The sequence below is a fragment of the Nicotiana tomentosiformis genome, chromosome 12 (genome assembly GCF_000390325.3).
Source record: "Nicotiana tomentosiformis chromosome 12, ASM39032v3, whole genome shotgun sequence".
NCBI lineage: Eukaryota > Viridiplantae > Streptophyta > Magnoliopsida > Solanales > Solanaceae > Nicotiana > Nicotiana tomentosiformis.
In genome coordinates this window covers 107,928,366-108,000,454 of record NC_090823.1, presented here as the reverse complement: position 1 = coordinate 108,000,454, position 72,089 = coordinate 107,928,366, and the positions used below count along the sequence as shown (strand labels likewise).

General features: G+C 38.5%; 4 protein-coding genes across 5 annotated transcripts; 1 reads left to right on the top strand and 3 right to left on the bottom strand.

Moving 5' to 3' along the window:
* Window positions 1-20,447: 20,447 nt before the first annotated feature.
* LOC138903195 (uncharacterized) lies at window positions 20,448-24,684 on the bottom strand. The gene is made up of 3 exons (XM_070191125.1): window positions 24,082-24,684; window positions 22,300-22,740; window positions 20,448-20,942 (listed from the first exon to the last, which is right to left on the bottom strand). Exons 1-3 carry the CDS (start codon window positions 24,682-24,684, stop codon window positions 20,448-20,450), a joined length of 1,539 nt encoding a protein of 512 aa, XP_070047226.1.
* Window positions 24,685-44,292: 19,608 nt separating this feature from the next.
* LOC104113602 (protein IQ-DOMAIN 12-like) lies at window positions 44,293-47,389 on the top strand. 2 transcript variants are annotated; one of them, XM_009623816.4, is made up of 6 exons: window positions 44,293-44,420; window positions 44,785-44,920; window positions 45,004-45,276; window positions 46,074-46,304; window positions 46,499-46,630; window positions 46,832-47,389. In XM_009623816.4, exons 2-6 carry the CDS (start codon window positions 44,843-44,845, stop codon window positions 47,330-47,332), a joined length of 1,215 nt encoding a protein of 404 aa, XP_009622111.1. In that variant the 5' UTR covers window positions 44,293-44,420; window positions 44,785-44,842; the 3' UTR covers window positions 47,333-47,389. The 2 variants fall into 2 exon arrangements, with proteins under 2 accessions (XP_009622111.1, XP_009622109.1); XM_009623814.4 differs by lacking the exon at window positions 44,293-44,420 and adding an exon at window positions 44,432-44,568.
* Window positions 47,390-54,335: 6,946 nt separating this feature from the next.
* On the bottom strand, window positions 54,336-55,016 carry LOC138903194 (uncharacterized). Its single transcript, XM_070191124.1, has one exon. The coding sequence runs from the start codon at window positions 55,014-55,016 to the stop codon at window positions 54,336-54,338; it is 681 nt and encodes a 226-aa protein (XP_070047225.1).
* A 2,242-nt stretch (window positions 55,017-57,258) lies between these two features.
* On the bottom strand, window positions 57,259-63,061 carry LOC104113603 (DNA repair protein recA homolog 2, mitochondrial). Its single transcript, XM_009623817.4, has 8 exons — window positions 62,847-63,061; window positions 62,628-62,676; window positions 60,961-61,169; window positions 60,102-60,189; window positions 59,233-59,405; window positions 58,893-59,039; window positions 58,676-58,810; window positions 57,259-57,937 (listed from the first exon to the last, which is right to left on the bottom strand). Exons 1-8 carry the CDS (start codon window positions 62,925-62,927, stop codon window positions 57,635-57,637), a joined length of 1,185 nt encoding a protein of 394 aa, XP_009622112.1. The 5' UTR covers window positions 62,928-63,061; the 3' UTR covers window positions 57,259-57,634.
* Between the last annotated feature and the right edge of the window lie 9,028 nt (window positions 63,062-72,089).

The following is a 72,089-nucleotide window of genomic DNA, read 5'->3' as shown; positions in this document are numbered from 1 at the left end:
AGCTAAAATCTGTAGGCCCAATGATAATAGAAAGTAAGATGAACATTTTCTTTAAAATCAATAAATTATCTTTTGTTAAATAAAATAAGTGGCCCAATACCATAAAAATTTAACATAAGCTTACCCGGATTTAAAGTCTTGCATTAGTTAGAAATTATTTTTAATAATAATATCATTTTTTCGGTCGAACAAGTAATAAATAAAAAGGAAGCGCTTTTTAATTAATTTAGACGCTAGGCAATTAGTAGGCGTGCTTTAACTTCATGGAATCGCTTGCGTAACGTGATGTTTAACATTCAATAATTTAATTCAATAATGTCATACCATACTCATTAGTTTTAGTTAATTTTTAATTTAATAAATGCATTGCTAAACTCGCGGATTCGTTTGCGTAGCGCAATAGTTAACTTTTAATAAATTTCAAAATTATTTTCTTCGAATGTAGTAATTTTCTCCAAAAGTAATAACGTACTAATAATCTTCGTCATGACTGCGGACTCACTTGCGTAGCGCGGTTATGTGAAAAATCAATAAAATTTATCTCGGTCACACATTCGTTTGCGTGGTGCGGTTAGGACAATTTTATTCAAATCTTTTCTTTAATAATTTTAATAATTAAAAGTGGATAGGTAAAACATGAAAATTCAATAAAATACAGTTTATCCAAAATCAATTTAAGCCAAGTTTAAGTCAATAAAGCGACCGTGCTAGAACCACAGGACTTTGGGAATGCCTTACACATTCTCCCCGGTCAACAGAATTCCTTACTCGGACTTTGTTTTCGCAGACCAATTAATAATAGAGTCAAACCTTCCTTTGATTAGGGATTCAAATAAAATGTGACTTGGAACACTGAAAAATCAATTTCAAGTGGCGACTCTCTAAATAAAATAATCCCTATTAAAATTTGTCACTTCAATTGGAAAAATTCTTTAACCCACAATCCATAATAAAGAGGAATTTACATAGAATACAACTCTTTAAAGACTTATTTATATTTTCTACAACTGCTTTAACAAAATTACTTTTAGTACAATTTATTTTAAAATCTTACCTTTTTAATTAAATTATGTACAACTTTTTAATTCCTAAAATCTCTCCTTGAAATACTCTCTCACCTAATGATATATCTTTCTGATTATACATTATAAACTAATGTGAAAATGGTACATAAGTATACAATATAATATACACTTTTAGTTATCTGATGTGTATTGAGAGGAAAAATATGATGTATGATGTTAATAAATATCGTATATAGTATATTATATAATACAAACTTATATGATATTGGTATAGTATATTATACAATATACCATCATTGTATAATATCACTTTAGTTTATATGATCCATACTACTAATAAATATGGTATACAATATATCATATAATATAATTTTTTATGAAATTGGTATATAATATATAATACATCACCTTTTTGGATAGTTTTATTTGAAGAATATTTCTCCTGCGGGAGAAGGAGAAGTTGATAAATAATGAATTATTTGTTGAAAATGTGTTGGAGGATAATATAAATAAAGGTGATGGAGAATTTTAGAAACCAAGATGAAGATTGAAATAGTAATAATCTAACGGGTTTATAATGAAAACGTTGATTTAACAAAATGGAGAATTTGTAGGCATTAATTATGGGATGGGATGAGAAATGGGATACGTTACTGTTTGAATTCCTTTTCTATAGGGATTCTGCTATATTTTAAGATTATGCGTAAAAGTTGTATAATATGAAAATTTAATTGTGGTTGTATATTATGGAATATTGTTTGAATCTAAAATAAGATACATATGTCTATTTGGGGTAGAAAAGGGGTGTGACAATTACGGTATACAATATATTGTATGAGTATATAGTTATAATGCAACTGTATACTATTATAATGGTATATAATATACTGTACCGATATATTATAATAATGTATAATATACTGCAACAGTATGTTGTAATAATATACAATATACCATAATAGTTACTATTTTAATGTAATAGTATAATGTTGAATGAAGAACATAAAATATCATTTTCATATATTGTATGCTATTTTGGTATATAATATATAATTCAATAGTATATAGTTTACTACAATAATATATTATTATAATATACAATATGATGTTATAATTGGGTTATTTTTAAATTTTTAAAAAAATTTAACTGGATCCTTTTTAAATATTTTAACAAAGTTCTCATGCTTTTTACAATCTTTTTTCTTAAAAGAGGTGTTAGATGGAATTCCATGGAGATGTTATTTATTGTATTAGAAGTAGATGATAAAAATAATAATTATTTCTCTCTTCTCGATACTTAATTTTTATAGGCAGCCTACGATTTCACCTCTTGTTGGCTTTCTCAGGTTCTCGCTTCCCTCCTCCTTATGTAATATCAAGAATAAATTATGGGCACAATTTAATCTCATAGTTTAACAATAGCCTCTTATGACTTTCTATTTAACTTTATGAAAGCATAGTCACAATCACGATTCCCCTATCTCTTTTCACTAATAATATTACCCACAAAAGTTACAATGGGTAGGAAGAATAATTAGTTTGGTGGGTAGAAAAAATAATGAGTAGGTAAGGGTAATTAGTTTAATTTTTATGGGTAAAGCTATAAAACTCCCAAAATTTTACGGGGCGGTTTATTTGGTCGCCCCAATTTAATTTGTACTCAATTTTAAAAAAAATTAAGGCAATCTTACGGGAATGTACCAAAGAAAGACACTATTTACCAATAACTAGCCATTTGAGTCATGGTACCAAAAATAGCCAAAAAATAAATTACCCAATGATATAAAACATTCAAAAAATATAGGCAAAAAAAGATTTTTTAAATGGATATTGTTGTGTTCATTGAAAACACATAGATGAGACAATATATAAAATTTGACGAAGTTTGAAGGCGAGTTAGACTAATTTAGAGTCAAAATTCAAATGATATAAAATATTTAAAAAATAGACAAAATATTTTTAATGGATATGGTCAGAATTCGTTGAAAACATATAGATAAGGCAACATAAAAAATTTGAGCAAGATTGGAGGCTATTTGGACCGATTTTGTATCAAAATTCGTAGTTAAAATTGAGTTTAAAAGATTCTTCTGCGACACATGTATCAAAAATATATCACGTATGTATCTCACACACAGGTAATATGAATATACATGTGATATATATTTGATACACATATGATATATATGTGATACACAAATAATATACAGTGTGATACACATATCATCTTTTTCCATGTTCATCTTCTACTTCGAATTTTCAATTTAAACCACCTCAAAACTCCGCCAAATCATCCCAAAACTGAGATTCAAACTTGTTAACATGTACTCAATCTATTCTAATAATACCCGCTCAAAAGAAAGCAAAACTTTGACCCTTTTGGCTATAAATAGCTAATTAACTTAATAATACCCGCTCAAAAGAAAGCAAAACTTTGACCCTTTTTGGCTATAAATAGCTAATTAACTAATATTACTAATATTTTATGAATTGACCAATTTTTGTAATAAACTGCTTATAAATGGACATAGCTGGTAGTTTTTTAAAAATTGATTAGTACCCAAAGTACAGACAACTTCATGCCTTTTCCTCCTCCTCCTGTTCTTCTTCTTCTTCTTCATCTTAGTTACGGTGAAAATTATAAAGGTGAAACAGAATTTACATGGTGTTTGTGAGCAGGTTTTAAGGTGGTTTATGGTGTTTTACAGTAGTGAGCTATTGTGGCGCTCTTTTCTTTGCTATTGCTTGCAATTTCTTCTTCTTCTTCTTAATTGCAAAATGGGTTTGTTAGATTATTATTATTTTGACAAATTAATGATTGGAGTTTATTCTTTATGATATTTGGAGGTTATGTTTCAAATTTGAGATTATTTGGAGTATATTTACGTGTTGAATCGTATATTGAACTGTTGAAATTTGAAGAACAAATTTGTTTCTCGACAACTTGCAGACCTATTTGGCATTAAGTAATGAAAACATTGGTTGCACTTGATCAGACCTATTTGGCATAAGTGCATGAAAAACATCGGTTGCACTTCAGACCTATTTGGCCTTAAGTGCATTGCACATCTGTTTTTTTTTTTCAATTTCAGACCCGATAAGTCAAAAGTTGATCCTAAAATGGATAGACTTGCAATTTTTTGTGCTAAGTGGGTATAAGTTCAATGGCGACCTCAAAACTGGGTATAGATGCAAATGCCCCTGAAATGCACTTATAAAACAATTAAAAGAAATAAAGTTTTAGATATTTAAATAGAAACATATTTAAATTCAGTGGGCATTTAATTTATTTATCATTGAAGCAGAATTATATATTAAATATTTTAAAGAATAAAAAAGGAAGAGACAAGTGATGAATTCAAATTCTAAAGCCGCACCCGGCATCCGTAATAAAATACTAGCATCTTTAGTAATGTTGAGAAGAATTTGATAATTAATTGTATCCTCTCTTATATATCTGTTTAACAAAAGAATGGAATGATCCAAAGCAGGAATCAAGCATGTAAAGCTAAATGTTAATTCTTTTTTTTTTTTATTTAGACTCTTAGAAGGAAGAATATACAAGAAGCTAGCGTCCATATACTATTCTAAATTTTAAATTTTATTGACATAAATGCAAAAGAGATAATTGCACAGTTGATCTTTCAGCTACCGATACATTCTTATTTTGGTCCTGTAATAGTGGGCTAAGCACAATAAACGTTCAATTAACTAAAATGTTTTTTTTTGTCTCTTCGCATACAGGAAATCGTTGATGGTTGCGTCTGGATAAACTGCCTACATTACACCCTACAGAGTACGGCCCTTTCTCAGACTCTGTGAAAACGAGGGATGCGTGTGTCGAGCTGCCTTTATATATAAATAGATATATCCTTCTTAATTCCCCTGGTACAAGAGTTGGATTTTATGACTGGCCATTCTTTGTCATAGTGGTTGAGGGAGTTTATTTCACACCTAGGATGTCAATGAATATTTGAAAACTGATTAAATCGACCGAACCGTACCGAACTGAATTGATTTTTAGGTTTCTTTTAAAGAAACCGTATATTTTCATATAAATCTATAACCGTACCGATAATTAGGGTAGGTTTTTTATTTTATAAAAATAAACCGAAAAAATATCGAACCGTACCGAATAAATTTTACATGTGGAATATTTATATAGTAAGTTTAAAACTAATAAAACATTAAATTTTTCATTGGGCCTAGAAATTATGAAAAATGTTACAAACCAACAACTAATTAAACTCAAAATACTAATTCCTAAAATCTATTATGCTACTTATACTTAAACTAAGTTATTTCAAGTATCTTTATTAGCAAGACACAAAGTATTCTACCGATTATGAGTAGCAAACTACAACGTATTAAATATGTTTTCTTTCATATAATTTAGATTTATCTTTTTGAATATTTAATATATACTTTATTCTTGAGTCTCAGTTTAGTTAATATCTTTCCACTCGTGTGATTTATATTTTCTTTGCTTTTACTTGGTTTCTTTTACGTTGTTGTCGAATAGTTGATGGATCTATACTCTAGCCAGCTTTCATATTTTTTTAATTCATTACCCTTTAAACAGTAAAAATGTCTAGAAAATTTTGTTAAGTCCTATAAACGAACGTATGTTATTGCACTCTACTTCTACTGGTGAATTTTACATGACATTTAAAAAAATACTGAAAATTTACCGAACCGTACCGATACCGAAGTGAAACCGACATGATTAGTACGGTTTCGAAAAGTCTAATATTGGTTATACATAATAGAATAACCGAAAAATTGGTATGGTATAAATTTTATAAAATAACCGGCCGAACCGAACCATTGAAACCCTTATTCACACCACTAGGTCAAGAGTTTAAGACCGGTAAGAAACGAGCCAAAAAAAAAAAAAAGGAGTTGAGTTTATATGCAAATTAATCCTACTGATCATTACTCCTGACTGACTGATACAATCAGACAAAGGAATATAACTGATCAGAAAAATCAATTCTGCCAGTGTTAAATTGACTGTTATACTTCAATATTTCAGTAAGCTTTCTGCTCACTGAATATAAGTCATGCATGGGAAATATTCTTTACATGAAACATACTTCATTCGAAATCTTGAAAGCTCCATGTCACTCTCTTGTCCCTAGAACCCATATTGCAAGAAGAAAAAGTTCCCATCTTGCCCGTCTATTGGTTTTGTAGCCCTTATTTTAGTTTTATGTCTTTTATTTTTATACACAGGAGACCTAAAAATAACACACAACAGATCTTTGATTGAGATCATTTCCTTCTTGCATGATGATTTTGTGAAAATCCTGGAATTAAAAATATTTCCCTTCTTGACCATTTCAGTACGGAGATGGAAAATATTGTTACTTTCATTCCTAAAGATTAAAAATGGAGTCTTGTGAATGTGTGGTTCATGCTAGGGGCGTTTTTGAATGGATTCAACTTATACGCTGGGAGTGTATACGTTTTTTGCACTATAAGTATATTTAATTTATTGTAACAAATTACTTGTCTTATTATTTTGGGTTACTAAATTTATTTATTATGAGCAGTTATCAATTTTCCTTTAGGTGATGATACTGTATAAGCTAAGCTCGATGAAGATATATAACCAGAGGCAGATCTATGTATAACATCGAGGGATCACTAGACCCCGTAAATTTCGGCAGAAATTTTATATAATGTATATGCGTATACCTTGAAAATGATTGATTTAGATAAATTGACACCCCTTAACACTAAAAGCCTTTAGAGAATTGGGCAGAATACTAATACCCCCATTACATTAAAAAATCCTGGGTATGCCTTTGCAGCTTTACTTTGATTTGTGACCAACAAGACCACATACACAAAGACAAGGGTTACGTAAATTTGTTCTTGCAATTCTGAACCAACATGAAAAAGCACACGATCGAATTGCTTTCAATTTCATGTAATATTACAATGACCAACATGATGTACTACAAAAAGTAAAAATTAGCGACAAACAAATTCTGTTACTATAAACAAAAAAAATCCGTAACTAAATAGTTAGGGACGGATCATAAAAAGTCCGATTAAGCAACAATGTATTTACGGATTAGCAACAAATCCATAGCTAATTCCTGTTTTTAGTGATTATTATGGAAATTCAAATGCATAAAGATACTGTTTTGATTTTTTAATATTTACTTCATCAGTTAGTCCATGTTGATGGTTCAATTTCATTCAGCAAACTCAAGAAAATATGGTTCAGAATAATGTACCTAACTTCAGAGCAGACTGAGTTTCTGTATAAAGGTAAAGAATATTGCTGCTCTGTGGACAGACGCAGATAGGGGACCTATCATAAGTACAAGCACAACTTATAAGTAATCCTAGCTTTTTAAATTGAATAATGTACAAGAACAAGTTAGTAATCCTATAGTTTTTGTTTAAAATAAAATTGTATTTGTAACTTTCTGCGCTTCAAATCCATGCTTAGATTCTCTTTATCATTACACTTTCCCAAATTGTTTTTGCTGACTGTTATGATTCCCCATTGTTGAACTCAAACTTTGTTCATCTCCAATCAGACATATGAAAGGAACATGTGACAGAATTTAAGTAATGACCTTACATCTAGTGACAACTTTGTCAATGTAAACTTGCTCGCATTATTGGTTCCAAATATGAATAAAAGAGGGTTGCAGTAAGTTGATAGTCAATTATATTTCAATGGATGTAGAAAATAGAGAATTTCTAATACTTTTTTATTGTATTGTATAGTACTGATATCAGGTGAGTTTAAATGGAGTAATATAGTTAGTAAAAATTCATATAGAGAAGTCGGCCCCTAACTTATCTGGGGGAGTCCATTACTTTAATGGTCACTCAAATATCCGAAATTATCTATTAAAGTCATTTTTCTTTCGTTTGTAACAGAAAAGTCACTTAACTATGCCTGTAGTACACAGAAGGTCACTCAACCAGATTTCTCAAACTTCTAATTGCCATATACCTATTTTACCCTCTAAACTTTCAACTTTTATCATCATCTTCTTCTTCTTCTTCTTCTTCTTCTTCTTCTTACCTTTTTAATATTATAATTTTTCTATTTTTAATCAACATTATGGACTTACCTATTGAATAAATAAATTTTATTTATAAAATAAAAAATTAGTTTTCTAGCATATAATGTCGGAATAATAATATAATTGAGCATAATTTTCAAGAATATATAATGTATATTATAAAAATAACTTTATTTTAAATAATTATTGTTTATAGTACGTGCATGGAATATATATTTTAAAACTTTTATTATCTTTCATTCTCAATTGTTTAAATAAATTTTTGAGTTTTTGTTAACATCAAAAATTATTATGATGAACAAATTATTCTAATTTTTTTTACTATGCTCAATATTTTATTATTCCAATATTATATATGCTTAAATACTTATTTTTAATTTATAAATAAATTTATTTATTCTATAGGCAAGTCTATAATACAAATTAAAATGAGAAAAATTTATAATATTAAAATGTTAGAAATAATAAAAAGAAGCCGAAATATAATAATTTAGAGGGTAAAATAGGTATTTGGCAAATAAAAATTTGAGAAATCTAGCTGAGTGACCGTCTAAGTACTATAGACATAGTTAAGTGATATTACTATTACAAATTAATGAAAAATGACTTTAATAGATAATTTCGGATAGTTAAGTGATCATTTGAGCAATGAAATCTTATTTGGGATTGGGAATTGGTTGTTGTTGTTTGTCTTATAACTAGTGACACTACAACTTCTGACATAGACTTTTTTGTTTTAAAAGAAGCATTAAAAATCAATGTAAGGGCTTTTGCAATTATGACCTTTCACATTTCTCCAAGATAACATGCATGAAGAAATGACTACTGCCACTTCAAGGTACAACAAACAAACTGATGAAGAATGTTACCTTTTTCTCTGTTCCTTACCCCTATCTTCTTACGTAATGGAACTTTGTTTTTAAAAAAAACATATAATAGCAACAAAATAAATCCAAAAACTAAAAAATAAAAAATAAACCCGAAAGTCTAGTTTGACACTTTCTCACAAAAGCTTTATCTTCTTTAACCCCAAGTCTCAAATTGGCCATTCTCGGACTAAACAAATAATTTTCTCCAATTTTTGGCATTTAACATTTCCAATATTTTGAACCTTAGAGCAACAAAGTTATTGATCGTATTTGGATCAAAATAATAGAACAGAAAAAAATTCACAAAGCTCGACCTACCTAATTTAACTTGAAAACCAATAAACACAGATTAAACTCAAACATTTAAGAAAAACTACATTAAATAATGGTTCACCCAATCGATTAAATTAAAAATAGTAAGTGAATTCATAATATATGTATAATTAATGTGCAATATGTGCATAACCATATTTAATTAATGCATAATATATATATACCGAGTAAAAAAAGTAAACAGTGCATCTAACCGGCTATTTGTGTAAAGATCCCTAAACTTAATTAATTTCCACTTTCCCCTTATTATTATCCTTGATTATCAGAGTTGAGGCCATTGAACAGCTCAAAAGATGAAACCCACTTTATGCTCCCTCTCAAAGGCTCTCAAGGCCATGATGGAGAATCAAGAGGCAAAAGATGAGACTCTCAATTTTCCAAAACATCTTTCTGCTGGGGTCTAAAAGGAAAGAAGTATATATATTAGTTGACAACTTTGAGGGGTCAAAAAATGGATTAGATATATCATAGATGCTCACATGGTTTATATGACCCAAAAATTTGAAAATATATGGGACCCATGACACAAAGGAGCTCTTATTGCATTACCCCCCACCCCACCCCCAAATTAGCGGCCAAACCAAATATTTTACTAAGAACGTTTAAAATTGTAATATATATATATATATATATATATATATATATATATATAGAGAGAGAGAGAGTGTGTAATTTTTTAGGCTAACATCCTTTGTTGGCGATAAATACTTATCAGCACTTAATATTTTTTTTGGTAACTAACTTTTTATTAATCACCAGTATAAATCTTTAGAAAACCATAGCTCGACTAACTCAGTCAGCTATCTATATAAAAAAATATCTAAAGACAAAGTCTATACATCATAAACTATAAACTATCTACTAAAATTGAAGGTTGTGCATGATGTTTTGGACTCGTGGTGCTGCTCTGACATGGCATATGACTGCTATCTCTTTTGCCACTGTTTCCCAATGCCTACTCTTATTCTCAAAAATTCTATGATTTCTCTCCATCCATATGGCATAGAGATATTCTGCATACGCCATCCCAAATATTTGAGCTTGTGGTGATCTCCCTTTTGTGCTTTTGATAGCCCATTCCAGATGGTGGCTCCAATGTGTAGGCTTGTAACTTTGTTGTTGAAGCCACTGCACAATCTTTTCCTTGATATTCTTGGAATATTCACATCCTGCTAGCAGGTAATCTCTTGATTCTTCTTGTGCTTGACAAAGACTGCATTTTATTTCTATATTTATTCCCATCTTATGAGTCTGTTAATGGTCAGCAATTTACCTTGCAATCCCAGCCATATAATTATCTTTGGCTTTAGGTCAAGCATCATTCCTATACATGAGATATTTCCAGGGCACTCTGGTATTGTTGGGTAATAGCTGCTTATATATCAAGCTAGTGATGCTTTCCTTTGTTGACCTATCATTTTGTATTAGCTTTAGATCCTCTCTTGCTTCCATTATCTTCTTTATGATCCAACAAGATTGTTGAGAAATGCATGCATCCTAAATTTGCTAACCTCTTATATAGTATGCATGTACCCATCTATCCATAGCTTGTCCTGTTTGTGAGCAAGATCCCTACATGTTTTTGTTACAGTAGCTTTGTTCCACAATTTGATGTTGATTAGGTTTAATCCTCCCATGGACTTTGGAGAGCATACTCTTTCCCATGCAACCAGTGTTTTTCTTGTGATTGTGTTAGTCCCAGACCAGACAAAGCTCCTACAGTAGGCCTCTATAAGTGAAAGAACTTCTGAAGGTATTAGGAATAATCGAGCCCAATATGTCTGCACCCAACTACAACTGATTGTACTAACTAAACACTGCTTGCATAAGAGAATTTTTTGGCAGTCCAAGAAGTGATTCTAGCTGTAATCTTATCAACAAGTGGCTTCAACTGGATAAGATTCAGTTTCTTTATTGATAGTGGCACACCAAGGTATTTAAAAGGGGTCTCCTTGGTTGAATCCCAACTTAGCTAAGATTTTTTCTTTCTCCTATTCTTGAACCCATCCAAAATACACACAACTCTTTCCCATATTAGCCTGAAGACCAGAAACTGTTGAGAAGTGAAGGAAGCATTGTTGCATTGCTGCTACTGATGCTAAGTCTCCTCTAGTGAACATAAGTAGATCATCTACAAAACTGAGATGAGTGATTCCCAGTTTAGCACATATAGGATGATATTTAAAAGCGTTTACTTCTTTGAGTTCATTAAGTCATCTACTAAGGTACTCTATAGCCATAACAAAGAGAAAAAGGGGACAATGGATCCCCTTGTCTAAGGCCCCTTACAGCATTAAAAGGCACGGTTAGTTCCCCGTTTATCACAATGGTACAGTTCACTGTATGCACACATCCCATTATCCATGTAATAAATTGAGATGGGAAACCTAATTCAAACATGACATGTTCCCGAAAAGGCCATTCAACAGAGTCATATGCCTTTTGAAGATCAATTTTGATCATGCACCTAGGTGATACTTGCTTCCTGGAATAAGACTTCACTAGTTCATGGGCAAGTATGATATTATCAGCAATCTTCCTTCCTGGTATGAAGCCTGCCTGTGCTTGACAGATGATATCAACAACCATTGGTTGCATTCTAGATGCCAATATCTTTGCTATAATCTTATATAGGACAGAACAACGTGTTATTGGCTTGTACTCTTTTACTGTGTCAGGGTGAGCAGTCTTTGGCACTAATGTAATGGCAGTACAGTTGACTGCCTTATAAATTTTCTCAGTAATGAAGAATTCTTTGACTGCCTCCACTACATCTACATTCACTACTTGCCAGGCTTTTTCGAAGAAGTAGGAGTTATAACCATCTACACCCGGGGACTTCTCATCTCCTATTATTTTCAATGCTTTGAATACCTCTTGTCCAGTGACCTCTGTACATATGTCAAGTTTTTGTTGATAGGATAGGGTAGAGCCTTTCCTCATGGCGTGCTTGTTGACTGCTGGCAAAATTTTTGCTGCTAATCCCATAAGACCTTTGTAGAAAGTTACAATCTCTTCTTTGATGCTCTGAGAGTCTTTGAGTTTAGCGCCAAAAATTGAAGTTAACTCATTAATCTTCTTTCTTTGTGCTCTTTCTTTGACAATAGCTGAGAAGTATTTTGTGTTAGTGTCACGACCCGAAATCCCCATCTTCGGGACCGTGATGACGCCTAACATTTTACTTACTAGGCAAGCCAATGTTAGAGAATCTTTAAGCCAGTTTTATTCAATTCAAATAAGTGAAACTAATTAAACCAAAATAAAACTAAAATGAAGGACAAAATGACATAAAAACCAATAATATCTAAGTACAACCCGGATCTAGAGTCACAAGTATACGAGCTTCTAGAATCTCTATAAATAGGGTTTAAAATAAATACAACTGTCTCGAATGAAAAGAACAATAAATAGGGAAATTAGAAGGGTACTTCAAGGTCTGCGGACGCCAGCAGATCTATCTCGAGTCTCCAAATGCTAATCCGAACTGATGCACCTCACGTACATCTGGGACCAGTACCAAAATCTTCTCAAGAAGTGCAGAGTATAGTATGAGTACAAATGATCCAATGTACTCCGTAAGTGTCGAGCCTAACCTCGACGAGGTAGTGATGGAGCTATGACAGGACACCCATGTACAGAAACCTGTGCAGACGAAATATACGAACAACATAACAATAAATAAAAATTAAACATGTACTATAGGGAGAGGACATGCGAAAAGGGGTACAAAATACGGTGACTACAATAGATAATAACAACATGAAACGGTCAATAAACCTTAAGTCAATGAGACGGATAAACATAATGAATATAAACTGCATGACATCACCCTCCGTGCTTTTACTCTCAACCTCACCATGAAACAGTATAATGGCACGGCATCACCCTTCGTTCTTTTACTCTCAATCTCTCCATAAAATAATAAATACGGCACGACATCACCCTTCGTGCTTTTACTCTCAATTTCATTAAGAAATGATAAATACGGCACGACATCACCCTTCGTGCTTTGACTTTCTTCCTCACTATGTATAAATCAATAATAGAACAATAATCGATACGGCATCACCCTTCGTACATTAACACTCTCTCCATTACCATAAAGCAAAGAACATATAACAATTGGGAGAAAGAATGGCAAAGAATAAACCTTACGTCAACAACGTTTCCGAAATACCGAGCCTCAATTTCCAATAGTATTCAATTATCACCAATAATTCTTAAATGTGTAAAGAATGATCAATTTAGTGATAAATTTCATAACCGAAGAAGGAAATAAATCACGAGAAACAAGCTTCAGCCGCATGCTCTAACCCAACAACAATGCATAAGTACTCGTCACCTCATATATACGTTGTAACCAACATTTAATCACGTAGAAAATAGGCAAATAAGTCATAATCCCTCAAGTCAAGGTTAACCATGACACTTACCTCGCTCCAAAAATCGACTCAAAGCTCAACCACGGCTTTGCCTTTTGAACAAGTCTCCGAGCCAACCAAATCTAGCAAATTATCAACCAAACGATTCAAAATGAGCATTAGGAACTACCCCCTGATCTCGTCCAAGCCACACCTCTATTCGGGGTTGTGAAATAGTCGATTACAATAATAATACCTAACTATGAGTGGGGATTGAATCCACAGGGAGCGTAGATGGGATTAGTGGTATATATTTGGAAAGAGCGCGTGAAGTATCTAAGTTGCACTTCCATAAATAGTTGTTTTGATTTTACTTCTAAAATTACACTAAGGATTGCAATTCTAAAATATGAAACTAGAGAATAATATTTTTGATGTTGTTTTTCAAATATATAAAAAGCCTAGGGCTGTGACTTTCACCTATGTGTTTGCCTAACAGGTTGTAAGCTTTAAAGCGAGTTTCGTTCGTCGGGGTGTATTATAGCTATCAACACACAATTACCCACTCAATACTTCTTGGTAAGAGAATGGTTTTGTCCAATTTGGCTTTCTCATGTCCAAATGGGTACTGTACAAAATAATTGATAAATTGCTCAAGTCGGGTTTTACTATCTCTAGATTCAACCCTTTAATTGGGACTATCAATATCTTGAATTCATCCCAAATTCTTGTTGTTAGCCAAGTTTCCTAGACTAAGTCTCTCTTTCTTAAGAAGAGACTAAGTCAATTAGGCATGAACTAATATTTGCAACCATTAATTCTACAATTATAAGCAATAGCAAGGCTAAATAATAAACACCCAATCATAAACAAGCCCTAAATCAAACACCCATTAGGTTCACATACTAGGGTTGGGTCACAACCCTAGCTAAAAATCTAGCTACTCATATTGAGTATTGAAGAAAATAAAGAAGAAAAGATAATAAAACTCATATTGCAAGATTAATAGATAAAAATCCAATATAAAATCAATAATACAAGCTAAAGTTGCCTAAAAGGGTAAAGAAAAACGGCTACAGAACTTCTGGTATTCAAAACTTAACCTAATTTCGTGAAAGAAGTCTATTTATACACAGCTGAAATTTTAGGATAAAATTGTCCTTTCGGAGGTTTTGCGGTCGCATAATTCTATGTGTGGTCTGCACTTTTCTTCAGCTCTTGACAGGAGTGGATTCTGTAGCCGCACAACTCTGGATTGCGGCCGTATCTCTTGAGTTTTGCGGTCCGCATAATTCTGGGTGTGACCGTACTTTTGATTTCTGCGGCCGCACAATTATAGTGCAGTCCACAGTTCTTGTTGGGCTTGAATTTGAAACTCTCTGAACTTTGACTTCTGCGGCCGCACAATTATTGTGCGGACCGCACTTTACACTGAAGCTTTGTTGATTCTTCTTCATATTCTGCGGCCGCAGATAGAGTTCTGTCTTCCGCACTTGAGCCTGTGTGCTTGATTTTTGTCCTTGTTCAAAAGCACTCCTTCTTGAGTTGGATTTCATCGTAATGGCTCATTTTCCAATACTCCTGCAAGTAAGCATATTTCATCAGTTTTCGGGAATACCTTTAAACATTTTTGAACTAAAACGAAAGTTAAAAGGCGCAAATAAGTAGTCAAAATCCCCACTTATCAATTCTCCCAAACTTAAACTTTTGCTTGTCCTCAAGAAAATAAGGTAATTCTCACCTCCATAAAATAAGAGCTATTCCAGGTAACCTACGGTGAATCAAGCACACATCAATTGAGACCAACAATTACCCTCACACTCATGAATTATCAACAAGGCAATATTTTTGAAGCTTTAAGCACAAATAGTTCTAATGTGACACTTGAGCATCAAGAGTTGACTTTACTCATCAAGGAAGTCCGTTCTTTCATGTAGGTCACTGTGGATCCCAAACTCCTCCTCCTCTACTCTCTATTTAGATTATCTCACTTAAGAATGTAGCACTTAATTCAAGGATTTGTTAAAAGTTTGCTCATCTCTCTCAAACGAATGTCGCAGGTACGGCTCTAAGTACCATATGCTTGCCCTTCATGTAAATCACCACTAATGTAAGTTCACTCGGCTTGAAATCACGTAGGGCATTTTCGGGATGTAATGAAGGCTTTTGGACTAAGGTAGGAAATGTTGGAATAGAACGGGTTTATCTTTCCTTAAGCACTCCATTTTCTCTTTTTGGCTCATGTTTTGCCGACCTTTTGAGGCATTTTCTTTTTCCTTAGGGGAACTAGAAAGACTTGACATCATTCTTTCTTGGTCATGATATTTATTTTATCCTTCTTTGTTTTCTCCATGCTTTGTAATTTTGCTTTTCTTTGAATCCCTTCAACTCCTCAATTTATTCACTTTCATTTTGCATTTTTCTTTTGTTCTTTCTTTCTTTTTCTTTCGCTTTTCCTTTTCTTCATTTATTTTCTATTTTTGTACCTTGATACCACTTTCAAATTCCTCATCTGTCCCCCAAACTTATGTTTTAGCCAATTGCTTCTCATGAGTGTTAAGGAAAGCTGGGTGCCAAGAGAGGGTCACTACAAAACGGGTAAAGGCTTATAACATGGTTATCAAATGAGAAAGGTTTTAGACTCAAAAGGGTTGACTAGGGATAACATCATTGGTAGGCCATGAAAACTTTCAAAACGGGTCAAGGAGAGCCTATAATCACTTCTCAAGCCAAGCAAAGCTTAAAATTTTGCCTAGAAACACATTCGGGGAAAGTTCTAGACCATTCACATGGGTACTTGGACATGCAACAAAACATCTCACCTCTCACATAGCTGGATTGTTAAAGAGGATAGAGTCGAGGGCCCACAACAACCATATTCAAGATTGAACATCACTAATGATTCAACTAAACCACTCGATGATTGCCTAAGTCAACACAAGAGTCACAAGGTCACTAACTAGAGTCATTTTTTCCAAGAACTTTTTTTTAATCATACGCGTGTAGTTAAGTGTGTTGGTACCAAGTGAAGCATGCTTGACTCTCTTATTCATTATTACTACTATTCTTACCTAAATATCAAAAACGGACTCAATCCCTTAAGAAGGTTGTCACGCCATCTATCGTTTGGAAAAGTCACCCGGTTCACACAAAAATCACCTTTGGAAAGAACCGTGGCATTAAGAAAACCAAAGGCTTATTGATCACTTAAACATAAAAAGAAGCTACCAAATCAAAAAGAAGCTATCAAAGTGAATAAAAAGCTATTAGGCTAAACATTGACTACTAAGAACACAAAATAAAGAAGCTATGAAATACACTACTGAAAGCAAAAATGAATATACAAATCGAGAAAGGGAAAGAGAATATATACATCAATAGAGAGAGGAGAATATATACAAAATGAAAATAGAAAGAAAAAAATGTTATCAGTTATTACATGCCAATGTCAAATGTCATATCAAATCAAAATAGACCACCCCTCCAAATAAGAATAAGCATTGTACTTAATGCTTAACAAAAATCTAAATAAGGAAGGGAAAGAGTAGAGAGGACTCCCTATGTGGTCTCAGTGTCCATAGCATCATCACCATCCTCAGGCTCCTCCAACTGGATCTCATTATCCTCTACTCGGGGAGTAGCGGGGTTGGTGAACATTTGTAGCACCACCTCAGTAGTGTGGGCAGCGAGGTCTGGCTCCTTAGACTGGCCAACCGGTGCCACTGGTGCTGATGGGTCTGCTGGTACCGATGGATCTGTCTCCATCAGTAAGTTAAATGGAAGATCTCCAACAGTTGTTATCTTGGTCACCTCCTGTCTCAACTTGTCAACTGATTTCTTTGAAGCCTGAGATTTCCTCATCTTCTTCACTTGCTTCCCTAGCTCATAAATTGCTCCCCCATGTGCCACCAAAGTGTCCATAATAGTCTTCTGATTCTCCAAAATCTTCTTCAAAGTTTCCTCTGCCGACGGAGGAACCTGGGGTGTTGGGGTAGAAGTCTGTGCTGCAATAGCACTGGATATGTTAGACAGCTTTGCAGTAGTTGTCTGCATCCAGTTGTTGAGACTTGCCAGTGTCTGGGAGACTCACAGTGCAGATAGTGTATAAGTAGAGGAGGAAGGCACTGATACTGATGGTCTAGAAGATGGAGGTGGCGGCATGTAAGCTGTCTTAGTGGAAGGCCCGGCTGCTGTGGAAGGCATGGCTGTTGTAGAAGTCATGGCAGCTGAATCTGCAACTACCACCGATGGCTCATCAGATTGGCATACGGTAGTAGTTGACTTACCCTTGAACTTCGGGTTCCTGGGGTCCTTCAAAGAATACCAGGAGAAGGGCTTCTTAGCCCGAACCTTCGTATTAAAGCTCCTGGGCTCCACCCCCGCATCCGTGAGATACTCCGTGATAGTGTTGGGATACGGGTAAGAGCTCTCACCCTGCCTGACAACAACTGACATATTGGCCGACATGATGGCACCCACATTGATTGGGTACCCAGCCATAATAGATGCAACTAAGACTGCCCGGGGGACTGAAAGATTGTTCTCATTCTGGCTCGGGTCTATGCGACTGCACACAAATGTTTGCCACCCTTTTGCCTCAAAGTTGAGGGTGGCCCGCTGAATGGGCACCCCTGTTTTGATCCATAGTGGTGGTGGTCCTTGAGCTGCTAAGATCTTAGTTAACCAAGGGCGAACCGCATCACCCATTTTAAATTTCTCCAAGTATTGAACCGGCTCTACCTCCTCGAACCCCAAATAAGTATTCAGGGTGCTCTGATCAAATCTGACCTTCAGGTTCCTCACCTTGGTCACCTTAGTCCCTTTTTTTATGTGCGCCACATTGGCGTAAAACTCCCTCACTAAATTCTCCTTGGCATCCATCACACTCTGAGTGAACCATGTCCACCATTTTCTCTCCCTGAACTTCTTAGCCATATTAAGATTGAATTTATCCAAGTTTTTCAATAGAAACTGACGCTCAAGTGTGAGCAATCTCTGAGGCCACCACTCTCAGAACCTGGTAAAGGCTATCAGGCTCACGAATCTATCTTCCCAAATCTCCTTCTTTTTCGACCTCTCTAGGCCGGCAACTCTAGTGTCACCCCCTCTACCGTCATCTGGAATATCATCATCATCATCAACTGTGACTGGTGCAGCGGGGTTGTGAGTAGATGAGGGTTCTGAACCCTGGATGCTATCTTCCGAACCCTCAGAAGTGCTTGCTGAGGTGGAAGGCTCATTACGGAGCTGGTATCTCCCCGGGAATTGTTGTGGCTGAGATTGGGCCTCAGGTTGTACCTCCACAGAGTGGACCTCAGATGATTCCCTAGACGAGATGTAGGAACTTGATTCAGAGGGATCCGTGGCCCTACCTCATCCAGTGGTTGTTTTCTTTGCAATACCTTTTTGCACAGCAAGTGGTTGGGTACCCCTGCCTCGGCCTCGGGAGGGTTCACCCCTCCCGTTAGATGTATCACTGTGTCCTCTTGATCTAACTATTGTCTACAATACATAGCAACATGATTCAGTTAAAGTTCAAAACCAGACGATAAAATAGTTACACACAAAATAGCGTGCAGGAGAGGGAAGTGCGGTCCACACAATTTTGGGTGCGAACGCAGAATGGATTGTGTGGACCGTAAAATTTTGGAAGTGTGGCCGCACTAGCTGATCTGTGGTCCACACAATTTAAAGTACGACCGCACAATTCAAGTGTCGTCCGCATAATATTGGGTGCGGCCGCACAATTCAATATCCAAAAACATAATTCTCTGAAGTTTTGATGTGCGTCTGCACACTTTTTTGCGGCCGCAGTTTAGTTTCTGCGGACCGCACAATTTTGAGTTCGGTCCGCACAATCAATACATAAACTTTGCCCTAGCCTAAGGATCTGCGGACCGCACATTTTCTTGTGCGGGCGCACAATTTAAAATCAGACAGAAATTAACTTAGGGTTTTTCAATTTAGCACAATTTGAGCATGGTATTGGCAATTTAGACATGATATATAGTTTGCCCCCCCCCCCCCCCCCCCTCCTAATTATCATTTAGGAAGTTACCCACACAATTTTGAGCACACATGATGATTAATTTGACATTTAGGCCTAAAAATAACTAAACTAATTATGAAAAAAAATAAGAAAATTGAAAAATCTAAGGATGAATTGAACATACAAGTAATGAAGTGATGTAGGGAAGAATCTAAGGTGATGAAGTGAGTGTGAGATGCTTGAATCAATTTGAGTGCACTGTGCTATGTTCAGAGTGTGTAAAGTTTGAACATTGGTGAGGAGGAGCTATTTATAGGTGACCGACTTAGGGAAAAAATGTTAAGCTGAGTGCGGCCGCACAATTTTGAGTGTGGTCCGCACTCCCTACCTGTTACCATTTACCCCTTCTGACGATCTGTGGTCCGCACATTTCTGAGAGTGGCCGCAGATTTTTGTGTGGACCGCACAATTCCTTGTGCGGCCGTAGATCGGCTATTTCTTTGACATGCAAACTACAGAGAGTTTGCAATTTTGTGATGCCCAGTTGTATGGCCGCACAATGAATTGTGCGTCCGCAAACTCCTTTCTTCTATGGCCTTCAAGATTGTGTGTTCTGCACAATAAATGTGCGGTCCGCACTTTTTCCAAACTTAGCCATTTTCCTGAGCACAGTTCCTGCAAAGCACACTTCAAAACCAGTTAGCTCAAAACAAGACCTATCTAAAGAAGAAGAAAAAGAAAAAGAGAAATAAACATGGGTTGCCTCCCAAGAAGCTCCTGATTAAACATCGCGGCACGACGCAGATTACCATCAATCACTTGAAATGAATCACTGCCACAATGTGTCCATCATCAACCTTTCCGTGATAATGCTTCACCCGGTGACCATTGAATCTGAACACTTCATCATTTTTATTCTTCAAGTCTAATGCACCAAAGGGTGTCACACTCATAACTTCAAACAGGCCACTCCATTTAGACTTCAACTTTCCCAGAAACATTCGTAACCGATAATTTAACAATAACACAAGATCACCTTCTTTAAATTCCTTGTTCCGAATGTACTTATCATGGAGGTACTTCATATTTTCCTTGTATAAGGAAGAACTTGTATATGCATGGTACCAGAATTCATCTAACTCATTCAATTGGGCTACCCTTAAGTTGGCGGCGACATCCCACTCAAGATTTAGCTTCTTCAATGCCCACATGGCCTTGTGCTCAAGTTCCACAGGAAGGTGACAAGCTTTACCGAATACCGACCGGTATGGAGACATCCCTATCGGTGTTTTGTAAGCCGTCCTATAAGCCTATAGAGCATCAATAAGTTTCTTCAACCAATCCATCCGATTAGTATTCACTGTCTTTGACAAAATACTCTTGATCTCCTAGTTGGAGACTTCCACTTGTTCGCTTGCTTAAGGGTGATAGGGGGTCGTGACTTTGTGAGTGACACCATACTTGGTGAGTAAGGTATCGAAAGCTTTGTTGCAAAAGTGCGATCCCCCATCACTTATGATGGCCCTTGGAGTACCAAATCTTGTAAAGATGTTCTTTTTCAAAAATACCACCACACTTCTAGCTTCGTTATTGGGTAGAGCAACGGCCTCAACCCACTTTGACACATAGTCCACAACTACCAAAATGTAGGTGTTCCCACAAGAGCTTACGAACGGTCCCATGAAATCTATGCCCCACACATAAAAAATGTCAATTTCCAAGATGGTGGTGAGGGGCATCTCATTTTTCTTTGAAATCCCACCGGCTCTTTGACATTCATCACAATGCTTTACTAGATCACTTGCGGCCTTGTAAAGGGTAGGCCAATAGAATCCATAACTCAACACTTTAGCGGCCGTTCTTGCTCCACCATGGTGACCACCATATGGTAAAGAGTGGTAAGCCCCGAGAATTTCAACTTGTTCCTCCTCCGGCACACACCTACGAATCACACCATATGTACAAATCCGGAAGAGGTACGGTTCATCCCAATAGTATTCAAGGCAATCCCGTTTGAGCTTCTTCCTTTGGTTTGAAGAGAACTCAGTTGGTACAATACCACTCACAAGATAATTTGCTAAGTCAGCGAACCACGGCATCTCGGTCATTGAAATTGCTAGAAGTTGCTCATCGAGGAAGGAGTCATTAATTTCAAGGTTGTCATGTGGCCTCGCCTCCTCCTCCAAGAGATACAAGTGGTCCGCCACTTGATTTTCACTGCCTTTGCGGTCTTGGATGTCTAGATCGAACTCTTACAATAGAAGTACCCATCTCATTAACTGCGCCTTTGAATCTTTCTTGCTCAGTAAGTACCGAAGTGCCGCATGATCCGTGTGGACAATCACCTTGGTACCCATCAAGTACGGGCAAAACTTCTCCATAGAAAAAACAATAGCAATGAGCTCTTTTTCGGTCACCGTGTAATTGACTTGGGCATTGTTCACGGTCGTAGATCGGATGGAAGATTTTGTTGATACGTTGCCCCAAAACTGCTCCGATCGCCACATCACTTGCGTTACACATGAGCTCAAAAGGCAAGCTCCAATTCGGTGCGGTGATAATAGGAGTAGTTGTCAATTTGAACTTAAGCAATTCAAATGCCTTCATGCAATCCTCATTGAAATGGAATTTGGCATCCTTCTCCAAAAGCTTACACAAGGGGTTCACCACTTTGAAAACATCCTTGATGAAACAGTGATAGAACCCTGCATGACCCAAGAAACTCCTCACTCCCTTCATGGATGTTGGAGGTGGAAGTTTAGAAATCACCTCTACTTTGGCCTTGTCGACCTCAATACCATTCTTTGAAATTTTGTGGCCAAGGGAAATTCCTTCCGCACCCATGAAATGACATTTTTCCCAATTCAACACCAAGTTCGGCTCTTCACATATTGCCAACACTTTGTCCAAGTTTGATAAACAATCATCAAAAGAATTCCCAACCACTGAAAAGTCATCCATGAAGACTTCAAGGAAATCCCCCACCATGTCCGTGAAGATAGCCATCATACACCATTGAAAAGTTGTTGATGCATTGCATAAACCAAATGGCATCCGCGAGAATACAAAAGTACCATAGGGACATGTGAAAGTAGTCTTCTCTTGATCCTCCGAAGAAATAAGAATTTGATTGTAGACGGAATACCCATCAAGGAAATAATAGAAAGCACGGCCGGACAACCTATCAAGCATTTGATCAAGTAATGGAAGTGGGAAATGATCCTTCCTTGTGACTTTGTTGAGCTTGCGATAGTCCATACACACTCTTCACTCGGTCACCGTTTTTGTAGGAATCAACTCGTTCTTGTCATTGGTGACCACCGTCATGCCTCCTTTCTTTGGGACTCATTACACCGAAGAAGTCCACGAACTATCGAAAATGGGGTAAACAACCCCGGCATCCAACCACTTTATGATCTCCTTTTTGACCACTTCTTGCATTTCTTCATTTAGCCTTATTTGATGTTCAACGGATGGTTTAGCATCCTCCTCCAAAATAATCTTGTGCATGCAAAATGCGAGGCTTATACCCCGAATATCCGCCAATGTCCATTCGATAGCTTTCTTCCTCTTTTGTAGCACCGCCAATGTGGAGTCTATCTGCACATTAGTCAAACAAGAGGAAAGAATAACCGGTAAAGTAGAACACGGGCCAAGGAATTCATACCTGAGATGCGGAGGCAATGGTTTTAACTCCAAAGTGGGAGGCTCCTCGATTGAGGGCTTTGTTAGAGGAGTCTTCCGATTTTCAAGATCTAAGGATAATTTGCGGGGTTCATAAGTGTACGACCCCATTCCTTGCAATGCATTCACACATTCCACATAGCCATCCTTCTCATCATCATCAAGGTTAAGCAAAACGGCCTCCAAAGTATCATCAACATTCATCGTGGCACTAGCATCATCAATGATCACATCGGTCACCAAGTCCACAAATGAACAAACTTCATTGCTATTCGGTTGCCTCATAAATTTGCACACATGGAAAACCATATTTTCATCACCCACCCGGAAAGTGAGCTCACCGGCTTCCACATCAACAAGAGCCTTCCCCGTAGCAAGGAAAGGTCTACCCAAAATAATCGGCACCTCATAGTCCACTTCACAATCAAGAATCACAAAGTCCACCGGAAGAATGAATTTATCCACATGAACCAACACATCATCAATAATACCCAATGGTCTCTTCATAGTACGATCCGCTATCTGTAATCTCATAGATGTGGGTCTTTGTTGCCCAATTCCCAACATCTTGAAAACCGAATAGGGCATGAAGTTGATACTCTCCCCAAGATCATAAAGAGCTTTAGCAAAGTCGGCGCTTCCAATAGTACAAGGGATTGTGAAAGCGCCAGGATCTTCTAATTTATGAGCCATTGAGTGCACAATTGCACTCACTTGATGAGTCATCTTTATAATCTCACAATTCATCGACCTTTTTTTTGTCACCAAGTCCTGCATGAACTTTGCATAACCAGGCATTTGCTCCAAAGTCTCAACCAATGGCACATTAATAGATAGGCTATCCATCGTGTCAATGAACTTTTTGAATTGGTTATCACTATTTTTCTTGACAAGCCTTTGAGGGTAAGGAGGAGGAGGCCTTGGCATTGGTGCCTTAGCCTTTGGCACTACCGATTCTGGTATGTCAATAATGTGCTCCTTAAACGGGTTCACTTCCTCTTGAGTCTCCTCCATATTGTCATCAATATCAATTCTTACTTCATCATTTGCTTTCACCACATTGTTTGGAATCTCATCTTCTTGTATCACTTCATCATCCACAATTTTTCTTTGACTTGAGGTGGTTGCATCCCCACCTTTTCCACTTCTTGTAGTCACGGCCATGGCATGTCCCATGTTGTTCCCACCCTTTGGGTTCACCACTGTATCACTTGGTGGTGTCCCCTTAGGACGAGTGTTCAAAGCTTGCGAGATTTTCCCCAACTGAACTTCCAAATTGCGAATTGAAGTGTTGTGAGAGGCTAGTTGAGCATCGGAGTCGGCATTCTTCTCCACAATTTGTTTGAACATGTTCTCAATTTGCCCCATCTCATTATTGGAAGAGCTAGGACGATGGGAAGGATAAGGAGGCGGGTTGCTCGGTTGTTGATACATCGAGGGCCTATGAAAGTCTGGCCCCCGATTCCCTTGGTTATTGTTCCACCCCCCTTTGTTGTTGCCTCCCCAATACCCTTGATTATTGCCACTCCAATTTCCTTGGCTATTTTGACCATTCTAATTTCCTTGATTGTTTTGATTGTTCCAATTACCTTGGTTGTTACCACTATTCCAATTGCCTTGGTTGCTAGAGTTCCAATTCCCTTGATTTCTTTGAGATCGCCATTGTTGTTGATTCGGGCCTTGAGAGTTGTTTCTTTGCCCTTGGAAGTTGTTCACATATTGTACTTTCTACTCTTGTTCATTGTACGATTCATCTTGATCAAACCCACTATCTTCTTGCACATATTGTTCCACACAGTTTTGTACTTGTTGACCCTTTTGCCATCTCTTGTTTACCATCATATCTACTCCCTCCATTGCATTGACTTGCTTAGGACCTTGAACTTGTTGAAGTTGAGCCTTGGCTAATTGATTCATTGTGGTGGTCAACTCTGCAATTGCTTGTCCATGATCATGCAATTCTTTATGTAGGTGAATCACATTTGGATCACCTTGAGAAACATTTGCTCTACTTTGCCATGCCGATGAAGTATCTGCCATTTCATCTAAGATATCACAAGCTTCAGCATATGGTGTTGTCATGAAATTTCCACCGGCAAGTTTGTTGACCACGTATTAATTGGTAGTATTGATCCCCCTATCGAAAATTTGTTGAATCATAGCCTACGTCATGTCATTGTTTGGGCACTCTTTCACCATAGTTCGGCACCTCTCCCGTATCTCATGCAAAGACTCATTGGGTTCTTGTTTGAATGCTAGAATCTCGTCTCTAAGAGTAGCCATATGCCCGGGAGAAAAGAACTTGGAAATAAATTTCTCCGCCAATTCATCCCATGTACGGATGGAATGGCTTGGCAATCTTTCTAACCAATCCAAGGCTTTCCCCCATAGAGAGAAGGGAAATAGCCTCAACCTTAAAGCATCCTCAGAGATGTTTGTCTTTTTACTCCCCCAACAAGTGTCCACAAAACCCTTCAAGTGTTTGTATGCATTTTGATTCGAAGCCACGGTGAAGAATCCCCATTTCTCTAGCAATGTGAGCATAACATTTGTGATTTGAAAGTTGCTCGACCTAATACGGGGCGGGACTATGGCACTTGTATACCCTTCGTTTGGAAACACCCAGTGTGGAGCCGCTCTTGGTGGAGGTGGGGAAGGAACGGGAACGTTGTCTTGAGGGGGTCAGCCTCGTCTATTTGCTTGAGGTTCAAAAGGAACCTCTTCAACTTAGTCATCATCCATGTCATCCCCCAATAGAATGTTTCCGAGAGGATCATTGTTGTTGAGAGCTATTGTTTCATCTACAATGGTTTCACAAAAAGATTAGTAACGCAGAAGGAAAGGAATACAAATCACACACAAAACCAAATATAAAGCTAAATCCATTTTTAGCTACCCGGCAACGACGCCAAAAAATTGATCTCGTCCAAGTCACACCTCTATTCGGGGTTGTGAAATAGTCGATTGCAATAATAATACCCAACTAGGAGTCGGGATTGAATCCACAGGGAGCGTAGATGGGATTAGTGGTATATATTTGGAAAGAGCGCGTGAAGTATCTAAGTTGCACTTCCACAAATAGTTGTTTTGATTTTACTTCTAAAATTACACTAAGGATTGCAATTCAAAAATATGAAACTAGAGAATAATGTTTTTTATGTTGTTTTTCAAATATATAAAAAGCCTAGGGTTGTGACTTCCACCTAGGTGTTTGCCTAATGGGTTGTAAGCTTTAAAGCGAGTTTCATTCGTCAGGGTATATTATAGCTATCAACACACCATTACCCACTCAATACCTCTCGGTAAGAGAGTGGTTTTGCCCAATTTGGCTTTCTCAAGTCCAAATGGGTATTGTATAAAACAGTTGATAAAATGCTCAAGTCGGGTTTTACTATCTCTAGATTCAACCGTTTAATTGTGACTATCAATCTCTTGAATTCATCCCAAATTCTTGTTAGCCAAGTTTTCTAGACTAAGTTTCTCTTTCTCAAGAAGAGACTAAGTTAATTAGGCAAGAACTAATGTTTGCAACTATTAATTTTATAAGCAATAATAAGGCTAAATAATAAACCACCAACCATAAACAAGCCCTAAATCAAACACTCATTAGGTTCACATACTAGGGTTAGATCACAACCCTAGCTAAAATCTAGCTACTCATATTGGATATTGAAGAAAATAAAGAAGAAAAGATGATAAAACTCATATTGCAAGATTAATAGATAAAAATCCAATGTAAAATCAATAATACAAGCTAAAGTTGCCTAAAAGGGTAAAGAAAAACGGCTACAAAACTTCTGGTATTAAAAACTTAACCTAATTTCGTGAAAGAAGTCTATTTATATACAGCTAAAATTTTCGGACAAAATTGCCCTTTCGGAGGTTCTGCGGCCGCACAATTCTGTGTGCGGTCCGCACTTTTCTTCAGCCCTTGACAGGAGTGGATTCTGCGGCCTCACAATTCTGTATTGCGGCCACATCTCTTGAGTTTTGCGGTCCGCATAATTCTGGGTGCGGTCGCACATTTGATTTCTACGGCCGCATAATTATAGTGCGGTCCGTAGTTCTTGTTGGGCTTGAATTTGAAACTCTCTAAACTTTGACTTCTGCGGCCGCACTGTTATTGTGCGATCCACACCTTACATGGAAGCTCTGTTGATTCTTCTTCATATTCTGCGGTCGCAGATAGAATTCTGCAGTCCGCACTTGAGCCTGTGTTGATTTTTGTCCTTGTTCAAAAGCGCTCCTTCTTGAGCTGGATTTCATCGTAATGGCTCATTTTTCAATACTCCTGCAAGTAAGCATATTTCATCAGTTTTCGGGAATACCTTTAAACATTTTTGAACTAAAATGAAAGTCAAAAAGCGCAAATAAGTAGTCAAAATCCCCACGTATCACCCACGAATGAAAAAGGTTCAATTAAGGTCATTATTCAAAAAGTCAACAAAAGTCATCTCCCGGTCTCGCTTGGTCCAAATCCGAAATTCAGATCAAAATCCGATTACCCATTCACCCCCGAGCCTGATTATGCAATTTGTTTCGAAATCCGTCCTCAAATTGAGGTCTAAATTCCAATTTTATAAAAATATCTAATTCTACCCAAATCCCCAATTTCTACCTTGAAAATCCTAGATTTTAGATTGAAATCTTATAAAATGTAATAGGTAATTGAATGAATGTAGGTTAGAATCACTTACCAACAAATTGGAGAAGAAGAGCTCTTGAAAAAATCACTTCTAAGGTTTCTAGGTTTGAACATTTGAGAGAATGAACTAAAATCTTGTTTTCCCTTCTTTTACCCAGCTGCAGCTATCGCAATTGCGACACCAAGTTTGCAATTGCGATGACCGCAATTGTGATCAATTCTTCGCAAATGCGAAAAATATCTGATCCTGATATCTTCGCAAAAGCGACATATAGTGTCGCAAGTGCGAGCCAAGGCTTTCGCAAATGCGAATCTCCCTTGGTTTGCTTCCAGTCAGAAATGCGACCATTTGTTCGCAAATGTGAACCCTTCCCCCATCGCATTTGCGGACTTCTCTTCACAAAAGCGAAGCTGACCCAGCCCCCTCCATCTTCGCAGATGTGAGCCTGACTTCGCATTTGCGATCAAGTCCTCGCAAATGCGAGATCTGCAGACCTGATGCACCAGTATTCCATTTAAGTTCAAAATCACTTTGTAGCCTATACGAAACTCACCCTAGCCCTCGGGGCTCCAAACTAAATATGCACACAAGTCCAAAAATGTCATACAACTCTCTTGCGTGATCAAAATACCAAAATAACACCTAGAACTACGAATCGGACACCAAATCAAATGAAACTTTCAATGAAATTTAAGAACTTCTATTTTAACAACCGGACATCCGAATTACGTCAAACCAACTCCGTTTCTCACCAAATTTGTCAAACGAATCATAAATATATTAATGGACCTATAACGAGTTCCGGAACCAAAATACGGACCCGTTATCAATAAAGTCAAACATTGGTCAAATCTTTAAATTCATTAAGCCTTTAAACTTCAAATTTTTGACAAAATGCGATAACTCGAGCTAGGGACTTTCGAATTCGATTCCGGACATACGTCCAGGACCCAAATTATGATACGGACCCACTGGGATCGTTAAAATATGGATCTGGTCTATTTTCTCAAAACGTTGACCAAAGTCAACCCAAATAGATATTTTAAAGCAAATTTTCATGTATATTTTCAATTTTTAATATAAAAGCCTTCCAAAAAATACCTGAACTGCGCATGTAAATCGAGGAAGACTTAAAGAAGCTATTTGAGGCTTCAAAATATAGAATTAAGGTTTAAAACTCTAGATGACCTATCGGATCATCACAGTCAGAATCCCCTAGTCTTATCCAGTGAGCCTTGGATTTCTTATGCAATGCTTGCTCCTCAATCATAGACCATTTCTCCAAGTTGTGAGCTGTTGTCTCTCCATTTCCACTAATTCATTAGAATATTTGTTACTGATTTTTTTCTGAGTATTAATCAATTCAGCTCTAGTCTTCTCAATCTTATGATATATAAACTTGAACTCCTCATTGTTCAGCTACTTTAATAGGGGCCTCAGGGCTTTTAGCTTTAGCCGGATATATTTCATCTTGTTGTCAGCCATATTATTCTTCCATATTTGTTCTACCAGTTGTAAGAAGTTGTCATAGTTAGCCCACATATTAAAAAATCTTAATGGTACCTTAATGTTGTGCTTTAGATGAGCCATAGCTAGTACCATTGAAGAGTGATCTGATATGAGGGGAACATCATATACTATAGGTAAGTGTCCCCATTGCATGATCCACTCATGATTCCCAAATGTTCTATATAATCTACTGTAGATTCTATCAGTGCCACCTTATTTATTAGTCCATGTATTGTATTCACCTTTCCATTGGAGTTAATTAAGCATTAAGCCTTGTATACAATCAGCATAGTCTTTAGTCTCTGCATAGCTCACTGGATTCCCAAACATTCTGTCTTGTGGTAGCATTACTACATTGAAGTCACCAGTAACTATCCATGGTATGCTTATCCCATGTGCCACCTCTTTCAAGTTCCCCCATAAGGTGTCCTTTGCTCTATTGTATTGTAACCATATACAACAGTTAGTAACCAATTCATAGTACCTACATGACTTTTAACATGACAGTCTATTAGTTGAGCTTCAGTTCTGAGCATTTGCACTACATAATAATTTAGATCCCAGCTTACCCAAATCCTCTCATTTGTTGCTTCCTGATAGTTCATTAGGTTTTTCCATCTTGGCATTATGTACTGGCTGATCTTTTGGGCATTATGTTCTTTGACTCTTGCCTCTGCCAATCCTGCCAGTTTGATGTTATTATTCTTCATGTAGTTTCTCAATTCCTTTTGTTTATACCACTTATTTACTCCTCTAACATTCTATAATAACAACTTCATAGAGTAAGGTTTGGATCCCTACCCTATCCAGGAGTATGAAGTTGTTTTCACTGCGCCCTTTTCTACTAGGTTATGACCCATATTTTGTAGGTGTTACTCTAAGATCAGGAAAGTTGTGAAGGTTAAAAGCTGGACTTGCATTTGTTCCACCCCCTATATGTTGGATGATAGAATTTCCTCCTGCCTCTACTGATTGGCATGCTTGTGTTCTACTTGTTCTTGGACTTTCTGGTTGTTCTAAGATTTGTGGCCTTAGTTCACTTTCAGCTATTATCCTCTTCTATTTAGGATACTCTTGTTATCTCTTCTGCTGGAGGGGTTGTTCTGGTACTGCATTTTATTTTGTAGCTGGTATTATCGGGCCAGTGGATCTCCATTCATATGTGACAGGTTTGTTATCTCTTTTCCTTTTTTGTTGTGGCACTGGAGGTTTGGCTCTAGTTTGGCAACTATGATCAACAATTTGACTTTTATCACAAAACATATGACTCCAATCATAGGTTACCTGTTGCTGAAACTTCCTTACTTTTGGGTCAATCACAGTGATTTCCTCAGACAATGTTCGACTCACATTTACTTCAATTAGTATACGTGCATAGGATATCCTTGTTTGTTTAGTAGTGCATTCATTAGCATACAAGGGTGTGCCTAGGACACTAGAAATTCTGCTCAATGACTTACTACTCCAACAACTCATTGGGAGGTTAGGAAATTTTACCCAAATAGGGATATCAGTTGGAAACTCCTTGCTAAAATCAAACTCGGGTGTCCAAGGTTTCAAGATTATTGGTCTATTGTTTATTGTATATGGCCCAGCGTAGAAGACTACATGTATATCAGTGATAGTATGAAACTTAAGCACATAGTAGCCCTCTTCATGATAATAAACATCAGGAGTAGAAACTTTAGACCAATTCTGCCCAATGTAACTACACATTACAGTATATCCAGGAGTCTCACCAATGATATAAGATATTAATGCACATCTCCATTTCTCTTTCTCTGGTGCTACTTCATCTTCTTCCAATTGCACTACTGGTTGGCCATCCACCAGTTGGGGGGATGTATGAAAGGGTCATGCCATTAGCAGCTGACCTATTACCTTTAAACAAATTAGTCCATGTCCCCATTTTCTTTGGATCATTTGTTCGTTTTTGATTAACTTGTTCTATATCTTTCACTGTTCCATTGGTTACTATAGCATTTCCTCCTAGTGGTTGTTGTGTAACCTTTGCTATAATCACTTCTGTTTCCTTTGCCATTTGTACAACCTCTGCATCCTTGGTTATTGCAATCCACTCAATTGGTTTAGGATTAGCAATTAGTAGTCCCTCAATTGACCTAGGGTTTGCAATTTGGGGATTTTCTCCTTCAAAGCTAGGAGATAAATCACCGCTTAGCTGTAGTCATTGCACCACTATTTTAGGATTTGTTCCATATCCCAGTGCATTAGTTCTCTTATCCTCCATTAACTGAGTTGGGGTAGTTTCTGCTATCTTAGGTCGAGCTTCCTCTGTTTTCACACGAGCTCCCACTGAGCTTCCAAAAGCAACTAGTGGAACTTTCTTAGGTCTTCCTCATCCTCGTCCTCATCCTCGTCATCGTACCCATCCTCGCCCTCTTGCCATGGTCGATTTCGGCATACAGTTAGCTGACGTGCACCGATCGCATGAGAGAGAAGAGAGAGAAGCAGCACTCAATGTTTATACCAAACTATATTAACTTACAATAATTAAGTAATTTCATGAGAAGAGAAAATATATTATTCAATCACGGTTAATTGATAGAGGTCAACATACAAACACATTTCATGTATTTATTAGGTTGGCATAAGGCCTAATGCAAATAATTTTTTATTCTTTGACTATTGTATCTCCACCTTGCCTCAAGTCCCAATATAACAGCCTAAACAGCAATAATATGATGTATCAACAAGAATAATAGAGACTGAGATATGATATGTAAATAAAAACTGAGACTGGGTATAGATAGCATTTAGCAGGTAATTCAACATATAACACGATCTCTATGGGTCCCAACAATACCAACACATAGCCTAAGCATGGTCTCTAACATGACTCACAGTCAAATTTCTATAACACATGAAGAGCATATGGCTAACAATAAGTTTATTCAATTTTTCAGTTTCACGGAATGGACCAAGTCACAATTACCACGGTGCATGCCCACACGCCCGTCACCTAGCATGTGTGTCACCTTTAAAACAATTATATAACACCAAAATCCAGGGTTTCATACCCTCAGGACCAGATTTAAAATTGTTACTTGCCTCAATCCGAGAGAAACTCTACTCCAATATGCCTTTGCCTCACAAATCGGTCTCCAAACATCCCGAATCTATCCACAAAAAGTACAATACCATCAATACAAGCTAAAGGAATTAAATCTACAAGAATATACTAAATTATAGTTCAAAATCCAAAATTGGCTCAAACCCAACCCGGGCCCACATCTCGAAATCCAACAAAATTCACAAAACCCGAAAGCTCATTCACCCACGAGTTTAACAAAACCAAATTTGTTAAATTTCGACATCAAATCGCCATTCAAATCCCCAAAATTAACTCTCCAAATCCCTAGCTTCAAACCCCCAAATTTCACCTCAAAAATACACCAACTATGTGAAAATATCAGTAGGGAAACATAATTATTGAATAGAAATAAATCCAAGGAACTTACCTCAAGAATCACCTTGAAAATCCTCTCAAAAATCTCCAAACCCGAGCTCAAAAATGATAGAAATGTGAAAAATCCCAGAACCCACGATTTTGAATCTTTATATACTGCCCAGTGATGCCTTCATCGCGAACGCGACCATCCTCTCGCGTTCGCGTAGACCATTCAGACTGCCCCTCAAATTAACCCTTCGCGAATGCGACCCTAGCCTCACGAACGCGAAGCTTTGCCGACCCTATTCTTTGCAAACGCGACCACTACCCTGCAAACGCGTAGACCAAAAGCTTGGGGTCCCTAGCTGCCTCAATACTTCTTCGCGAACGCATCACCATTCCCCCTTTCGCGATGCACTCTCAGTCCAAACCTTCGTGTTCGCGTCCCCTACTTCGCCAACGTGAAGAATAAAACTTCCTCTGCCAACGGATTCCCTTCGCGAACGCGAGACCTCTCTCGTGAACGCATAAGAGGAAACCAGATAATTTACACCAGCAAATCTTCAGCCATCAAGCTAAGTCCAAAAATGATCTGTTAACCACCTGAAACTCACCCGAGGCCCCCGAGACCTCAACCAAACATACCATCAAGTCCCAAAACATCCTACGAACTTATTAGAACCCTCAAATCACCTCAAACAACATCAAAAATACGATTCGCACCAAATTCAAGCCTAATGAACTTTGAAACTTACAAATTCAACAAACGACGCTGAAACCTATCAAACCACGTCTGATTGACCTCAAATTTTGCACACAAGTCACAAATGACACCATGAACCTACTCCAACTTCTAGAATCGGAATCCGACCCTGATATCAAAAAGTCCACCCCACCCCCACCCCCGATCAAACTTCTAAAATTTTAACTTTCGCCATTTTAAGCCTAATTCTACTACGGACCTCCAAATCCCAATCCGGACACGCTCTTAAATCTAGAATCACCCAACGTAGCTAATATAGCCATCAAAATTCAAATCCGGGGTCGTTTATACATAAGTCGATATCCGATCGACTTTTTCAACTTAAGCTTTCAATTAAGAGACTAAGTGTCTCGATTCACTCTAAATTCTCTCCGGACCCAAACCACTTAACCCGATGAGTCATAAAATAACAGTAAAGCACAAAAATGAGCAGATTAGGGGGAACGGGGCTACAACTCTCGAAACGAATTGCCGGATCGTTACATCCTCCCCCTCTTAATCAAGCATTCATCCTCGAACGAGTCTAGAAACATACCTGGAGTCTCAAATAGGTGTGGATATCTGCTCTGCATCTCCCGCTCGGTCTCCCAAGTAGCCTCCTCAACTGGGTGACCTCTATGCTACACCTTAACTAAAGTTATATCTTTTGACCTCAACTTTCGAACCTGCCGAACCAGAATAGCCATCGCCTCCACAATATAAGTCAAATCACAATCTAACTGAACCGTACTGAAATCCAAAATATGAGACGGATCGCCGACATACTTTTGGAGCATAGAAATATGAAATATTGGATGCACACTCGACAAGCTAGGTGGTAAGGCAAGCTTGTAAGCCACCTCCCCAATCCTCTAAAGTACCTTAAACGGCCCAACGAACCTAGGGCTCAACTTGACCTTCTTTCCGAATCTCATAACACCCTTCATGGGTGAAACCTTCAGCAGAACCTTCTCCCCAACCATGTATGACACATCACGGACCTTCCTGTCGGCATAGCTCTTCTGTCTAGACTGCGCCATGCGAAGCCGCCCCTGAATCAATTTAACCTTGTCCAATGCAACATGAACCATGTCTGTACCCAAAATCCTAGCCTTACCGGGCTCAAACCAACCCACCGGAGATCTACACCGCCTCCCATACAAAGCCTCATATAGGGCCATCTGGATGCTCGATTGATTAGATATTGTTGTAAGCAAACTCCGCGAGTGGCAGAAACTGGTCCCATGAAACCCCAAAATCAATGACACACACACATAGCATATCCTCCAATATCTGAATAGTGCGCTCGGACTGCCCGTCCGTGTGAGGGTGAAATATTGTACTCAACTCCACCTGAGTGCCCAACTCTCGCTGCACGGCTCTCCAAAATTGCGATGTGAACTGTGTGCCTCTATCTGAAATGATGGAAACTGGCACACCTTGAAGGCGAACAATCTCTTTGATGTAAAACTCAGCCAACCGATCTGAAGAGAAAGTAGTACCCACTGGAATGAAGTGCGCAGACTTGGTCAGCCGATCCACAATCACCCAAATAGCATCGAACTTCCTTGAAGTCCGTGGTAGCCCAACTACGAAATCCATGGTGATCTGCTCCCAATTCCACTCTGGAATCTCTATCCTCTAAAGCAAGACACCTGATCTCTGATGCTCATATTTTACCTGTTGACAGTTAAGGCACCGAGCTACAAACCCCACTATGTCCTTCTTCATCCTCCTCCACCAATAGTGCTGCCTCAAGTCCTGATACATCTTCGTGACACCCAGATGAATGGAATACCGTGAACTGTAGGCCTCCTCAAGAATCAACTCGTGTAGCCCATCCACATTAAGCACATAAATCCGACCTTCCATCCTCAATACCCCATCATCCCTAATAGTCACATCCCTGGCATCACCGTGCTGAACTATGTCCTTAAGGAGAAGCAAATAAGGATCATCATACTGGCACTCTCTGATGCGGTCAAATAAGGAAGACCGAGAAACCACACTAGCGAGAACCTGACTGGGCTCCGAAATATCCAATCTCATGAACCGATTGGCCAAAGCCTGAACATCCACTATAAGAGGTCTCTCTCCAACGGGAAGGAAAGCAAGACTACCCATACGCACCGCCTTCCTAATCAAGGAATCGGTCACCACATTGGCCTTCCCCTGATTATAAAAATAGTAATGTCATAGTCCTTTAGCAGCTCCAACCATCTTCGCTTCCTCAAATTGAGATCTTTCCGTTTGAACAAGTGTTGGAGGCTCCGATGATCTGTAAATACCTCACAGGACACACCATAGAGATAGTGCCTCCAAATCTTCAATGCATGAACAATGGTAGGCAACTCCAAATCATGAACAGGGTAGTTCTTCTCATGGGGCTTCAACTGGCGCGAAGCATATGCAATCACTCTACCCTCCTGAATCAAAACATACCCAATACCGATCTGAGAAACATCATAATACACTGTAAAAGAACCAGAAGTTGATGGTAGAACTAGAACTGGAGTTGTGGTCAAAGCAGTCTTAAGCTTCTGAAAGTTCTCCTCGCACTCATCCGACCACCTAAAAAGAGCACCCTTTTGGGTCAATTTGGTCAAGGGCGATGCAATCGACGAAAAACCCTTCATGAAGCGACGGTAATAACCAGCCAAGCCAAGAAAGATCTGAATATCCGTAGTTGAGGACGGTCTGGGCCTAACTCTAAATCGCCTCTATCTTCTTCAGATCCACCTGAATACCCTCATTAGACACCACGTGCCCCAAGAACGCCACTAAACTGAGCTAAAACTCACACTTAGAGAACTTTGCATAAAGTTTCTCCTCCCTCAACCGCTGCAAAATAATCCTCAAATGCTAGGTATGCTCTTCTTGGATACGAGAGTATACCAGGATATCATCAATGAATATAATGATGAATGAGTCAAGATAAGGCTGAAATACATTGTTCATCAAATGCATGAACGATGCTGGGGTATTGGTCAGCCCAAAAGACATCACAAGGAACTCATAATGACCATATCGGGTCCTAAAAGTTGTCTTAAGAATATCCGAGTCCCAAATCGTCAACTGGTGATACCCAGACCTCAAATCAATCTTGGAGAACACCTCGCTCCTTGAAGCTGGTCAAATAGATCATCAATACGCGGCAAAGGATACTTGTTCTTGATTGTGACTTTGTTCAACTGCCTATAATCAATGCACATTCTTATAGTACCATCCTTGTTCTTCACAAACAGAATAGGTGCACCCCAAGGTGACACACTAGGCCTAATAAACCCCTTATCAAGGAGTTCCTGAAGCTGCTCCTTCAACTCAGCCGGTGCTATACGGTACGGTGGAATAGAAATAGGTTGAGTGCCCGACACCAAGTCAATATCGATGTCAGGCGGCATGCCCCGCAGGTCTGCAGGAAACACATCCGGGAAATCTCGCACCACCAGAACAGAATCAATAGTAGGGGTCTCTACACTAACATCCCTCACAAAGGCCAAATAAGATAGACAACCCTTCTCCACCATCCGCTGGGCCTTCAGGTATGAAATCACTCTACTGGGAACATAGTCTAGAGAACCTCGCCACTCAATCTGTGGCAACCCCGACATCGCCAACATCACGGTCTTGGCGTGACAGTCCAAAACAGCATGACATGGAGACAACCAGTCCATACCCAAGATCACATCGAAATCAACCATACTAAGAAACAAGAGATCAAATCTAGTCTCCAATCCCCCAATAGTCACTACACAGGATCAATATACACGGTCTACAATGATAGTATCGCCCACCGGCATTGATATATGAACAGAGGAAACTAGAGACTCACGGGGCATATCCAGATAATGAGCAAAATACGATGACACATTGTTAAATAATACAGAGGCATCTATGTGGAAAAGTGAAATAATACCTATGATCACTGCATCTGAAGCAATGGCATCTGGTATGGCAGGAAGAGTATAGAAGCGGGTCTGACCGCCACCTGATCGGCCTCCCCCTCTAGGTCAACCTCTAGCTGATTGTGCCCCACCCCGAGCTGGTTGAGGGGATGGTGTAGCAACTGTTATAGAAGTCGCAACCTGACTCCTCTGTTGCGCTGGACCTCCCTGACGACGAGGACACTGCCTCCACACATGCCCAAACTCCCTGGTGCAGGTAGCAGGGACTGAAAGGAACCCCGAGCACTGGGATAACTGGTAGAAAGACCTGGCATAGACGAGTCCTGACTCGATGGAGCACGGGATGAACTTTGAGCTGGAAGGGCACTGAAAGATGAGTGACCCTGCTGAAAACTGTGTGAACCATGCCCAGATGATGCACCACGGTGAACTGGGCGAGCCGTCTGAGCATGCCTGTAAGGACGACCCCTGTCGTGGTATAACTGACCCCCAGAAGGAACACCGCTGAATCCACCATGTCCACGAGGCCTCTTGGCCTCCCTCTCAACCCTCTCCTAGCTGCGGACCATCTCTATCTGACGAGCAATATCGACAATCTCATCAAAAGTAGTACCAGACACTCTCTCTCTAGTCATAAGCAACTGCGGCTGAAATGTGAGGCTATCAATGAACCACATGATCCTCTCCCTATCAGTGGGAACCAACCAGACTGCATGACAGGTCAACTCAGAAAACCTCATCTCGTACTGTGTCACAGTCATATCACCCTGACGAAGCTGCTCAAACTGTCTGTGTAGCTCCTCTCTGCAGGACTGAGGCACGAACTTCTCCAGGAAGAGAATAGAGAACTCCTGTCACATAAGTGGTGCTGTGCCGACCGGCCTACGCCTATCATAAGCCTCCCACCAACTGAAGGCAGCCCCAGAGAACTAAAAAGTAGTGAACGAGACCCCACTGGTCTCCAGGATACCTATTGTACAGAGAATCCTCTACCACTTGTCCAAGAAACTCTGGGCATCCTCCGCCTTTGTACCACTGAAAGATGGAGGCTGGAGTCTCCCAAACCTCTCCAATCTCCGCTGCTCATCATTAGACATAACAGGAACCACATGGGCCTGAGCAATTGTAATCGGCTGGGCTAATAGTGCCCCCGGTGTCTGGAGTCCCTATATCACCTGCTCTGGTGTGCGGGCGACGGGAGTTTGAGTACCTCCCCCGGCCTGAGAAGTGGCTGCTGCGGCCGGAACAGAGACTGCCTGAGCAAGACTGGTGCACACGATCAGAATCTGAGCTAAGGCCTCCTGAAGGCCTGAAATCACAGTGGGCACGGGTGGTGCCTGAGATGGTCCCACAGGCTCATCCAGTACTGGAACCTGCTCCTGAACTGGGGAAACTGGTAGATCTGTAGGTGTGGCCCTAGCTGTTGTACGAGATGCACCTCTACCCCAACTGCGGCCTCGGCCTCTCTTGGCCCCAATTGGTGGTACTGGTGGATGTCCGTCCTGCCCAGTAGTACGTGTCCTCACCATCTATGAGAGAATATAATAACAGAAAGTTAGTTACCAGAATCAACAGATTCGCACAACAAGAATTCAAGAATGTGAAGTTTCCTAAGGGTTCGGTAGCCTCACAAAGATAAGTACAGACGTCTCTGTACCGATCCGCAAGACTCTACTAAACCTGCTCATGACTCGTGAGACCTATGTAACCTAGGCTCTGATACCAATTTGTCACGACCCAAATCCTAAACTATCGTGATGGCGCCTATCGATGGTATTAGGCAAGCCAACATTTCCAAAATAATTCCAATATTTAACTGAAAAGTAAATCAAGATATTTTAAATAGGCAAAGTTTTCATAATCAGAGGTAAAACCCAAAACACAAGTGCGGAAAATAGCTCCCAAAATCCGGGTGTCACTGAGCTCATGAGCATCTATACATCACCAGTCTAGAAAACAAATGTCTATAATAGTTTGGATCCAAATACAACGAAAGAAAGGATAAGGAAGGAGAAACAAGTACTGCAAATGCAAGGCAGCTACCTCGATATCTCCAACAGTCAGCTACGTGAAATATCAACACTCTCTGCATCCGAAAACTCCTGGATCTGCACACGAAGTGCAGAGTATAGCGTGAGTACAACCAACTCAGTAAGTAACAATAATAAATAAGGAACTGAAAGATAGTGACGAGCTACACAATTATAATTCATTTTCAGTAGTCCCAACAAGGAAAGTAGACATGCTTTCAAATCCGACAAATTAAGTCAAATCAGTTTAGTTATGCCAAATTCAAGTAAAAATCGGATAAAAATATCTTTCAGAAGTTTCTAGAACAGTTATATATGGCAACTATGTGCAACAACAATGAAATCATATACAGCCTCTCAGGGAAACAATCACTCAGTCCTCCCATTCACTCCAACCTCATAATCACTCATTCCTCACAGTCACTTACCACTTAGCACTCGGCACTCGGCACTCGGACTCAGTAGGTACCCGCGCTCACTGGGGGGTGTGTACAGACTCCGAAGGGGCTCCTTCAGCCCAAGCGCTATATCAAGCCAATCATGGCATAAATCAATGAAACATGTTGCGGCGTACAGCCCGATCCCATAAATATCCTCACAATCGGCCTCACTCAGTCATCAATCTCTCTAGTCTCTCGGGCTCTCATAAATAAGGAAAATCATCCCAAACAACAATAATATGATGTATCAACAAGAATAATAGAGGATGAGATATGATGTGCGAATAAAAACTGAGACTGAGTACAAATAGCATTTAGCAGGCAATTCAACATGTAACACGACCTCGGTGGGTCCCATCAGTACCAACACATAGCCTAATCATGGTCTCTAACATGATTCACAGTCAAATTTCTATAACACATGAAGAGCATATGGCTAACAATAAGTTTATTCAACTTTTCAGTTTCACAGAATAGACCAAGTCACAATTCCCACGGTGCACGCCCACAGGCCTGTCACCTAGTATGTGCGTCACCTCCAAAACAATCATATAAATTTCGGGGTTTCATAACCTCAGGAGTAGATTTAAAACTGTTACTTACCTCAATCTGAGCGAAACTTTACTCCAATATGCCTTTTGCCTCGCGAATCGGCCTCTAAACATCCTGAATCTAGCCACAAGCAGTACAATACAATCAATACGGGCTAAAGGAATCAATTCTACAAGAATTTACGAAATTATAGCTCAAAATCCGAAATTGGCTCAAACCCGACCCCTGAGCCCACGTCTTGAAATCCGACAAAAGTCACAAAATCCGAAAGCCCATTCATCCATGAGTCTAACCATACCAAATATGTTTAAATCTGACATCAAATCGCCATTCAAATCCCCAAAATTAACTCTCCAAATCCCTAGCCTCAAACCCCTAAAATTTCACCTCAAAAACACACTAACTATGTGGGAAAATCAGTGGAAAAACATAATTATTGAATAGAAATGAATCCAAGGAACTTACCTCAAGAATGACCTTGAAATCCTCTCAAAAATCTCCAAAACCTAGCTCAAAAATGTTAGAAATGTGAAAAATCCTGGAACCCTCGATTTTGAATCTTTATATACTGCCTAGTGATGCCTTCATCGCGAATGCGACCATCCTCTCACGTTCGCGTAGACCATTCTGACTGCCCCTCAAATTAACCCTTCACGAACGCGACCCCAGCATCGCGAACGTGAAGCTTTGCCGACCCCACTCTTCGCGAACGCGACCACTGCCCTGCGAACGCGTAGACCAAAAGCTTGGGGTCCCTAGCTGCTTTAACACTTCTTCGCGAACGCGTCACCATTCTCGTGTTCACGATGCACTCTCAGTCCAAATCTTTGTGTTCGCATCATCTTCTTCGCGAACGCGAAGAACAAAACTTTCTCTGCCAACAGATGCCCTTCGTGAATGCGAGACCTCTCTCACGAACGCATAAGAGGAAACCAGAAAATTCACACCAGCAAATCTTCAGCCATCAAGCTAAGTCCAAACATTATCCGTTAACCACCCTAAACTTACCCGAGGCCCCCGGGACCTCAACTAGACATATCATCAAGTCCCAAAATATCATAGAACTTAGTCGAACTCTCAAATCACCTCAAACAACATCAAAAATACGAATCGCACCCAATTCAAGCCTAATGAACTTTGAAACTTCCAAATTCTACAAACGACGCCGAAACCTATCAAACAACGTCCCATTGACCTCAAATTTTGCACACAAGTCAAAAATGATATCACGAACCTACTTCAACTTCCAGGTTCGGAATTCGACCCCGATATCAAAAAGCCTACCTCCGGTCAAAATTTTAACTTTCGCCATTTTAAGCCTAGTTCTATTACGGTCCTCCAAATCCCAATCCAGACACGCTCCTAAGTCCAGAATAACCCAACGGAGATAATGGAACCATCAAAATTCAAATTCGAGGTCATTTACATATAAGTCGATATCCGATTGACTTTTCCAACTTAAGCTTTCAATTAAGAGACTAAGTATCTCAATTCACTTTGAATTCTCTCCGGACCCAAACCAACTAACCCGATGAGTCATAAAATAATAGTAAAGCACAAAAATGAGCAGAAAAGGGCGAACAGGGCTACAACTCTCGAAATGACCGGTCGGGTCGTTACAAGTTCTGATCAAGTTATTTTGAGTTTGTATCATGAATTAGTTTGAATATTTAAGTTATTTTGATTTAGTGTGAACTAGTTTGAATGGTTTAGTTTATATTTTGGTAGGAGGTTATTGTATTTTTGGGTGGAGATTGATGTAGATTATTGTATGTTTGGGTGGAGATTGATGTAGTTGTGTTGGGTATTTTGGTTATTGTTATTAGTTGGAGGTTTTTGTTGTTATTTGGCAGCAAAATAATACTAGAATAATAGTTGTTTGTTGAGTAAATTTTATGGGTGGTCATTTAGCTTTGTGTTTATTACCTTAAAGTCACTTTTCTTTTTTTTGTTACGTAAAAATCATTCAACCTTGCGTTTATTACCCAAAAGTCACTTTTCTTTCTTATGTTACACAAAAATCATTTTATTATGCTCTAATTATCACAATAGTCTCTTTGACCAGATTTTATAAAACCTTCACCTGAAAAGTCTATTATGCCCTTGGCATTATAAATCCTCTCATTATGTAATACCTTATATATTATATACTATATAATATATTTTTACCTAGGTATTTTACTTATAATTAAAATAACTTTATAATATTTTATAATATATCCGTATATTTTATTTTGTCATGGCACTCAATTTGTTTAATCATATCCAAACATGAACATATATTGAAACATAAAAATGACAAAAAATATTTATTTTTTAATATTTATTTAAAATAATAAAAACAGATTTAGTTAACAAATGATAGTTTTTTTATAGTAGGTAAAACTTTCAACAAAATTCAAAGATATTTGTGTTTAATATTAAGTATTTTAAATCTTTTATCTGTTAATATTATTTTTTTAAAAATACTAATTTGATGTGTCAGTGTGCTAAATGTGGGTATTTTATTTAATTGATTAACGAATACGGCTTGATTGATAAATTTGTGAGCTTTAATTTTATAATTTTTGTTAAAACTATTTCATTATGTATGGTTAAGAATGTTGACTTGAGATTTATTCACAATAATATTACCAAAAAATTTAATAATGATGCCTCTATATCTTGAAAATTAGCGTTAAGGAAAAATTAAATGTCGAATATATTATAAAAATAATAAATTAAATAATATTAAGTTATTTTAATTATAAGTAATTAAAATACCTAGGTAAAAATACATTATAGAGTATATAATAAATAGAAGGTATTATATAAATGGGGGAATTTATAATGTCAATAGCATAATAAATTTTTCATGTGAAAGTTTTATAAAATTTGGTCAAAGTGACTATTGCGATAACTAGAGTATAATAAAATAATTTTGTGTAACAAAAGAAAGAAAAATAACTTTAGAATAATGAATACAAAGTTGAATGTATATTTTTGTTTGGCGGGTAGTGTAGCTATAATATAAGCACTACATGAACAGTTCAATACATTGTGAAAATTCCAAAATTTGGGATCATTCTACGAGCTGATAATGACATGAGTTAGAGCTTTGCTTTGGGACAAAATCTTCGCCATTCTTATTATGTTTTTGAGCTGACGTAAAAGGTCTTAATTACTCCAATGGCCTATTTTCAAGACTAGCAAGGAACTTGAGAAGGATGGTGATGCTAGAAATCTATACAAAGATCTTATATCATTCAAAAGCAATCATTGTCCCAGGACCTAGTTTCATTAGAAGTATTAATTAAAACATTACAACAAATAATAAAAGTTACGCCTCAATTCCAAGTTAGTTTATATTTATATGTTTGAATAAAGAAAATGAGTTTGTTATCCAACATGTTGCACCAAGATGTGAATAAATATGTAATATTTTTTAATACTCTCCTCATTTATTAATTCTTCAGAGCAAAATTCTTCTTTATCCCTACTAAGGCTACTTCTTGTTAACACAAACACCTAGTAAAAGACAACTAAAGAAGGAAAATACAAAAACCACCACATCCTTCTCTTTGTCAATTGAATGCAAAGAGTAATTTGCCAGGTTAAATCAGTAAATTCTAAGCAGAAAAAGACATTTGAAAAGGTCAGTTCTAAGTTAAGAAAATGACAGTTAGAGAAGAGGGGAAAGGGAGCAAAAGAAGAGGGCCTTTTATTATTAAGTAGTATGATGTTAAAAGACTTCCCACAAGTCACCTCCAAAAGTACTTAACATAATTGAAACATCAATTCTTTTTTCCTGAACCCTTTGTCTAAAGTTAGCTTTTCACTCTTCCATTTCATTTGCCACAGCACATGGTGTGCTTCTCAAAGCACAAGTGAGGTCAGTATTCTCCTTGTTGGATATAAGAGACATGAATTAGGGGAGAAAATTAAAACACATTAAACAACAAAAACAACAACTATTATTCAAGAATCACTGGCAAGACTTCTTGTTTGATGTTACCAAATTTTGCATGTCCATAAAATTGGTATGTGCCTTAAATTTTCTGCTAACTCAAAGTTTTGTATCTATTATTTCCAAGAGTTCAAGAACATTTAGCTGTCATCATAAGAAATGTCCTTTTGTGAAAATGAACAATTCTGCTGATGTGAGACAGTTTCTTGCTTTCATATTGTAGCTTTACACCCTTTTGTTTTATTGAATGGAATAGAAATGCATCTGAAATTCTGCTCTCCCTCTTCAGAATACAGAAGGTGGCAGGTGTTTGATAAATCTATTTGTGTAAACTAATGAATTTCTAAATGGGAAAGAGAAGAAATTGGTTTACTTTTGTCAAGAGACTTTTCATTCCTGAGACAAAACCAACAGCTGATCAAAAGGTTTGAATTTCAAGATTCTGTAGCTTACTAATGAGTTTTAATCTTTGGATTTCTAAACTGGAAATTATGAAAAATATTTTCAGAAACCAAAGAAATGGAAATGTTTTTTTGGAAGGTGCAAGTTGAGGAAATGTCCTGCTATAGAAGCACCTGAGAAAACATTAAATGAGGCAAAAGAAGAGCAGAGGAAACATGCTTTGGCTGTTGCTATAGCAACAGCAGCAGCTGCTGAGGCTGCTGTAGCTGCTGCTAATGCTGCTGCTGATGTTATCCGTCTAACGAATGCTCCAAATGAATTCAAAAGGAAACGTAAAGATGCTGCCATTAAAATCCAAAGTGCCTATCGCGGCCACCTGGTAAGCATCATCTCTAATGTTTCTTGATTTTTTCCTTAGTCCATAGTCCATTTAGTGTTTCTGCTCCTGCAACTCCATTATGAACTTGTTTTGGACTTCCATTTGACTGCATTAGGTTGAGTATTAGCTAGTAATCAGGATAGAAATTGCAGTCATTGCTATAAGCGCCTTGAAGATCTTCATACAGCCATTTATCGATAAATTGATAAGACTAAAAGTTTCCAAGATTATTCAAATCTTTTGTTGAGAATTTAGGTAGTAACTTGTAAATAAAAGGGCGAGGTCGCCGAAGCAAGTAAAAGACCGAAGAGTCATCTTTGGGGGCTACTATGCATCTTTATTCTTAGTGGAGTGTAAGGCAGGTGTGGATATAGCAGGATTTGAACCTACGACCGTCATGTTAACAGCCAAATGCTCTACTAACTGAGCCATAAACCCAAAAATAAAGTATGTAGCAGTAAATAAGGACTGCTAAAATGCAGGCCCCTCTTCTTCTAGAGGAGCACGGCTTTGTATGAGACTCGTACTGCAGAGCAAGTGGAGAAAACCTAAGGTTGCACCCTGTCTTCTTTTTTTTTCTTCCTTTGGCTGGTAATCACATAAGGTGGTCTATCACCTCGGTTGGGGAGAAAAGCTTTTTTGTTATCGGAAAATCTCTCTTAACTTAATTAAACTCTTCATAGCTGGGCACATTTTTAAGAACTTATGCTTGTTTTTATGGCTACTTATCAAAACTTCTCTGGCCTTTGATGACATGAACTGGTGCCTAATCTCTAACCTTGTGGAATGTTGTGTAGGCTAGGAAAGCATTAAGTGCTCTAAAGGGACTAGTGAAGCTTCAAGCGGTGATTCGAGGTGAAATTGTGAGAAGAAGACTCATTGCCAGATTGAATTTCATTTTGCCACTTCAAAAGTCAAAGGCAAGAGTGTATCAAATTAGACTCCCTACTTTAGATGATTATCACGACTACAGCGACAAGAAACTCATTAATAGCCCAAACGAGAGCATGAAATCTAACGGATTAAAGGTAAGAAAAATCGTTCTACTTTTCTCTAATAATTAAAGTTCCACACATAGTTCAACTACAACTATTGGATCATTGATTCAAGGGAAAGGAAATTGATTTTGTCTGTCCAAAATGATAGGATTTATTTAGTGTTTGCAGTTTGAAGATTGTAATTCCTGTCTCTATATTTGTAATATGATTTTGATCATTGGCAGCTTAAATGCAAGAGCCATAGGACTTGGGATTTCAACTTGGCTTCAGAACAAGACACTGATGCCTTGTGGTCAAGAAGAGAAGAAGCCATTACCAAAAGAGAGCATTTGATGAAATACTCATTTTCACATCGGGTAACTTCACTTGCATTTGTATTCTCTCACTCCTTTGTTAATAAAATAAGATTTAACTTATATACACTATAGCACGTAGCCTGTCTCATTTTCCAGGTTACTAATCTCCTTTTTATAGGCAGTTACTTGTACTTATCTTTTAGGTAACCTGATCGTCAGTGTATAGAAGTTACATATTTACATTATATTGCTTCTTTTCAGGAGAGAAGAAATGATCAAACTTTAGAGGAATTATTAACCAGCAAGAAAAACCGGAGAAGCTGCAGGTTTGATCATCAGTTGGCAGAACTTGAGGCACCAAGAAAAGCAGAGTTATTTGATCAATTTACAGACTCAAATGTTCCTCTAGCTGACATGAATGGAACGATGCAACTTAAAGTGAGGAAAGTGCATAGAACAGATTTTATAGAGGAACTACATTCTCCTTCTTCACTACCAAGAAGATCATTTTCTAATGTAAAACAAAAATCAAATGTTGATGTTAACTCTTTACCAAATTCTCCTATATTTCCTACTTACATGGCTTCCACAGAATCTGCAAAGGCAAAAACAAGATCAATGAGCACGCTGAAGCAACACCTAAGGTTACACGAAACATATTCAGGCCAACATTCTCCTTACAAGCTCAAGGTTTCGTCTTGGAATTCATTTAATGGTGAAATGAATGACAGCACCAGAAAGAGCAGAACTTGTAGCAGATAGCTCTGAATGTACAAGATGTTTTACCAAGATTGAAGAATTACTTTTTTTTAGATCCTATATTTGTCACCAAGCGTATTCTAGATGAATATTGCTACCTCCAACTAACGCAAGTACCGGGTAACTTTGTCCACCAAAGATGAGTGTCGTACATTAGTGACCTGTTCTATTCAGTAGTTCCAACAAAGGAAAGCAGAAACTCCTAAATTTGCACCATTACTTCTAGACTTGAAAACAATCAGAAAATGAAGCTACAATTGGAGCTTGAAGCTGCTTGAGTAATCTATCCACAGTTGATTGATGAAAGCCAGTGCACATCTTTTGTTACTGGATTAACACTTCCAGAGACTTGCCACAATGTGTATATAGTTCAAAGTTTTTCTCCCTTTCCCTGTTTGTTATTCCTTGTTTATTTATTTAATTTTTGTCTTGGGTGCTTCTGAGTTGAGTATGTTAGGCAGAATTTTTTGATGTTGTTTGGTGGCCTTTTACCTGGAAGCATTTCCAAGTTTGGTATTTGCTTAGGGGCTTAGTCTATGTCTGCTATATTTGCTTGGCTTTATTTCTTTTGGTTTCTTCCTTTAAACCAAAGATCACCTCTATTATTTCATGTAAAATTCTTTGAAGAATAAACTTCTACAATATTTAAGTCTTCTCGTTCCGATTACACCTGATTTCGAAACTAAAGAAAATGGATTGAACCAACCGAATGTAGACGAAAAAGCATTTTGATATGTAAGATTACTGACAGATAAACAACCAAAATTGACAAAAAAGGGTAGTTTGGTTGCCTGTTTGGTAAATATAGTCTGAAATGCTTCTTAGTTTCAGGCCTTTTTAATCGTTTGATCTTCATTAAACAAATCAAATATATAAGCCTCAAAATTTGCCTCTTGATGGAGGACAGAAGAAGTAGCCTGTCAAAACTCTGAGAATTGCTTGAGGCGGTTAATGGAGGAAAATTCTAGAACAATGCTCTGTTATTAAGAGAATGAGCAAGCTTGCTCTCCCCAATCGATATATACTAGAAGAGGAAGAAAGAAGAGCTAAAAGGACTAAAACACCCTTAACTTACTTTTAACAAACTAACTACCTTCTTAACCAATTAACTACTCATGTGACTCTCACATGCTTTATATCATAATATGCCCCCTCAAGCTGGAGAGTGCAAAACATTGAACACTCTAAGCTTGCCAAGTAGATAATCATGTTGAGCAGTCCCTAAATCTTTAGTTAACAGATCTGCCTGCTGCTCCTTAGTGCTGACATGTGTTGTCTTGACCATCCCTTCCTTGATTTTGTCTCTAATGAAGTGACAATCGATCTCTATATGCTTTGTTCTTTCATGAAGCACAGGATTAGCTACTAGTTGAATGGCTGACTTACTATCATTGAGCACTGTGACTGGTCGTTCTATTTCCACACCCAACTCCTTGAACAAACCAAGTAGCCAAGTCAATTCTGCAATACTTGCAGCCATACTTCTGTATTCTGCTTCAGCTGAACTCCTTAAAACAGTCTGTTGCTTCTTCGATTTCCAAGAGATCAATGAGTTGCCAAACTTGATAGCATAACCAGTAATAGACCTTCTAGTATTAAGACAAGCAGCCCAATCTAAGTCACATCAGCATGTGAGCTCCTTAGCATATTCAGACTGCAGTAATACACCCTACCCTAGAGCACTCTTCAAGTACCTTACCACCCTCAATGCAGCATCCCAATGAGACCTTTTTGGTGCTTGCATAAACTGGCTCAAGGCTTGTACAGCATAGTTAATGTCAGGCCTTGTTATAGTAACATATAGAAGTTTTCCTACTAGCCTCTGATAAGTGCTAACATCTTGTAAGGCCATGTCTCCTGTGATTCCATTTGCTTTGTCATACTCTAGTGATGTCAGTTTTGAATTGACTTCCAATGGTGTGCATGCAGGTTTAGCTCCACTTAATCCCATGTTTGATATCAATTCTAGCACATATTTCCTTTGATTCAGTAGTACTCCACTCTTAGATCTTAGGACTTCAATTCCCAGAAAGTATTTCAACTCTCCCGGATCCTTCACCTTAAAGTTTTGATGCAGTATGTCTTTGGCTTTCTTAATCAGATTTGCACAACTTCCTGTGATGAGGAGATCATCTGCATACACAAGAATGACCACTATGCCTTCTTGACTCCTAAGTGTGAGCAATGAGTAATCATGATGGCTTTGTACAAAACCAGCCCCCAATAACGCCTCAGTTAGCTTAATATTACATTGCCTTGAAGCTTGCTTGAGTCCATATAGTAACTTCATTAATTTGCACACTTTCTTTTCTCCTTGCCTTCTGAAGCCTTCAGGTAGCTCCATATACACTTCTTCATATAGATCTCCCCGCAGGAAAGCATTATAAACAACCATCTGGTATAATCCACAGCCCCTTGAAGCAGCTAATGCGATGACAGTCCTCACAATGACCATTTTTGCCACTAGTGAGAAGGTGTCATGGTAGTCCAAGCCTTCCATTTGACTATATCCGTTTGCAAACAGTCTGGCCTTGAATCTTTCTATGTCTCCATCTGCCTTGAACTTGATTTTATACACCCACTTTGATCCAACAGCATTCTTCCCTTCTGGTAAGTCTACTGCCTTCCATGTGTTGTTGTCTTCTAATGCCTTTACCTCTTGTTTCATTGCTTCTATCCACCTACTACCCTTCACAGCCTCCTTAAATGTCTGTGGTTCAGTCAACTGAGAGAATTTTGCTAGGTAACATTGATAGCTTGAACTGGTCTGATCATAGGCCAAGTAATTTAAAAGAGGATAGTTGCAATTTGTGTTCCTTTTGGTAATCTTTCATCCATATTGGTTCTTTGACCTACCTTGTAGATTTTCTGTCTGGTCTTGAACTTGTTGCATTTTCATCTTCCTGTTGTTCATTTGTATTTTCTTCTTGATCCTCAATTGTAGTTGATCTCTCCTGTGCATTCTCATGGATTCCTGCGACATCCATTTCCTGCAGATTTAATGAGTATGAGTATGAATTCTCCTGCACTGTACTCTGCCTATTGTCCTGCAGAGCTACTGCTTCCTCCATGGGATTTAAATTGATTGTTTCCTGCAAAACATTAGTATGTAAAGGAGAAAATAACAATGGATTCAATTCTCCTCCACACTCCTGAGTGACTGAGTTGTTCTCATTCTCCTTAGAAAATGGAAACTCAGATTCTCTAAAAACAACATCCCTACTTGTGAAAAATTACCTTGTGAGTAAGTCAAATAAAATGTAGCCTTTCTGAGTTTCAGAATAGCCCATAAGAACAGCTGCTCTGGCCCTTTCTGCAAACTTATCTGTCTTAACTACATTTGTAGCATAGCAAAGACATCCTACAACTCTAAGATGTGCAAGACTAGGCTTCTTGTAATACAAGACCTCATATGGAGTCTTGCCCCCTAGGACACTGGATGGTAGTCTATTGATCAAATAGACAGCTGTTTTGACACACATTCCCCAGCATTTGATTGGAATTGAGCCCTGAAACCTTAAGGCTCTTGCAGTATCAAGTATGTGCCTATGCTTCCTCCCCACTATCCCATTCTGCTGTGGAGTATAAGGACAGCTACTTTGATGGATAATACCCAGAGCATTCAACAATTCTACACATTGCTTGTTGAAGAATTCTGTCCCATTATCTGACCTTATCACCTTAACCACAATGCCAAATTGATTCTTAACCATGGTCAAGAACTGTTTTATTGCTACTATGGCTTCAGACTTTAACTGCAGAAAAAATATCCATATATATCTAGAATGGTCATCCACAACTGTCAAAAAATATTGTTTTCTGTCAAAGGTAGCAATTTTATAAGGTCCCCATAAATCCATATGCACAAGATGAAACAATGTATCTGTTCTAGAATCACTTAATGGAAATTTCAGTCTAGTTTGTTTTGCCAAAGGGCATACAAGGCAACTATCTTGCAGCATACTGCTAACTTTATTATGTAGACTTACTATATGTTTCATCACTAATAAGGAAGGATGTCCTAGTCTCTTGTGCCACAGGCCACAAGAACCTTCAGTCATCCTGCTCATAGCATTGAAAATCCTTATTCTACTAGCTAGTCTTCCACATCACCCTTGAGCAGATATAGACCTCCTCTTTCTCTACCAATCCCCTTCACCTTGCCATTCCAAAGGTCCTGAAACACACAAAAGTCAAGAAAGAAGTTGGCATTACAATTCAGCTCCCTAGTTAGCTTTGACACTGATAATAGGTTAAACCTGAAGTTTGGGACATAAAGCACATCTTTGATTGTCCTCCTATCTAACAAGGTTGTACTACCGGTATGAGTAATGTCAGCCTTTTCTCCAGTAGGAAGATGTACTTTATCCTTGTCTGTCTTCCCTGTGCATTTAGTATCTGTTAACAGTTCTATATCAGAGGTAATATGATGGGTGGCACCTGAGTCTATAATCCACTCCTTGTTCTTTTGATTTTGTGTATAACTTGTCATTAGGCAGTTGATTATACATGTACATGTACATGTACTTGCCATGTTGGCATGGTGCTCTTCAGGTTTTTTGCTCAACAGGTTCAGTATCTGATTGTACTGGTCATCCGTGAAGTAGTGGTATCCCCTGGTTTCATTTGCTTCAGTAGCTCTAAATGCATTATCTCCATTGCCTTGCACACATGATGAAGACACATCTGCATTATTGATTATTGCTATGGGCTCTCTTCTCCAACCACCTTGCTTACCAGCTGCATTCTATCCTCCTGGTTTTCCAGCATTAGAATTCTGCTGCCAGTCTGCTGTATTAACATTAGAGTTTTGTTGCCAACCTCCTCCATTCTTCACAACTTCACCATATCTTCTCTTTGGAACAAAATCAGCAGGATAACCTAAAATTTTGTAACAATTCTCTTTAGTATGTCCCTTCAAATGACAGAATTCACATTGAATGAGTTGTTTTCTTCCCCTTCCCCTTCTTGCCTGCATAGCTAGGGGTTGCACCTTATCAGTTATCAGGTTTGCACCAATTGTCTGCTGGCTTTCATCTTGAATAATCATTGCATAGGTCTGGTTGAGAGAAGGAGCAATGGTTTTCATGAGAATTTGCCTCCTTGCTTGATCATACGAATCATTTAATCCAGATAAAAACTGCATAATTGACACGGGGCCGCTTTTCTAGTAACCCGTGAGGACAACAAGATAGCCTGACTACTACTCTTGCTTCAGTCCTAACCAACAAACAAGCATAATGTCATGCTTGAACCAAGGCAATCACATAAACTCAAAGGTTGGAGGGATAACAAAATGAAAGACACACAAAGATGGGAGGCCAAGGCCAATTTTCAGGTTTAATTCATGTACAAAAGAAGAAAAATACAAGTAAAGAGATATGCCCTCTAACAAGGCATATACATGTTTATATATACAATGAATGTCCACATGCAGCTAGGTTGGCTGTGGACCCGTCCAGCTGTGGTGCACTGCTTTGTGCTGGCATCATGTGATCTCCATGAATGTCTTGGCAGCCCATGTGCCAATAGTCTTGTCCAGCTATTGTGCCCCAGTTCTTGCTGGCAGATAGTTGCCTCCATATTCGCCCAGACAGGCTGTGGTCCTACCCAGCTGTGCAGCACATGCCCTTGTTGGCAGTGAGTTGCTCCCATGTTCGCCCAGACATGTTGTAGTCCTGCCCAGTTGTGTTGCATGTGACTTTGCTGGCAGAGTGTGGCCTCTATGAGGGCCCGGATAGCCTGGCGGATTGTTTCCCCCATGTGTAAAGACCTTCTGGTCTTTGGTAGCCAAGTTTGGCTCGTTTGGCAACCCTTTAGGCGGCAAATTTGGGCGGAAAATATGCGGGGAGGTACACGCTCCCCCACTTAAAATGGCGACGACCGCGGCGCCACAACGGTTCAAGTAATCGTGAACTTGATCTTTGAACAGCCAGAGCGCCTCATATTTTTCCCACGATGCCTCATCTGGTGGTTGCCCCTTCCAACGGACAAGAAATTGGGCGCTTGAATTTCCCCAACCTACTCATTGTATCACCCGATGGTTGATAATGGCCTCGACTTCCTTGTCGACGACCGGAGGGGTTACGAAAATATTTCGCCGGCTGGATTGCCTCCGCTCCAAATCACCCTTATCTCCACAAGGTGCCTCTGACGGACTGACATGCCTCGACCCAAGAAACTCTTCAGGTTGTTTCCTTGAATCCTCCAACTTTGGAGGTGCCATGTACGGACCCATGGCAGGTGGCTTCGCCCACGGTATGAAGTCCTTATTCCCCTTAAGGACTTGCGGATCACATGGAGTCAAGGTTTTGTCCACCTTGACCTCCTTAGTCTCTGTCCCGATTGCCAAAATCGGTGCTCCCTCTTCCTTAAAGCCTTACACGATTTGAATCGCGGACAACTGACTAACAACTTGTGGCACCCGAACTGTCGGTACCACACATGGACCCTTCGGGTCATAAATGTAGATCTCGTTGAGATATGGGAAGATGAAGGCTCTCATTTCATCCCAATAGTCCAGCCCCAGTACCAGATCAAACACATCTAGGGAAGCGACAAAGAAACTCACGTTTCCCTGCCAAGCTCCTAAGTTGAGCTGCACATTACGGGCAACCCCTTTCACGTTAGTGGGTTTGGCGTTTACCATCTTCAGCACAGAATTGCTAGGACCAAACCTAAGGCCAAGTGACTTAGCCTTTGCTTCGGACACAAAGTTGTGTGTCGCGCCGATGTCTACCATGATACGGACAAATTGTCCGTTCAATTGTGCATCCACGAACAGTGATCCTGGCTCCCTTGATTGGCGCTCCTTGCCAATCACATCGTCGCCTAACGCGTGAACCAGTTTGACGATGCCATGCTTCCCTTGGGCAGCTGGCTTTAAAGCAGGCTTCTTGGCTATTATCGCGCCCAGTATCATGTTGCCAAGATGAGCTATGGCTGGCGGTTGTTGAACTTCTGCTTCGGCATGTTCATCAACTTGGACTCTCTCTTATGTTAGCCTCTACTCGGCCGCAATTAAGGCACCGAGTTTCTTCAAAGGACAATCCTTGTAACCATGACTAGTGTCCTTGCAGATGAAACAACCATTGCGAGGACCGACTTCCTTCCTCCTTTGGTTATACTGGTCACGCCAATTAGACGCCTTGTTGCCTTGTCTGGAATCGCGGTTCGGGGCAGCAACTTGCTTGCCCTTGTCCCGATATCCATGGTCTCCATCCGATTTGAAGTTGGTGTCCCTTGCCTTTGTGGCTTCTGTCCTATAATCATTTAAGGACTCAGCCATCGCGATAACTTCATCGACGTCTTGGACTTGACGTCGTTGCACTTCCTGTTTGGCCCAGTTTTGAAGGCCATCCACAAAAGTGAATAGCAAGTCATCGCTTGCCATGTTCGGAATCTGCAGGATGAGTTTAGTGAAATCCTTCACGTACTCACTTATGGAAGTTGTTTGCCTGAGCTCTCTCAACTTCCTACGTGCCTCATTGACAACATTTTGGGGGTAGAACTGGCGCTTCAGTTCGAACTTGAACTGTTCCCAGCTCTTGATAGAGCAAGTTTCCTTCTCCATGTCGGCTTTCTTCCTCCTCCACCAAAGCATGGCGGTGTCAGCAAGATACATCGTTGATGCCCGGATCTTGGCAGCCTCATCAACGATGCAAAGGTGCTCAAAGTAGTCTTCCATCTTCCAGATGAAGTTCTCTACTTCTTGAGCGTCTCATTTGCCCCTAAACTCCTTCGGTTTTGGGCCCTCGATCATGGTTCCACGCACCGTTACATGTCCAGTGCCACCGGCTAACTTTACTGCCTTCAGTTGTTGCTTTAGGGTCTCAATTTCCCCGTGCAACGCCGATAAAGCCTCGGTCAACTTTAGCTCAAGGTTGGCCAGTCCTTCCCTGTGCTCATCAATCGCTTGATCTAACGTCTCTTTGACTTCCCCTAGTCCGTCTAGGGTAGTAGACTCAAGCGCGTTGAAGTTGTGTTCAACAACTCCCATGTGCCGATTTAAAGCATCTAAACCAGCTTCTGTGAGATCCATTCTCATGCTTAAGAGATTTGAGGTAGAAGCCTAACAATCTTCACCACGGCTAACCTGTTGTGGGGGCAGCATCAAAGCTGGTGCCTCACTTATTAAGGCTATGGCGGGATCTCGTGCTTTGCTCGTTCCTCTCTTCTTTGGTTTCTGCCGTTTTGTTGGTGACTCGTCTCTCCCACGAATGTTGTCTGAGGAAACATTATCTCCATCAGTTGCCATGGTCGATTAACCTCGCTCTGATACCAGTTGTCACGGGGCCGTTTTTCTAGTAACCCGTGAGGATTAGCAAGATATCCTGACTACTACTCTTGCTTCAGTCCTAACCAACAAACAAGCACAATGTCGTGCTTGAACCAAGGCAATCACACAAACTCAAAGGTTGGAGAGATAACGAAATGAAAGACACACAAAGATGGGAGGCCAAGGCCAATTTTCGGGTTTAATTCATGTACAAAAGAAGAAAAATACAAGTAAAGAGATCTGCCCTCTAACAAGGCATATACATGTCTATATATACAATGAATGTCCACATGCAGCTAGGTTGGCTGTGGACCCGTCCAGCTGTGGTGCACTGCTTTGTGCTGGCATCATGTGATCTCCATGAATGTCTTGGCAGCACATGTGGCAATAGTCTTGTCCAGCTGTTGTGCCCCAGTTCTTGCTGGCAGATAGTTGCCTCCATGTTCGCCCAGACATGTTGTGGTCCTACCCAGATGTGCAGCACATGCCCTTGCTGGCAGTGAGTTGCTCCCATGTTCGCCCAGACAGGCTGTGGTCCTGCCCAGTTGTGCTGCATGTGACTTTGTTGGCAGAGTGTGGCATCTATAAGGGCCCGGACAGCCTGGCGGATTGTTGCCCCCATGTGTAAAGACCTTCTGGTCTTTGACAACCAAGTTTGGCTCGTTTGGCAGCCCTTTAGGCGGCAAATTTGGGCGGAAAATATGCGGGGCGGTACAATAACTCTCTGTTGATGCAACTGCTCTACATGATCCTTCGATTTTTCACAACAATTTGGGAATGGAACCAAAACATCATACTCATGCCAAAGTTCCTTCAATTTCGAAAAATACACGGACATAGAGCTAGTTCCGTATGCCAAAGTTGTAATTTCACGATGCAATTGAAAAATTCTTACACGATTCACTTTGTTAAACCTTTCGCGTAAATCCTCCCAAACTAGGTGCGCATCTGATGCATACACAACTCCACCTAACAGTTCAAGTGCTACATTGTTCATAATCCATGATAGAACAATGGCGTTACATGTTTCCCACTGTTCCAGTAACTCTCCTTAATATGCATCCCTTTTGCATGTTCCAGTAACAAAACCTAGCTTCTTCTTCCCCAAAAGAGCGATCCGCATCGACCTACTCCATAACCCATAGTTCTCTGAGCCTGTAAGCTTAACAGGAACTACAACTTAGCTAGGTGTGTCGGAAGGACCAACATATAGAGGATGATTGTGATCTATCGACATAGTTTCCGCCATGGATGAATCTACGTCCGACATCGACTATTTTGTCAAATTGCAATCAAACTTCGAGTAATTAAGAAATCAGAAATTGAGAACAGAAATGAGTTCAGAAATTGAAATCAAAAATCGACGTGATGCGATCCAGGCATGCCGCTCTGATACCATGTCAAAACTCTGAGAATTGCTTGAGGCGGTTAATGGAGGAAAATTCTAGAACAATGCTCTGTTATTGAGAGAATGGGCAAGCTTGCTCTCCACTACCGTATACAGTCGATATATACTAGAAGAAGAAGAAAGAAGAGCTGAAAAGACTAAAACACCCTTAACTTACTTTTAACAGACTACCTACCTTCTTAACCAATTAACTACTCATGTGACTCTCACATGCTTATATCATAATAGAGCCCCTCCTGTATATTTTGAACTAAAGATAACACAGTCCAGCAACAACTCTAGTGATCTCACATCTCAAAACAAAATAAAATATATACTTGATCATAAGACAGAAAGAAGATTCACAACTATTCTAGAAGGACATGGCATTTCCTAGAACCATTGTTTGCAATGGCCGAAGTCCTGTCTAAGTATAGGCATGCCTTTCCTACAGTGACAGAGGAAGTCCATAAGCAGGTTATTGCGTAGCATGGTTGCTGCAGATGCTCCACAGAGGAAATAAACGCACAGTTGCTCCTTGCTCATTAACATAGCTTTCCTTCGGCGGGCTTTAGCAGGATACTGTTGCAGGACGAAGCAGCAAAATTTTTGGTGTTGATTAAAACCAGAAACTGACTATCTAATCAGTTATTTTTACCATCTTGTTCACAAATAGCTGATCTCTTAAAGTATCGACTATCTTAGCTAAAACAGCACCATTGGCAGCTAGATAATCTTCAGCATCCTGTCTACTGTTTAAAACCTGTCCATCTATGAAGTAGCTCCCTCCTCCTTTCAGAATGACTTCATGTTCACAAGCCAATTCCAAAACCTCAGATTCTATGCAAAAGCCTCCTCCAAACTGTATCCTCAGTTCAGCTTCTGTTGCTGCAGGGGCTAGCTTATTTTTAACCACTTTTACACAGATCCCAAGACCAGTAATCTGGAAAAAAAAAAAATTCAAGCCAAGTACTACTCTAGTTAAAAGATAACTAATAGAGTAAGTGACAAAACATCACTTAAACTCATCTCAGACAAGTCCATTGGAAACAAAGGGTATTACAAAACAAAGACAAGCAGGTAAAGAGTTTTCTTTTTAATTTTTTTCCTGGGGTGAATGCAAGGATTAAGGATGGAGACATGACGCCCAGAATGATTCACACTATAGAACAGCAGAGGAGCAGAAGCTCTCTCCAGTTTTGCTAGAGGGAGTGAATAGTACAGTAATAGCAGGTGTACACAATTTAAGAAAAATCATAAGCCAATGTATCTGGATCACAGATTGAGAGGTCTTCCAATCTGAAAGTAATACACACTGTAAATGACTAATAGATCATACTCGCGTCTATTTGATTAGCTCCTAGCCAATGAGCATCTCAAATATCCAAAATGAAGTAGTTTCATATGTTCTCTTAAACAATTAACACACACACATGTCTGGGTCCGATGGCGTAACTTAAAAAATTTTAAGCTTTTTACCCTGATGACTTCAGTTGTTTATTTGATTAATTATGTTTTGTAAAAGAAAATTAAACTGTCAGTAGGGAATAGCATTCTCTCCTTCTCATGCTCATAAAAAAGAGACCGGAATGACATATTCGGAACAATTCATATCATAATTGGCCTACTACAAAATATTTCTGAAGGCACGAACCAATGAGTCAAAAAATGCAATATTTACCTTATCCTTGGTCTTAAGCAATTGTTTTCTAATCGTTCTAAGTCGTACAGCAGCATAAAAAGGCAAAGCATTTCCACCACAAGTTACTTCCTCCATACGCCCTGAGCCTCGAGCTAATCTTTTGTTCGATCTTACCTAAAAAGAGGTCAGATCAGTATGCCAGCTGTAACAGAAAACAGATTGCAAGATATAATGTGTTCTAGTAACCAGAACAAACCTGATTAACGAAAATAATTAGTGTGCTAGAGTTGCATAACGAATAATGAATTTTACGTAGTGCTTGTGTCATTATCTTTGATTGTAAGCCTTTAGGAGAGTCACCTAAAGTAGCATCAAGCTCAAGTTGGGGAACAAGAGCTGCCACCTGTTAAAAGAAAAAAATTTAAAAAATAAAACTAGAAATTTCAATTAGCAGCCTGAGTCTAGGGGATCAATATGATGAAGTAACAGGTTGGGTACATTATAGAAAATACAAGAATGAAAAAGGGAATTGTTGACACATATTGGGAAAATTGGAGCAAATAAATCAGCCTTGAATTATAAAGGGTAGCACTTACACTATCAACCACAATTACATCCATGGATCCACTTTTTGTCAGGGTATCAACAATACTTAGCAGATTCTCAGCAGAATCTGGCTGTGAAATAAGGAGATTTTCTACATTAACCCCTATTGCTTCAGCAAGAGAGGGGTTCATTCCATTTTCGACATCCAGGTATGCACAGTAACCTATCAGTAAAAAGATAATAGGATGAGAGGAAACTAATTTGAAAACTGTTTGAGGAAGGAAAAACTGAAATGGTTGTAAAGATTTCACACTTACCATTCTGGATATCATTATCTCATGCTAAACATTGAAATGTTTCCTTCCAAAAGGTAAATCATCCTTATCGTTGAGAGCAAGAGCCACTTTCTTGTTTACTCTTCATTAATTTCTTCTAAGTAATTAGGTTGGAAACAATATGGATTGCAATATGTATATCTGCAGATCAAAATGCTTAATATCACTACTGTCTAAGGTCGTTTTTTCAATCATTCTGTGGTGCCCCTCGTTTCAAGTGGTATCACTTTTTGTGTCAAACTAGATCAAATAAGATCTAGTTGTTTTCTAATCAAAATTTGAGAACAAGATCACAATAAAAGTAGTCTTTTCTTGAGAGTTCTACGACATAATCATTTTCCAAAAAAAAAAAAAAGACAGTTCTGCGACATACAAAACTCCGAGAACACTCAATCCATTTCTTAGCCAATATAATATGCTCATTTATATAAGCACAAAAAATTTGCTGCCATGACAACTATGCAAAAGAAAAAAGTAAGGATAGTACCCAATTGGAAAAGATAAAGTTTCCATTCATACAATATGAATAAATAATAAGCTAGGAAAACATAATGTGACTAGTAAAAGGTCATTGAATTATTCACCTCCAAGCTTTTGAGCCTCTTTAATTACATGAAGGGCAAGTGTTGTCTTCCCAGATGCTTCTTGTCCATAAATTTCAACAATTCTTCCCTTTAGAAGAAAATTCAAATGAACAGCAAGTGTTAATACCCCGCAATATCCTTGTTACAACAACAATATCTTAGTACTTTGATTTAGAGAAGCAACAGGCACTAAAATCATTATACAGATTACTACAAATTTAAAACACACGAAGAAGTAATTTGATCCAGAGAAGCAACATGCACTGAAATCATTATTTTATAACTAATCATCCCCGGAAACTACTACGGTACTGGAAGAACCCTTCCCCAGAGGAAAAGGAACTATGGTGACAAATGGCACTAGCATCTTCCTATTGTTCAATGACATATATCCATTTGGTGAACCTCACAGCAGAAAAAGAGAATGCACTAGGCACATGACTATCCTCAGACAATTATGCCACTGAAAGCCAATAAAGAACCACTTTTAATTGGATGCTAGCCTTAAACAAGTTGGTTGAGAACAGCAGCTGATTTTTACATCCAATATGGTTATTTTCAAGATAAGTTAAGACAAATATACACTATACTGTCCTAATCCTCTCCGCACAAAAGAAACCAAAGTCTGGCAAAAGAAAATTGCAAACCCTAACAAATAAAATGCTTCAAGAGATCAGACATTCATGGCCCTTTGCACATACAGGAAAACAGAAAATCAGCCATTACTTGTTTGGGATTCAAAATTTAGAGAACAGCACATCAGCACTACATGAAGACCCCATTTATGCAACCGGTATCGGAGACAAAATCCACATTTGGAAATAAGCACATCTAATGTAATCACTTTATATAAAATCACCTTGGGTAGTCCTCCAATCCCAAGTGCTAGATCAAGCCTCAACGAGCCAGTAGGTACAACAGGTGCACGTCGTCTAGCACCAAAGAAGCGCTGCAAGGACAACATTGATTCTTTGCCAAAATCACCTACAAGCTGCGAGAGGGCCGAATGCAATGCAGTGGCTTTCTCTGATGTTTTGGTATCATCTTGGATATCATCAAATTCACCTTCTGAGATTCAACAAAAAACAAGGTTGGAGTTATCAAGAGACGCCTGAATGCTCGAGGAGCATGATATACGATGAAGGCACAAAAAGATTTCATGCAGTTTAACACCAATAGGTAACAGCAACCTAAAACTGTACTTGGAGACAAGCAATTGGTTTGGCAGCATACAATAAAGCATTATCTTACATACATTTACTAGTTGAGAACGTAATCTCGTCCTATTTCCTATTTGTCGAGTTTTCTGCCAAATAATTGCTCTTTGATTTGCAAGGGAACCGATATTTTACGGCAATAAGTATTATGTTTCATACTAAATCGAAACATATATAGTAATACCACACTATAATGCAAAACAAATTTTACCAAGTAGAGTTCTTTCTCAAAAAAAAAAAATTACCATGCAGACTTCTGGATAGATGTGCTAGCTGCATAGCTGAGAATGAGTTGCCATGGTAAACAGCTATCAACTAAAAATCAACATGTTCAATATTCTTGGCAGAACAGAATAATTTCTTCTTCCTAATCTCAATATATTAAGGGTTGATGTCTAATCTTTGACTAATCAAGAAACAAGATATTTAGAAACATTTAACTCTATGTGTACTCTCTTTTTTTGCCCCTTTTTAACTCTCGGTGTAACTAACCGATATTATGCACTCTCTTTTTTCCCCTTTCCCAGTCAGTGTTATTCGGATCACATAGAATAACACAAGAAAGCTTCACATGGGGATTATGCATACAATGTCAAGAAGGGACTCAAGGAGAAAACCTGCTACATAATTCTAACCTCGAAACATGGTACAGCAAAATTCAGCCATCGAAAAGTTTGAAAGACTAGATACAAATGGTATGTATAACACAAAAGCACCAGACAATTACAGAACTTGCAACCAAGCATTTTATAATATAATTTTCTAATTGTTCCAAAGTCTTATAATATATCAAATTCAATTTTTGCGTTCGGGAAGGATGAATCGCTCCCGAAAAGGAATCTATTGATTCTCTCCCAATTGGTTGGACCGTAGGTGCGATGATTTACTTCACGGGTGAGGTCTCTGGTTCAAGTACAGGATGGCCCAACTGCGCCAGGGAAAAGAATAGAAGAAGAATCCGACTACTTCATGCACGCTCCACTTGGCTCCGGGAGATATAGCTCAGTTGGTAGAGCTCCGCTCTTGCAATTGGGTCGTTGCGATTACGGGTTGGATGTCTAATTGTCCAGGCGGTAATGATAGTATCTTGTACCTGAACCGGTGGCTCATTTTTCTAAGTAATAGAGAAGAGGACCGAAACGTACCCATGAAAGACTCTACTGGGACAAAGATGGGCTGTCAAGAACGTATAGAAGGTTACCCCCCTCCCCCAAAAAAAATATATTTGAACTTTTTATGTTAATTAAAAATGAGTTGAACTTTAGAATCATACAAATAAAACTAAACAAGAAAAGATGGTTTTTATCACCTGCCCAAGATGCATCAGTGCTCAACATCCTTGTCCAAGCAATTCCATTCTGATAAATAATTAAGCCCCAAAAAAGACACATAATAAGCAGAAAACTTATAACAAAAAGCAAAAATAATACGAACAAGATAAAAACTATACTTATGACTGAATTCTAAGTTCAAACTAACAAATATCCATATTTTTAATTGTGTATACGTAAAGAGAGAATAAAATTACCTGGGGTTTGTAGGGGGAAATGGAAAGGCGGCGAATGGAGGAGGGAATGAAACGGAGAAATTGAAGTGAATGAGGCACCATGGTTTGATCAGTAGAGCATTTGTGCCGCTTCTAGCTTGGAGGTTTAGCAGCTGCAGTGCTCTTAAGTCCCGCCATGAATTCGCCGTTATATTTCTCTTCTTATTCTCCATCTATTTTAGGAACGAAAAAGGGGCAACTTTTTTTTTTTTTTTTTTAATGACATAGATGATCCCTTATGTTTGGATTAAATTTAAAATAATCACTTACATATATCATACGCAATTTTAATTTTTTAAGTTTGTCAAAGAGCATTTTTTTGTCTTTGTTAAAATTTAATAAATTCTGACTTTAATTTAACAAAAACCGTAGAAAGAAAGACTTAACAAAAAATAATGACTACATCTCGAAAAGTTGTGCATACATCAAAAATAGACCAAAAACAACAGAAATATCTAAAATGGCAAAGGGTCAAAAATACCTTTCACTATTCGAAAATGTTCATTTATACCTTCCATTATACATTGGTCTACTACAGCCCCGACGATCATAGAATTGATGCAAAAATATTCCTCCATCGTTACGACCCTCCGCCATGCCAATATTATCCCATGTGACCTGATATATTGCCTAGGTGGTTTGCCACCTCATCATATCTATATCCAAGTTTACCCTTCCCCTATTTTTTCCACCACCACCTCCCTCGTTTACCCAACCACCACCAACATCACCTTCTCATTTACCACGCACCTATTCTTCCACCACTATCCAATCACTAATCTTGACACCATTAAATCACCATGCTTTCACCGAAAATCAAACTGAAACGAAAATTTTGATTTTTAGGTTTCATTTTTCAATTTGATTTCAGATTTTTTTAATGATACCAAGTTTCTTAATACATCCACAGTAACATAAACATTCGATCTTTACTAGTACATATAATAAGCAAAGAGCTTCTGAACAATAGTTAATTAGGCTTAGAGATAGAAATAATCAAAGAGTATTACTAATTCTACACTAGTTACCATATCATTAGATTTTTCATTGAGATTAGGCATTTGTTTTTTTTGTTGAAGTATCCAAATTTTAAAGAGTTTATCTCCCGTGTCGCATATGTTCACACGAGAATGACAGCAAATTGGAGGGCAAAGCAGAAATTTCCCCGAGCTAAAACCCAATTATAGTCGACCTTTTCCTACTTAAGTTTTATTTTGGCGAGGCTTTTTTAGAGACCGAGGAGCTTTAGCTGCCTCATCCTGTTGATTCCCTGTTTTCTGCTTCTTATCAATGTAAAGATCCTCAGTGTTCTGCTTCTCCATCTCCATCGCCGTGTTCAATTTGATTTCAAATGATTTGTTGGAAAAGTACAGTTCATAAAAAAGCAAGATTTCGATTCAGTTTAATTTTTTGTGAAAGAATGGTGATTTGATGGTGTCAAGACTTGGGGTGAAAGAATAGGTGCGTGGTAAAGGAGTTGGCGGTGGTTGGGTAAAAGGGATGTGGTGTGGAAGAAGAAGAAGTAGGGGAAAGGTAAAATGAGATAGATGCAATGAGGTGGCATGCCACATGGCATCCACCTCAGCAATATATCAGGTCACATGGGATAATATTGACGTGGTGGAGGATGGGATAATATTGACGTGGTGGAGGGTCCTAACGACGAAAGGGTATTTTTGTACCAATTCTATGACGTCGGGACTATAGTGGACCAATAGTATAACGGGGGTCTAAATAAATATTTTCGAATAGTAGAGGGATATTTTTTTACCCTTTTCCGTATCTAAAACAATAACTTCTAATGTAAGTTATAGTTAAAAGGTTTATTTGTTATCAATTTCATTAAATCAAACAACCACTTAAATTTAGCATGATTATGTGATGAAGTGTTAAAAAAAATTAATTAATCAAGATTAAATGATAAAAAATATTTAAAAGAATATGTGTCACATATTATTATTAGTTATTAGTCTCTCTCTCTCTCTCTCTCTCTCTCTCTCTCTCTCTATATATATATATATATATATATATATATATATATATATATATATATATATATATATATATATATATATATAATTAAGGGGTATTAGCCCGGTTACGTGGCATGCTTTAATGATCAGAATTTTTTTTATCTTTTTCCGCAAACGTTTAAGGCTTTATCCTATTTTTTCCATTAATTAACTAATCCGAACGGTTAACTTATTGGAGAAATGCAAACGTTCCGTTTTCCTTCATTGATAGTCATAGCTTTACCAAACCGTTTCTTCTTGATGGCGGTAATTTTGAACTCTGCTATCCATCCTCTCTCTTCCATGGTAAAAAAAGTTCCTTTCATGTATTCCATTATTCAGTGTTCCAATGACATTTTTCTTTTGACCACTAAAAATCCATCAACCCTACAGCCAAAATAGAAGCACACGTGATTGATAACTTAAGAATAAAAGGTTGGTAACCTTTTCCATTTTAAAAAAAAAAATTATTCCTTCTGAAATTTATGATCCACAATTTCAACATCCAATCTGTTATTCTTCACTTTTTACTCTCTCTATTTTTTTAACAGGCAAAACAACTTTGGACTGTCCTTTTAGTACATGTACTCACCAATTTAGCTTTCGGTTATTTCGCTTCAATTTCTTGCAGAATCGATCACAAAATGGTTGGGGACCAATTTCTTTATAGGTAATTTGAGAAAAAGATCAACCATTATTATCATTAGTTGGTAATGTCACCCTTCTCCCCTTTTCGTCTAAGTTAACTTTTTTGTATTAAGATATACTTCTATTTAGTTAACATGTGCAACGGTTGGATCTGAGACACTTACACAAACCTACGAATTTGTTAAGGTTTCTAAAGCCATAGTTGCTATCTTAGATTAATTGCTCATTGTTTGTGCTTTCTTACCACTTAATTAACATTAGTTGATTTTTTTTGTATTTTCTTAATCTTTCATTTAGATTTTGTTTCTTTTATGTAAGTACCCACAAAGATTATTTAGTCTTGTTGTTTCTTCAATGTATTTTCCCATGTTTTGTGCTTTTTGTTGGTGTACTGCAATTTACTCTTTGTTGATCAACTGGAATTAACTACAAATGGTATATGGAGAATGAAAGTGAAGGAAAATAAAAGTGGTCTTAGAATAAGGTTTGAATTTTTTTGATATAAATAGTCATCTAAAAGACTATAAATAAATCCATTAAGATGGTACGATAAGTTTGTAAAGATTTGGTACAGTTTGTAAAAAGGTGGATGGGCAATTATGTTGAGTCATATAATGCATTATAAATCTATGATACATACCTTTGGATTATGGGTTAGTTCTTATAGCCATATAATAGGTAAGTTTTGGATGTTGAAGAAAGTACTAGATGGAGAGATTCAAAGCATTGAAGATTGATTATATGTACAGTTTGATTTAGATACATAGTTAACCATGAAAATGGCCTGGGGTTTCTGCTTTAGTCAAGAAATCACGAAAAAGCATGTTCAATCTTGAGTCTGGTATCAAGCAACACCATCAATAGCAATATTTTGAAAAATTTACGTTTTTACATGTAATTTATTGAAACCTTTCACTTTGGACTTTATTTTGTGCGCTCTTTGTTCATCATTCGCTCTGCTATAGATAATAGACAGGAGGATCTCAACTCAATTGGAATAACAAATTATCTCAGACATATGAGTTGGCAGACGAGTGCATGAAAACAAACTATTATAGTATTCTATACGATTAAAATCGAGCTTGCCATTCGAATGACTAATCGAGACTGGAACATAATAGACCAAGGTTCGAACTCGTGTAATATCGAACCATGATGTAAGGTTTGAGTTCCGAGCTCGCGGTCTAAAGACCGATTAAGATCGAGATCGTTCAAGATCGAGATCGAACAAGATAGTGACCGAGCGAGACTGAGGGAAGCTTATCGAGCCAAAAAACAGAAAGCCGAAATATCCGCAATTGGGCGAAAATCATGACGAAAATCCCGGCGCATATCAAGGAGAGGCCAATTAATTAACCTATCATTAGATTCCTTACTGTATTTAGAATTATATCAGGAGTAAGACTCCCCTACTATATAAAGGGGGTCCGATCATTTGTAGAGACGTCAATTTTTATGCAATACAAAGCAATATACTGTCTTTCTTCTGGTTTTCAATATCTGTTTACTTTGTTCTTGTATCAGTTTATTTTCCACTTGGTTTGAGGGTGATCGAACTTGAGAGCCAGGGCTAATTGATTTATTTGATTTGCATTTATTTCTTTTATAGTTAATTTCAACATTAATATATATAGTTTTCCAATTTGTGCCAAGTTATATCACGTATCCTTAAAGTCACGTATAAATTCAATTGTTATCTGTTTTTCGGGTAAACGGTTTGGTGCCCACCATGGAACTATGGATAATAGTGATCGGCCGGTACTAACCCTCGTAACACACACTATTTTATACTTTTTCTTTGTGAGTATCTTTGATTTCAGGATCAACATGTCAAACTCTTAGGCAGCACTCGTACACGTGGACAATGACTTCGGTCACCATGATGAAAATGACAACATAGCACCAGGGAATGGCGTACCTCTAGTTGGCCTTGATGGAGTTCCGATAGTAGATCCGATCGACGTCAGCTCGCATGTAGCCGTTAATGCAAATTTGGTCGTCGATCCCGAGAATAGCGTCCGCATGGATGTTCGATCGGACGCTCAGAGCACACATGGCAGTGAAGAAGGCGGAATCAGCCTTCGAATGATCTTCAAGATGTTGCAGGCTCAACAAGCCGCGATAGCACAGCTCCGAAACCAGAACCATGCACCAAGCAAAATCGAGCCCAAGCCGTCCCAGGAAGTTGTTCACAAGGTCAAATCGATGTCAAAGAAATCAAATAGAAATGAACCGGGGAACGATCCCGCAATCATGAAGATGCTCGAGGAACTAACGAAGCGAGTTGAATCGAGGGGAAAAGAAGATCGAAGCAAACGACAAGAAGGTGGGAACTTATAATTCCAGGGTTGATCAAATCCCGGGGGCACCACCAATATTGAAGGGTTTGGATTCCTAAATGTTTGTACAAAAGCCCTTCTCCCCGAGTGCAGCTCCCAAACTGATCCCCAAGAAGTTTTTCATGCCCGAGATTCTTAAGTATAATGGAACGACCGACCCCAACGAGCATGTCACCTCTTACACATGTGCAATTAAAGGGAATGATCTAGAGAACGACGAGATCGAATTCGTGTTATTAAAGAAATTCGGGGAGACCTTGCCAAAGGGAGCGATGATATGGTATCATAATTTATCATCCAACTCTATTGATTCTTTTTTCATGCTTGCAGACTCTTTTGCAAAAGCACATGCCAAAGCCATAAAGGTTGAGACTAGGAAGTCGGACCTTTTCAAGGTAAAGAAAAAAGATAACGAGATGCTCAGAGAGTTTGTGTCTCAGTTCCAAATGGAACGAATGGATCTACCACCGGTCGCCGATGATTGGGCTGTTCAAAGCTTTCACTCAAGGACTAAATGAACGAAGCTCACTGCTTCACAGCAGTTGAAGCAGAACTTGATTGAGTACCCGGATGTTACCTGGGCAAATGTACATAATCTATATCAATCAAAGATTAGAGTCAAAGACAACAACTAGGGGCTCTTTCCGGGTCCGTTTATCCTATCAAGCCCGTTGAAAGAACCAGAAGGGACATTGATTGAGAACCAAGGTTGAACAGGGAGCGATACCGGTCGTATAATGAAGATCGTAGGGAAAACGGACCTGGGCGCAACCCTGTAAGAGGTGAAAGGAGCAATGATCGAGGCCAGAGCTCTCGAGGTCTCATGAGCAAGAATGGTTTCAACGGGCATACCGGACCTAAAGAAGCACCACGATTGTCGGAATATAACTTCAATGTTGATGCATCCGCCATCGCATCGTCTATTGGACGCATCAAAGATACTAAACGGCCTCGACCTCTACAGATCGATCCAACCCAGAGAAATCCCAACCAAATATGCAAGTATCATGGCACCCATGGCCACAGAACGGAGGTTTCAGACAGCTGAGAGAAGAAGTAGCCCTGTTATTCAACTACGGGCACCTTCGGGAGTTTCTAAGTGATCGAGCCAAGAATCATTTCAAAAATAGGGGGTCCAACAGAAAAAATGAGCAAGAATAACCGCAACACGTTATTCATATGATTTTCGGAGGGGTCAATGTTCCCCAAGGGCCGATGTTAAATGATGTCGCCCAAACTCACACCACAAATATAGGTAGTAAGGCGGTCGAAGCAATAATAAAATCCAACGCAAGTCGGGGTCAAATCCTCAGGGAGTTAAAATTGGGATTAGGTATATATTTAGTGTAATTGTACGATATGCCTTAGATTACACTTCCACATTCTTGTTTATTGTTTCTACTTCTACTTTAAACTATTGATTACAATTATAAAACAGAAGACAATATTTTTGCTTTTGGTTGTTTTCCAAATGATAAAAGATCTAGGGTCGTGACTTCCACCTAGGTGGTTACCTAATAAGTTGTAAACTCTAGGGAAAGTTTGATTGGTCGAGGTTGTAATATAGCAATCACACGCAATTACCCACTCTTTATATCTCGGTAGTTTGAGTAATTTTGCCCAATTTTGCTTTCTCAAGTCCAAATGGGTATTGCACAAAACAAGTGATAAATGCTCAAGTCGGGTCTTACTATATCTAGATTCAACCCCTTTAATTGGGGCTATCAATTTCTTGAGTTCACCCCAATTTCTTGTTAGCCAAGTTTTCCTATACTTAGTCTCTCTTTCTCAAGTAGAGACTAAGTCAATTAGGCATGAATCAATGTTTGCAACCATTAATTCATGAATTCAAGCAAGAACTAGGCTAAATATCACTAACCCAATCACAAACAAGTCCTAAATCAAACACCCATTAAGTACCCATACTAGGATTGGGCCACAACCATAGCTAAAAATTTAGCTACTCATGAAAAATAAAGAAATACAAGAAGAAATTAAGTATAATGCATAATAATTAATTAGGGAAAGAAAATTAAATATTTAGAAGCTAATCTAGTACAATATTATTCAAAACAGTAAAAAGAAACGGCTCAGGTTCTCTCCCAAAACAAAACTTACCATAAAATGAGAAAAAGTTCTATTTATACTAAGCTGAAAATATCTGACAAAAATACCCCTGCGGAGGTTGTGCGACCGCACAATTCTATGTGCGTTCCGCACTCTGAGCTTGACTGGTCAACTGGGCCTTCTGCGGTCATATAAAAATGGGATGCAGCCGCACTTTATTTGATTATGTGGACCGCACAATTCTGAGTGCGGCCACACACTTGAACTTGGACTGGAACATGGCTCTCTGATTCTTCTCTTCTGCGGACCGCACAATTATGAGTGCGGCCGCACTTGTCATCTTGCGGCCGCACAATTATGGTGCGGTTCGCATATCTTTAGCCTACCCAAAAACTAACTCTCTGAATCTCCTCTTCTGCGGCCGCACAATAATTGTGCGGTCTGCATACTCTGAAGGACATATGACAGTGATATTTCATTGTTCTGAGGCCGCGCACAGTATTGTGCGGTCTGCACTGTGGGCCTTTTTGCCTTATTTTGGTCATTGTCCATTTTTGACTCCTTTATGAGTTGATTTTAACTTCTTTGGCTCGTTTCCCAATATTCCTGCATGAAAAAACATTTTATTAGTTCCCGAGAATACCTTTAAGCATTTTTGAGCTAAAACACAAGTAAAAGAGAGCAAATAAGCGGCCAAAATCCTGACTTATCAACTCCCCCAAACTTAAGCTTTTGCTTGTCCTAAAGCAATTAAGGCAATTCTCACCTCCACTAGAAAAAAAGATATTTCAGCTAGCCTAAGGTGAATCAATCAAGGATCAATTGGGACCAACAATTACCCACAACACGTATGAATTATCAACAATGCAATGATTTGACTTTTTGAGTACAATAGTTCTAATATGACACTAGAGCATCAAGAGTTGACTTTATTCATCAAGGAAGCTCGCTCTTTCATGAATGTCATTATGGATCCCAAACTCCTCCTCTTCTACTCTCTATTGGCATATCTCACTTTAGAATATAACACTCGACGCAAGGATTGTGAAAAGTTTGCTCATCTCTCTCAAAAGAATGTCACAAGTCCGTCTCTAAGTACCATAAGCTTTCCCCTTATGTAAATCACCACTAATGTAAGCTCACTCAACTTGAAATCATGTAGGGATTTTGCGGGATGTAATGAAGGCTTTTGGACTAAGGTAAGACTTGTTGGAATAGAATGGTTTAATCTTTCCTTAAGCACTCCATTTTCTCTTTTTTTTTGGCTCATACTTTGTCGACTCTTTGAGTCAATTCTTTTTTCCTCGGGGGAACTAGAGAGACGTAACGTCACTATTTCTTGGTCATGACATTCATTTTTCTCCTTTTTTATTTACTCCATGCCTTTCATCATTGTTTTCTTTGAATCCCTTCAACTTTCTACTTTATTCACTTTCTTTTTGGCATTTTTCTTTTTGTCCTTTCTTTCTTTTCTTTGCCTTCCCTTTTCTTCCTTTCTTTCTCTTCTTTGTACCTTTTATCACTTTCAAACTCCTCGTCTCTCCTTCAAACTTATGTTTTTGCCAATTGTTTCTCAAGATTGCTAAGGAAAGATTAGGTTCCAAGAGAAGGTCATTACAAAACGGATAAAGGCTTGTAATGTGGTTATTGAAAGAAAGAAAAAAAAAAGGCTTAGGCTCAAATGGGTTGACTAGGGATATCACATTGGTAGGCTATGGAAGATTTCAAACTTCAAATCGGATAAAGGAGAGCCTACAATCATTTCTCAAACCAAGCTACACTTAGAATTTCGCCTAGAAAAATATTCGGGGTAAGTTCTAAACTATTAGTACGGGAACTTGGACTTGCAATTCAATACCTCCCCTTTAACGCTGCTGGATTGCTAAAGATAACGGAGTCGAGGGCCCACAATAACCCTAGTTAAGATTGAGAATCACAAATGGCTCGACTGAACCACTCGATGACTGTTTAAGTCAACATAATAGTCAAAAGGTCACAACTAGAGCTATTTTATGCCAACAACTTTGTTTTTAACCATAAAGTCGGAGGTAAATGTGTTAGTACCAAGTGAAGCATGCTTGAGACCCTTTTATTCATTACTACTATATTTGCCTAAACATAAAAGAAAACTGACTCAATCTCTTAAAAAGGTTGTCATG

What these genes read in the sequence shown, in the direction of transcription:
- LOC138903195 (XM_070191125.1), bottom strand. Translation starts at nt 24,684, where the DNA reads ATGGGGCAAATTGAGAACATGTTCAAACAAATTGTGGAGAAGAATGCC. An exon ending in CAAAGTTCATGCAGGACTTG is followed by an intron (nt 22,741 to 24,081) that starts GTGACAAAAAAA and finishes ATTTCTTCGGAG; the next exon opens with GATCAAGAGAAGACTACTTT. An exon ending in TCAAGGATGTTTTCAAAGTG is followed by an intron (nt 20,943 to 22,299) that starts GTGAACCCCTTG and finishes GATGCTCTATAG; the next exon opens with GCTTATAGGACGGCTTACAA.
- LOC104113602 (XM_009623816.4), top strand. Translation starts at nt 44,843, where the DNA reads ATGGGAAAGAGAAGAAATTGGTTTACTTTTGTCAAGAGACTTTTCATT. An exon ending in GTGCCTATCGCGGCCACCTG is followed by an intron (nt 45,277 to 46,073) that starts GTAAGCATCATC and finishes AATGTTGTGTAG; the next exon opens with GCTAGGAAAGCATTAAGTGC. An exon ending in TGAAATCTAACGGATTAAAG is followed by an intron (nt 46,305 to 46,498) that starts GTAAGAAAAATC and finishes GATCATTGGCAG; the next exon opens with CTTAAATGCAAGAGCCATAG.
- LOC138903194 (XM_070191124.1), bottom strand. Translation starts at nt 55,016, where the DNA reads ATGGAAGACTACTTTGAGCACCTTTGCATCGTTGATGAGGCTGCCAAG.
- LOC104113603 (XM_009623817.4), bottom strand. Translation starts at nt 62,927, where the DNA reads ATGGTGCCTCATTCACTTCAATTTCTCCGTTTCATTCCCTCCTCCATT. An exon ending in GGATTGGAGGACTACCCAAG is followed by an intron (nt 60,190 to 60,960) that starts GTGATTTTATAT and finishes TTTCTTCTAAAG; the next exon opens with GGAAGAATTGTTGAAATTTA. An exon ending in TGCTTAAGACCAAGGATAAG is followed by an intron (nt 57,938 to 58,675) that starts GTAAATATTGCA and finishes TTTTTTTTCCAG; the next exon opens with ATTACTGGTCTTGGGATCTG.